General features: G+C 40.6%; 4 protein-coding genes across 5 annotated transcripts in view; all 4 read right to left on the bottom strand.

Annotated features, from left to right (window-relative positions):
• The window catches only part of LOC133536123 (PH and SEC7 domain-containing protein 4), a 23,585-nt gene extending 23,206 nt beyond the window's left edge, over positions 1 to 379 (bottom strand). For both annotated transcript variants that reach the window (XM_061876340.1, XM_061876337.1), the window contains exon 1: positions 172 to 379. The gene's annotated coding sequence lies outside the window, so the exon portion shown is untranslated. The remainder of the gene's footprint in view (positions 1 to 171) is intronic.
• Positions 380 to 8,536: 8,157 nt separating this feature from the next.
• hcar2 (hydroxycarboxylic acid receptor 2-) lies at positions 8,537 to 19,510 on the bottom strand. Its single transcript, XM_061876343.1, has 3 exons — positions 19,024 to 19,510; positions 16,232 to 16,443; positions 8,537 to 9,497 (listed from the first exon to the last, which is right to left on the bottom strand). Exon 3 carries the CDS (start codon positions 9,473 to 9,475, stop codon positions 8,588 to 8,590), a length of 888 nt encoding a protein of 295 aa, XP_061732327.1. The 5' UTR covers positions 9,476 to 9,497; positions 16,232 to 16,443; positions 19,024 to 19,510; the 3' UTR covers positions 8,537 to 8,587.
• Positions 19,511 to 23,718: 4,208 nt separating this feature from the next.
• Positions 23,719 to 52,592, bottom strand: sapcd2 (suppressor APC domain containing 2). The gene is given in 7 exon segments (XM_061876345.1): positions 23,719 to 24,815; positions 24,897 to 25,010; positions 31,818 to 31,919; positions 32,006 to 32,152; positions 35,415 to 35,483; positions 35,486 to 35,547; positions 51,586 to 52,592. Coding segments are annotated over 7 exon segments (1,392 nt in total). The 5' UTR covers positions 52,355 to 52,592; the 3' UTR covers positions 23,719 to 24,686.
• Positions 52,593 to 63,331: 10,739 nt separating this feature from the next.
• tmem141 (transmembrane protein 141) lies at positions 63,332 to 68,623 on the bottom strand. The gene is made up of 5 exons (XM_061876344.1): positions 68,449 to 68,623; positions 68,236 to 68,302; positions 64,069 to 64,152; positions 63,882 to 63,992; positions 63,332 to 63,798 (listed from the first exon to the last, which is right to left on the bottom strand). The coding sequence occupies exons 1-5, from the start codon at positions 68,500 to 68,502 to the stop codon at positions 63,737 to 63,739; spliced, it is 378 nt and encodes a 125-aa protein (XP_061732328.1). The 5' UTR covers positions 68,503 to 68,623; the 3' UTR covers positions 63,332 to 63,736.
• Between the last annotated feature and the right edge of the window lie 3,466 nt (positions 68,624 to 72,089).

Genomic DNA, 72,089 nt, shown 5'->3' on the forward strand with positions numbered 1-72,089 from the left:
ATATATAATTTTTAAAAAATCACATTTTTCAACATTATGCCGCGAATGAACACAGCGTGTGAGCGTTATTCGTCGATAGCGACATAGTTAACAAGCACAGGCTAATTCAAAACAGACATTGCTTAGCATCATTAGCATGATTTAGCATCACGATTAAAATATTAGCATTACCTAGCATTTATGTGGACATCCTTGCAGCTGATATTTATGCCAGCTGGCGTCTGTGGCCGCGTTCACAAAGGACATAGCAACTGAGGGTAGGAAACTGTGGTCGCATAGATTTTATGTTGTAATTGGAACAACATTTATCAGCGTGGTTTTAATAATGTGCGGCACAATAAAGGTTAGCTCTCGACGTGGCTGCATTCTGAGAAGCGGCAGCAGGGGGCGCTGAAGAGCTACTTCACAGTGATGAAAGTCAACCGGCGTCGCTTTTATGACGTCACTTTGACGCGTCATGCATTTGTTTTCAAAGACAAGAAAGACAAAGCATTTACACTGCTTTATTTTTTTCATCGCTCTATTTCACATTTACACCTTAAAAGTGTCAGGATAGAATGTTTGTGGTTTGATATCAGTTTTGTCAACCATACATGTTTATTTTGTCCATGCATGTGGGATTAGGGCAGGATTATTTACAAACCCCTTTTCCATATGAGTTGGGAAATTGTGTTAGATGTTAATATAAACGGAAGACAATGATTTGCAAATCCTTTTCAACCCATATTCAGTTGAATGCACTACAAAGACAACATATTTGATGTTCAAACTGACATTTTTTGGGGGGGGGGAATGATCATTAATTTTAGAATTTGATGCCAGCAACACGTGACAAAGAAGTTGGGAAAGGTGGCAATAAATACTGATAAAGTTGAGAAATGCTCATCAAACACTTATTGGGAACATCCCACAGGTGTGCGGGCTAATTGGGAACAGGTGGATGAATAAGCGGTAGAAAATGGATGGATGGATGGATGTCATGATTGGGTATAAAAGCAGCTTCCATGAAATGCAAAGTCATTCACAAACAAGGATGGGGCGAGGGTCGGCAATTTGTAAGCAAATTGTCGAACAATTTAAGAACAACATTTCTCAACGTGCTATTGCAAATAATTTAGGGATTTTACCATCTACGGTCCGTAAAATCATCAAAAGGTTCAGAAAATCTGGAGAAATCACTGCACGTAAGCGATGACATTACAGACCTTTGATCCCTCAGGCGGTACTGCATCAAAAACCGACATCAGTGTGTAAAGGATATCACCACATGGGCTCAGGAACACTTCAGAAAACCACTGTCAGTAACTACAGTTGGTCGCTACATCTGTAAGTGCAAGTTAAAACTCTACTATGCAAAGCCAAACCCATTCATCAACAATATCCTGAAACGCCGCCGGCTTGGCTGGGCCCGAGCTCATCTAAGATGGACCGATGCAATGTGGAAAAGTGTTCTGTGGTCTGACAAGTCCACATTTCAAATTATATTTGGAAAGTGTGGACGTGGTGTCCTCCGGAACAAAAAGGAAAATAACCATCTGGATTGTTATAGGCGCAAAGTTCAAAAGCCAGCATCTGTGATGGTATGGGGGTCTATTAGTGCCCAAGGCATGGGTAACTTACACATCTACGAGGCCCCATTAATGCAGAATGGTCCATACAGGTTCTGGAGCAACATATGTTGTCATCCAAGCAACGTTATCATGGACGCCCCTGCTTATTTCAGCACGACAATGCCAAGCCACGTGTTACAACAGCGTGGTTTCGTAGTAAAAGAGTGCGGGTACTTTCCTGGCCCGCCTGCAGTCCAGACCTGTCTCCCATCGAAAATGTGTGGCGCATTATGGAGTGTAAAATACGACAGCGGAGACCCCGGACTGTTGAACGACTGAAGCTCTACATAAAACAAGAATGAGAAAGAATTCCACTTTCAAAGCTTCAACAATTAGTTTCCTCAGTTCCAAAACGTTTTTTGAGTGTTGTTAAGAGAAAAGGTGATGTAACACAGTGGTGAACATGCCCTTTCCCAACTACTTTGGCACGTGTTGCAGCCATGAAATTCTAAGTTAATTATTATTTACAAAAAAAAAATAAAGTTGATGAGTTTGAACTTCAAATATCTTGTCTTTGTAGTGCATTCAATTGAATATGGGTGGAAAAAGATTTGGAAATCGTTGTATTCCGTTTGTATTTACATCTAACACAATTTCCCAACTCATATGGAAACGGGGTTTGTAAAACTAAAAGACATTGTAGAATTGCATACTCTATTACAGGCCTGGCCAATTATTTTGACTCAGGGGCCACATTTAGAGAGAAAAAATTTGTCTGGGGCCGGTATATCTATTTGTAGGAACACTAATCCAAAACCTCACAATAATGTCTGACTGAATGCTGAAAACGTTATGACGGCCCGCCTTAAAAAACGTAATGGAATTTTACATTTTTCTATGAACGATAAAACACTGAATATTGACAAAATATGAACGTCACGCCCCCTTTCGATCGACATATTTTACATTCAAGTGAAACGCAACAAAATATGCAACAAACAGTGAAATATGAACGCAAAGGGGTACAAAATAAACCCACCTACAATCTGATAAATAATAACATGGTCACTACAGCCTAGTTTCTCTTGTTATATTCTTATTTTACTGTTATATTTTTATTCCCATTGCCGCGTTCTATTTTTATTCTTATTGTAATATTTTTCTATGTTGTTTTCATTTATACCCCCATTATTTAATTTTTACTTTTTAAATTGATATCAACTCTCTACACTGCTGCTGGAATTTTAATTTTCCTGAAGGAACTCTCCTGAAGGATTAAATAAAGTACTATCTATCTATTTATCCATCAATCTATCCATCTATCTTGAGGTGGTATGGGGGGTGTACATTTTAGCGTCCGGGAAGAGTTAGTGCTGCAAGGGGTTCTGGGTATTTGTTGTGTTGTGTTTATGTTGCGTCACGGTGCGGAATGTGTTTGTCATTCTTGTTTGGTGTGGGTTCACAGTGTGGCGCATATTTGTAACAGTACGGCCACCCTCAGTGTGACCTGTATGGCTGTTGACCAAGTATGCCTTGCATTCACTCATGTGTGTATGTGTAAATGATGTATGTGTGATCTGATTAGATAGATAGATAGATAGATAGATAGATAGATAGATAGATAGATAGATAGATAGATAGATAGATAGATAGATAGATAGATAGATAGATAGATAGATAGATAGATAGATAGATAGATAGATAGATAGTACTTTATTGATTCCTTCAGGAAAGTTCCTTCAGGAAAATTAAACTGGCACGCTGTTTGTAAGGAGGGAAAACGGACTTGACGACGGGTTGTAAAGGACGATAAAGGCAGTACCTCTAAAGCACGCCCCCAATATTGTTGTCCGGGCGGAAATCGGGAGAGATTTGGGAGAATGGTTGCCCCGGGACATTTTCGGGAGGGGCACTGAAATTCGGGAGTCTTCCAAGAAAATCGGGAGGGTTGGCAAGTATGTTTTAGAGTCCTTTACAACCTGTCATCACGTCCGCTTTTCCTCCATTCAAACAATGTGTTGGCCCAGTCACATAATATAAGCGGCTTTAATAGACACACATATGTGAATGCAAAGCATACTTGGTCAACAGCCACACAGGTCACACTGAGAGTGGCTGTATAAACAACTTTAACACTGTTACAAATATGCACCACACTGTGAACCCACACCAAACAAGAATTACAAACATATTTCGGAAGAACATCCGCACCGTAACACAACATAAACACAACATAACAAATAACCAGAACCCCTTGCAGCACTAACGCTTCCAGGACGCTACAATCTACAATATATCTCCCGAATTCGGAGGTCTCAAGGTTGGCAAGTAAGATAATGGCGTGTGGGACAATGGAGTTTTTTAGTCTATTAGTCCTGCAGTTGGGATGAAGCAGTCTAGCACTGAACAGGCTCCTCTGGATACTGATAACGCTATGCAGAGGGTGCCTGGCATCATCCAGGATGCTCACTAGTTTTTCCACAGTCCTCTTCTCTGCCACCGTCACCAGAGAGTCCAGTTCTATTCCTATTAGTGATGTTCAAAGCTAGAAATAAAGTTCTTCCAAAGGACTTACAAGAGTTATTTGTGTTCACGTCTGAAGATGAGAACCACAGGAGGCCGTATGATTTGAAACATGGAATTCTCTAAAGAAAGACTTAAAAAGTTGCAAGAATATCTTTGGAATTTAAAAAGAGTTACAAAAAGAGATAACTGGAATTACGTCAAATTAATTTTTGATTTTGATTAGACGCGTCATTGTGAAAATGCTTAGAAGAACATTTTAAAATATGTTGGAGTTCGGGTGTTGGTGGAGGGAACAGTGATGAAGTCCATCCATCCATCCATTTTCTACCGCTTATTCCCTTTCGGGGTCGCGGGGGGCGCTGGCGCCTATCTCAGCTACAATTGGGCGGAAGGCGGGGTACACCCTGGACAAGTCGCCACCTCATCGCAGGGCCAACACAGATAGACAGACAACATTCACACTCACATTCACACACTAGGGCCAATCTAGTGTTGCCAATCAACCTATCCCCAGGTGCATGTCTTTGGAAGTGGGAGGAAGCCGGAGTACCCGGAGGGAACCCACGCATTCACGGGGAGAACATGCAAACTCCACACAGAAAGATCCCGAGCCTGGATTTGAACCCAGGACTGCAGGACCTTCGTATTGTGAGGCAGACGCACTAACCCCTCTTCCACCGTGAAGCCCCAGTGATGAAGTCATCCAAAATAATTTGTGTTAAAAAGGGGGAAGATAAATATAAGAATATTATTCTTCCATGTGCTCTTTTCTGATCATGGAAATGTATAAGAAACAAAAAACAATGAAAGTGTCAACTGTACGTGGCTTGTAATATATTGATAGATAGATAGATTGTTCTTTATTGATTCCTTCAGGAAAATTAAAAATATATGCATTTTTATGAAAGGAATAAAAAAAAAAAAAATGATGATGATGATGATGCATGGAATCATATTTGGAACTTTAATGTCAGGAAAACGCATGACTGCCGTTTTGCTACCCCGAGATGCAAGAACCAGGAGAGCTGAGAGCAGGTAAGATGACTTTAATTCTCATCGAAACAAAAACACGAAGCAGTCTTGCCAACAGAAGTTCCAAACATATAATTATTATCGAACACTGAGGAGTGCTCGAGACAAGGCATAAATAGCATACATGATTGGCAGCAGGTGTGTACCAGCTGCCAATCAACAGCAGGTGTGTGAAATGAACAGTGCTCAGCAGAACAAGGAGGAAGTGGAAACCAAAATAAGAGCACTGAATAGGAAGTAAATACAAGAACGAGGAAAACAAAAATATATGATGTGACAGATCGTCACATTTAAGGTCATTTGAATTGTTTAAAAAATAAAATAAAATTGGCGTCCAATCACAAGCACACTGATAAATATTCCTTTTTAAAAAAATAAAAAAAACATAGTAAAGTCAATGCACCCACGACACATCTATCGACACAGGTTCCAAATTAAAAAAAATTCTTAAATCAGAACTTTATGATGGAAGATCACACCGAAAAGAAAAAGGCTACAAATAAAATAAAATTTTAAATATATTACAATTATACCAATTACTTTTTCTGGACAGAAATTAATTTGTTTGTCACATGCTTACGAATAAAATGTGAAAAACATCAAAAAGGCCACCGTGTCCTTCCGTTTTGGAAAAAAAATAAGACATAGTGGTCATCTACAAACCCCAAAACCAGTAAAGTGTAAATCGTAAATAAAAACAGAATACAATGATTTGCAAATCCTTTTCAACCTATTTTCAATTGAATAGACTGCAAAGACAAGATAATTAACATTCGAACTGGAAAACTGTATTTTTTGCAAATATTAGCTCATTTGGACTTTGATGCCTGCAATATGCTTCAAAAAAGCTGGCACATGTGGCAAAAAAGACTAAGAAAGCTGAGGAATGCTCATCAAACACTTATTTGGAACATGTCACAGGTGAACTGGCTAATTGGTAACAGGCGGGTGCCATGATTGGGTATAAAATCACCTTCCGTGAAATGCTCAGTCATTCACGAACAAGGATGGGGCGAGGGTCACCACATACTGAACGAATACGTGAGCAAACTGTCGAACAGTTTAAGAACAACATTTCTCAACCAGCTATTGCAAGGAATTTAGGGATTTCAGCATCTACGGTCTGTAATATCATCAAAAGGTTCGGAGAATGTGGAGAAATCACTGCATGTAACATTGAATTCCCATGTTCTTGGATCCTTCAGGCAGTACTGACTGCATCAAAAATGGACATCAGTGTGTAAAGGATATCACAACATGGGCTCAGGAATACTTCGGAAAACCACTGTCAGTAACTACAGTTGGTCTCTACATCTGTAGGTGCAAGTTAAAGCTCTACTATGAGAAGTGAAAGCCATTTGTCAACAACACCCAGAAACGCCATCAGCTTTGCTGGGCCTAAACTCATCTAAGATGAACTGATGCAAAGTGGAAATGTGTTCTGTGGTCTGACGAGTCCACATTTGAAATTGTTTTTGAAAACTGTGGACATCATGTCCTCCGGACCAAAGAGGAAAATAACCATCCGGACTGGCGCAAAGTTCAAAAGCCAGCATCTATGATAGTACGGGGGTGTATTAGTGCCCAAGGCATGGGTAACTTACACATTTGTGAAGGCACCACTAATGCTGAAAGGTACATCCAGGTTTTGGAGCAACATAAGTTGCCTTCCAAGCAACGTTATCATGGACGCCCCTGCTTATTTCAGCAAGACAATGCCAAGCCACATGTTACAACAGCATGACTTCATAGTAAAAAAGTGTGGGTACTAGACTGGCCTGCCTGTAGTCCAGACCTGTCTCCCATTGAAAATGTGTGGTGAATTATGAAGCTTAAAATACCACAACGGAGACCCCGCACCGTTGAACAACTTAAGCTGTACATCAAGCAAGAATGGGAAAGAATTCCACCTGAAAAGCTTTAAAAATTGGTCTACTCAGTTCCCAAACGTTTACTGAGGGTTGTTAAAAGGAAAGGCCATGTAACACAGTGGTAAAAATGCCCCTTTGCCAACTTTTTTGCAATGTGTTGCTGCCATTAAATTCTAAGTTGATGATTATTTGCAAAAAAAATAAGTTTCTCAGTCCAAACATTAAATATCTTGTCTTTGCAGTCTATTCAATTGAATAGAAGTGAAAAAGGCTTTGCAAATCATTGTATTCTTTTTTTATTTATAAATTACACAACGTGCCAACTTCACTGGTTTTAGGTTTTATACATGTCTTGTAATAGATTTCATTAGGTTGTGTCTTCAAACATAAAAAAAACCCCCAAAAAACCCCCCAAAAAACGCTTCGTTACAAGAAAAAAAGTAGACATTGTAGACAGGGGCGGTATAGCTCAGTTGGTAGAGCAGCCGTGCCAGCAACTTGAAGGTTGCAGGTTCGATTCCCGCTTCCGCCATCCTAGTCACTGCCGTTGTGTCCTTGAGCAAGACACTTTACCCACCTGCTCCCGGTGCCACCCACACTGGTTTAAATGTAAAAATTTGATATTGGGTTTCACTATGTAAAGTGCTTTGAGTCACTAGAGAAAAAGCGCTATATACAGTGGGGCAAAAAAGTATTTAGTCAGCCACCGATTGTGCAAGTTCTCCCACTTAAAATGATGACAGAGGTCTGTAATTTTCATCATAGGTACACTTCAACTGTGAGAGACAGAATGTGAAAAAAAATCCACAAATTCACATTGCAGGAATTTAAAAACATTTATTTGTAAATTATAGTGGAAAATAAGTATTTGGTCAACCATTCAATGCTCTCACTGATGGAAGAAGGTCTTCGCTCAAAATCTCACGATACATGGCCCCATTCATTCTTTCCTTAACACGGATCAATTGTCCTGTCCCCTTAGCAGAAAAACAGCCCCAAAGCATGATGTTTCCACCCCCATGCTTCACAGTAGGTCTGGTGTTCTTGGGATGCAATTCAGCATTCTTCTTCCTCCAAACACGACAAGTTGAGTTTATACCAAAATGGATACATGGATGATACAGCAGAGGATTGGGAGAATGTCATGTGGTCAGATGAAACCAAAATAGAACTCGTCGTGTTTGGAGGAAGAAGAATACTGAGTTGCATCCAAAGAACACCAGACCTACTGTGAAGCATGGGGGTGGAAACATCATGCTTTGGGGCTGTTTTTCTGCTAAGGGGACAGGACGATTGATCCGTGTTAAGGAAAGAATGAATGGGGCCATGTATCGTGAGATTTTGAGCCAAAACCTCCTTCCATCAGTGAGAGCTTTGAATGGTTGACCAAATGCTTATTTTCCACCATAATTTACAATAAATTCTTTAAAATTCCTACTATGTGAATTCCTGTATTAATTTTTTTCCACATTCTGTCTCTCACAGTTGAAGTGTACCTATGATGAAAATTACAGACCTCTGTCATCATTTTAAGTGGGAGAACTTGCACAATCGGGGGCTGACTAAATACTTTTTTTGCCCACTTCACTTCACTTCACATCGGACAAGCTACTGAAGGCGTGTGGAGTTGTCCTGGCAACATCCGGGACAGGACACCTTCTCCTTGGACAGGTAGAGCATGGGCTGGATGCTGCTGCTGAAGTCCATCAGCCCGAAAGCCACGTAGTGGATGTAGCAGCGGAAAACGTCGGGCGAGAAGTAGTGCTGGAAGGGGAAGAGCGCCACGGGCGGGAAGTAGTTGAACACGATGATGGCTAAGATGATGAGCACCATCTTGAAGGCCCTCTTCTTCACCGGGTGCATCTCGTCTCGGCCGGGCCCGGACTGCTGCAGCATCCACAGGATGGCGATGTTACAGAACACCATGAGGGCGAAGGCGGCGAGGATCATGGCCGTGAAGACCTTCTCGAAGTTGACAATGTTGCCCACGCACTTGGCGGCGGCGTACGCCAGGGTGACCAGCCACACCAGCATGGCGAGGGCCGCCCGGTGCTGGCGGTCCTTCAGCCGGGTGAAAGTGATGGGGTGCGCCACGGCCACGTAGCGGTCCAGGCAGATGCAGGAGAGGAAGAGCGGCGAGGAGTCCTTCATGCCGTAGAAGAAGCGCAGGACGTACCAGGTGCTGCTGGTGGTGAGGAAGATGATGTTGGCCAGCTCCAAGGGAGGGATGAGGCAGAAGAGGACGTCCAGCACGGCCAGGTGCATGATGAAGATGTCCGACGTGGAGGAGTCGCCCTTGTTCTTGTGGATGAGCCACAGCACCATGATGTTGGCCGGTATGCCCAGGAACATGTTGATGAACTGCAGGCCCAGGTACCAGATGAGGACGGCCGGCATGTCCCTGCAGCCCTCGTACACCGTCTTCTCGGACGGCGTGTCGTTGACAGGGCGCTGCAAGATGAAAAGCGCCGACAGGTTGAGGAAGACGGGTCCCATGACGGCGAGGTCGCTGGAGGAACTGAAATCACACACACACAAAAAAAAACACATTATGTCACATAATGTCCCATAACAAGAAGATAGAGAAAAAGAAGAATTTTATCAACTACGGTGTCGGCACTGACTACAATGGCGGAGGGGCGCAAATTATCAAGACGTATGCAGATCCCAAATACAGGTCAGCAGGTACCAGAAGATAAGAAAAGTTGCTTTTGCATAATACTGCGAAAAAAAATGCTAGATAATGTCTTACCTTATACACACACACACACACACAGACCATAATAATACTCGAATGTTGAAGCACAGTACAACCCGTCAAGCGGTGCGGCTTCATAGCTTACCAAAGTCGTACTAAAACATTTTGATGGATTTTTGAGTGCCGTGTGTAATGCTCTATATCTTCAATGGAACATCTAACATTTTGGTGTTGTTTACTTGAGTCATATGGCAGCCGACACATATCTCTTATGTGTGACTGCCATCATATTGCAGTCTACATGTGTCTCTTATGTGTGACTGCCATCATATTGCAGTCTACACGTGTCTCTTATGTGTGACTGCCATCATTTTGCAGTCTACACGTGTCTCTTATGTGTGACTGCCATCATTTTGCAGTCTACACGTGTCTCTTATGTCTGACTGCCATCATATTGCAGTCTACACGTGTCTCTTATGTGTGACTGCCATCATTTTGCAGTCTACACGTGTCTCTTATGCGTGACTGCCACCATATTGCAGTCTACAACGTGTCTCTTATGTGTGACTGCCATCATATTGCAGTCTACAGGTGTTTCTTATGTGTGACTGCCATCATATTGCAGTCTACACGTGTCTCTTGTGTGACTGCCATCATATTGCAGTCTACACGTGTCTCTTATGTGTGACTGCCATCATATTGCAGTCTACACCTATCTCTTATGTGTGACTGCCATCACATTGCAGTCTACACGTGTCTCTTATGTGTGACTGCCATCATATTGCAGTCTATACGTATCTCCTATGTGTGACTGCCATCATATTGCAGTCTACACATATCTCTTATGTGTGACTGCCATCATATTGCAGTCTACACGTGTCTCTTATGTGTGACTGCCATCATATTGCAGTCTACACGTGTCTCTTATGTGTGACTGCCATCATATTGCAGTCTACACGTATCTCTTATGTGGGACTGCCATCAACTGGTCACACTTATCATTTCACCATGTACCAAATAAAATAGCTACGAGGTCGTTAGGCAAAAAAAAACAACACACATTAGACCAGGCCTGGGCAATTACTTTACCTCAGGGGGCCAAATTTAGAGAAAAAAATGTGTCTGGGGGCCGGTATTTCTATTTTAAGGAGCACTAATACAAAACCTCACAATAATGTCTGATTGAATGCTAAAAACGTTATGACAGACCGCCTTAAAAAACGGAATGGAATTTAAAGGGTTTTTTTTACTGAATGAGACACCCATAATGTACATGAAAATAAAGAATGTGGGATTTACAATATTAACTATGAACGATAAAACACTGGATATTGACAACATATGAACAGAACATCACAACCCCTTTCATTCGACATATTTTACAATCAAGCAAAACACAACAAAAATGCAACAAACACAGCAAAATATGAACGCGAAGGGTAAACAAAACCCACCTACAAGCTAATATTTCTGATGTATGACTAAGCTTTAGAACTTTGTTGTAAAAATCTCCTTCCTGGTCTGTCCCTGACACACACATTTCAGGCTGGCCACTCCGGAAACACTCAGTGGAAACGCTCCTCACGCACACTGCTTGGTGCCTCGTCTGAGCTGCTGTGACTTATACTACCATAGTAACTAATTAGATGAAGTGAGGTGAAGTGAAGTATATTTACATAGCGCTTTTTCTCTAGTGACTCAAAGCACCTTACATTGTGAAACCCAATATCTAAGTTACATTTAAACCAGTGTGGGTGGCACTGGGAGCAGGTGGGTAAAATGTCTTGCCCAAGGACACAACAGCAGTGACTAGGATGGCGGAAGTGGGGATCGAACCTGGAACCCTCAAGTTGCTGGCACGGCCACTTTACCAACCGAGCTATATGACCATAGTAACTAATTAGATGAACATAGTAACTAATTAGATTACCTAAGTAACTAGTATATCATGCAAAAGTGCAGATTCCAACCATTTAAATACTTTGTATGATTCAATATTTACAGTCATTAGAAAACATTACTGCACATCATAATGGCAGCTACAGTTTCCATTTTAAAGATCTAAAAAAAATTATTTGGGAATGTCCGGCGTGCCAGATTGAAAAGGTTAACGGGCCTCATGTGGCCCCCAGGCCTTAATTTGCCAAGGTCTGCATTGGACATTCTAAACTTCATTATCAAACATTAATAATGATTAGGAGTGCATGAGAAAGAGGAAGCGAATGAACAACACAGCATCAGAACCACTGTTGCCATAGCGATAAAGTTAAAACTGCTCAGTCAGCATTAATACCGATGATGAGTTCATTGTAAACAACAGTAGAGTTGTGAGTTTCACACCAACACCTTAAAGCGCAAGCAGTGGTACAAACCCCTGAAGTTGGCACGTTGTGTAAATGGTAAATAAAAGCAGAATACAATTATTTGCAAATATTTTCCAACTTATATTCAATTGAATAGACTGCAAAAAATATATAGTTTACGTTCGCATTGGAAAATATTTTTTTTTTGCAAATATTAGCTCATTTGGAATTTGACGCCTGCAACATGTTTCAAAAAAGCTGGCACAAGTGGCAAAAAAGACTGACAAAGCTGAGGAATGCTCGTCAAACACTTATTTGGAACAGCCCATAGGTGAACAGGCTTATTGGGAACAGGTGGGTGCCATGATTGGGAATAAAAGCAGCTTCCATGAAAGGCTCAGTCATTCACAAACGAGGATGGGGCGAGGGTCACCAGTTTGTGAACAAATGCGTGAGCAAATTGTCCAACAGTTTAAGAACAACATTTCTCAACGAGCTATTGCAAGGAATTTAGGAATTTCACCATGTACGGTCTGTAATATCATCAAAAGTTTCGGAGAATGTGGAGAAATCACTGCACATAAGCGATGATATTACGGACCTTCGATCCCTCAGGCGGTACTGCATCAAAAAGCGACATTAGTGTGTACAGGATATCACCACATGGGCTCAGGAACACTTACGAAAACTGTCAGTAACAACAGTTGGTCGCTACATCTGTAAGTGCAAGTTAAAACTCTACCATGCAAAGCGAAAGCCAGTTATCAACAACACCCAGAAACGCCGCCGTCTTCGCTGGGCCCGAGCTCATCTAAGATGGACTGATGCAAAGTGGAAAAGTGTTCTGTGCCAACTTTTTTGCAATGTGTTGCTGCCATTAAATTCTAAGTTAACTATTTGCAAAAACAAATTAAGTTTTTCAGTTCGAACATTAAATATCTTGTCTTTGCAATTTATTCAATTGAATATAAGTTGAAAAGGATTTGCAAATCATTGATATTACTATTGATATGTGTTATTCATTACTTTTTTGCCTTAACCTAAAACCAAGTCATTCTCCAGCATACTTCTTCCACTTAAATATCCTGTGTAAGTTAAAACACTCATCTGTATATAACATTTAAAAAAATCCAAATATTAATTCTCATATTAGATCATAAAAATGCCATCCATCCATCCATCCATTTTCTACCGCGTATTCCCTTTCGGGGTCGCGGGGGGCGCTGGCGCCTATCTCAGCTACAATCGGGCGGAAGGCAGGGTACACCCTGGACAAGTCGCTACCTCATCGCAGGTCATCATCATAAAAAAATGATACACCACAATTCTTTACAGCATTTTTAATTCAAGTGTGCTATGATTAAGTTGAAACAAAGTGCACTAACTAGTTGTTTTAATTGTAACAGAAACATCACTGAGAAGCTACTTACCTTTAATTCCTCTAATTAAGTTAGCTTCTCCCTTCTCTACAACTGCATTGGTCTGTGTGTGAAGTCCTTATATGAATTGTTTGCAAGTCTTCTTATGCATCCACTATGTCAACACTAAGTAAAGGTTTACCATCTGTGTATCACAGGGCAACATCCAGATGGTAAGCCGCCACACACACACTTTTTGATAAAGTCACTGGGTGTCACTATAGTCTGGAATACAAGGTGGGATGACGGCCACTTAGTGGTTGAAGGAGGAAGAAGTAGTCAGCAAAAGTTTTGGGGAAAAAAAATCAATGACGAACATTTTTTTGGAATTTGAATGTGGAGTTAAAATAACAATTGTTTTCAACCCTTGTGTAATGTTCATATTGTTGTTACTCAGCTCACCTTATCCCAATAAACATATGTTCACTATTTTAACTTAAAAGTGCTTGATTGTGAGGCATTAAAATCCACAAAATGCAGCGGGTCCATCAGACCCACAAACACTGGCTGAGTAATAACAATATAAACGTTGCACGTAACATTTCTCTGCCAGTTTATGCATCCCACATCATGGATTCTTCTTTTGTGTTTCTGCACCTGTGGTTCCCACACAAGGTTGCAACATTGTTTGCCAACACTGTCTGCTCTCATTTTCTCGCACATTTGACCCTCTGATGTTCTGTGTACCTACACTCTGTCCCTCTCCTGTCTAGGCCTGCTGTGTGTGTGTGTGTGTTTGTGTGTGTGTGTGTGGTACACAGTGGTCCAGTGGACCCGGACATCTTATATGTAATAGAAATGTGTTGGTGGGGTGTATGGTGTGTGTGGTCATTAAATATGTATTCTGATATATGTTCTTCACAGAAAATGAGCCAAAGTCAGTGAGTCCCCGTTTGAAAAATAAATTGTATCATTTTTTTCTTTTAATAAAAAAATTAAAACGGGTCCCACAGACCCGAACACCACATATAGATCAAACAAAATTTTGTATAAAACAAATTGCTTTTATAAATGTTATTTTTTTGCATTCATCCCATTTGACAAACTTGTCAAACTGTCAAAATAACCTTTTTCCAAAAATGATGAATTTTAAAAGTGAAAAAAATTCCATAAAAAATGTTCTTTTGATGAAAAAGTCTTTACATTTTTTTAAATGTAAAAAATACAAATATAAAACCATTTTACATACAATCATATAAGTATTATTTATGTTATTTCCAATTTTATTGCGTTTTGAAGCATTCCTTTTATAAACATGACATTATTACTTTAAAACCAAAAGTACATTTAAAAATTGTTTAAAAAGCCATACAATAATTACATAAAAATGTACAAGAAAAGATGATATCACAAATATATATTTAATTTATTCAGACTATAATGTTTTTAGCAAACTTGACTGAGGGTCTAAAATTATTTTTTTCCCCCCAAATTAGCTATAAATGACTACAAATTCAGAAAATAAAAACAAAATTACACTACATTTAAAAAAAAAAAATATATATATATATATATATATATATACATATATATATATATATATATATATATATATATATATACATATATACATATATTATTATATTTTTAGAAATATTACAATTTTTGGTTTAATGTATTTACATAAAATATTTGATTAAATAACTTATATATCCATCCATCCATCCATTTCTACCGCTTATTCCCTTTGGGGTCGCGGGGGGCGGTGGTGCCTATCTCAGCTACAATTGGGCGGAAGGCGGTGTACTCCCTGGACAAGTCGCCACCTCATCACAGGGTAACTTATATAGACATTGGCAAACGTTAATGATCCACAAATTGTTCCACACAGTAGCTCAGTTACAAAGGATGGAAAAGGTAAGGATGGAAAGGATAATGCAGGTATAAAGTAGCATAGTAGCAATATAAAATATATGTAATATTTACATATTAAATATACCAGTGGTCCCCAACCTTTTTGTATCCGCGGACCGTCCATCCATCCATCCATCCATTTTCTACCGCTTATTCCCTTTTGGGGTCGCTGGCGCCTATCTCAGCTACAATCGGGCGGAAGGTGGGGTACACCCTGGACAAGTCGCCACCTCATCGCAGGGCCAACACAGATAGACAGACAACATTCACACTCACATTCACACGCGGACCGGTCAACGCTTAATAATTTGTCCAGCGGCCCGGGTGGGGGCATGGGGGATGTCCTTTTTTTTTTTTTTTTTTTCTTTGTCATGAAAAAGGGAGGTTTTTGTGGTTGGTGCACTAATAGTAAGTGTATATTGTGTTTTTTATGTTGATTTAATAAAAATAAAAATATATTAATATATTTTTATTTTTTTTATAAAAATTTATAAAAAATTCTTCTGCGGCCCGGTGGTTGGGTACCATTGATATATACAGTATATAATATATACAGATATACATTATATATTGTTATATCATATTTTTATATAATATATACAATATATAACAAATTCCAATTACCATGTACAACATTACAGTACATGTAACAGCAAAAAACAAAAAAAAACATATTTATAAATATATACTCTGCAAAATGTATTATTTCTATACCCTGCCAATGAGTAAAGGAATATTCAAAAAATGTATAATAATACTGAAACCATTCACAAAGAAATATGGAATAACAATAATCAATTCGGGACTAGAATTTAAAAAAGGCACACAATGTCAAAATGATAATAATAATAAAGAAAGATTACGGTAAATACAATTTCAAATGAAGAAAAAAAAATCGAAGTTTTTAAAAGTCTTGCAATGTACACACAGAGTTAAATATTGTTTTTATATGTAAATTATTTGAAAAAAAGAGACTTACCTTCTGAATGAATGAACCAAAAATGCAACTAAACTTTGCAATTCCTCCGTATGTTCATCTCAGTGCGCAGACATCCTGATTTACTGCCTCCTTGCGGAAGATGTACCAACACTTCAGCACTTCAGGGATCTGCTGCTCCATCCATCATCCAATCAGATTGTCGGGACGCTGGCAATCACCACCATCTTGTCTTTTTGGGCCCTGTGCGCGCCCTAGCAGATAAACACAAATATACACTTTAAAACAATGACACTTGGATGAAAGTGTGGAAAACGATGCAGGTGGAAAGAATAAAAAGGGAAGGCGGGGGTGGGGTCGGGGCTTGCACGCAGCAGGCGCCGCGTGGTGGGACGTGTCGTGGCAAGCCGTCATCCATTCAACACCGATTGGCAATGATGCAACCAAGCAATGGGGGCCTGACGGAAAATTGGCAGTAAACAACTGATGCAACCGTCCAGAAAAGTCACTCATGATTCAATTTGCCGTAACACTTTGGAGGGTGTTACGCCAGGCTGACATGTTTTTGACACAATCCAGGTGACACAGGTTATGGAATGACATCTCTGGTGACCTTTTACCCCAATTAGACTTTGTGCAGTGTCAGTCCAGTCATTAGTCCCTCATGCGCAACAAAGACCTGCTCATTATTGACATGCTGCAGGTGTTACATTGGCTCATACTATTCCTAGATGTATTTACACATATAAGAAACAATGCATATTAATAAACATTTGACATGTAAATGTGTGCGACTGGAACTAATGGTTAATTTCCATTTGCAGTCCCTCGGCAGGTTGTTGAAATTAAGAACCAGACGTTGAAATATAAAGTCCATGCCAACGATGCTGTTGTCACTTTGAAATAGTTTGTTTACCGTATTTTACGGACTATAAGGCGCACTTAAAATCAATTCATTTTCTCAAAACTCAACAGTGCGCCTTATAACCCAGCGCGCCTAATGTACGGAATAATTTTGGTTGTGCGTACCGACCTCGAAGCTATTTTATTTGGTACATGGTGAAATGATAAGGGTGACCAGTTGATGGCAGTCACACATAAGAGATACGTGTAGACTGCAATGTGATGGCAGTCACACGTAAGAAATACGTGTAGACTGCAATATGATGGCAGTCACACATAAGAGATACGTGTAGACTGCAATATGATGGCAGTCACACATAAGAGATATGTGTAGACTGCAATATGATGGCAGTCACACGTAAGAGATACGTGTAGACTGCAATATGATGGCAGTCACACATAAGAGATACGTGTAGACTGCAATATGATGGCAGTCACACATAAGAACAACGTTCCCTTCTAAGGTACGCGCCTGTGCAATTGCACACTGCTCACGTGTCCTCCGCGCACGGCAAATCTAGGCCGCACACAAAATCGAATAAAAAAAGATAAGCGCATAACAGTGTGCACGTCTGCCGTCGCTCACATGTGCACCACTGAATGCTCGAGGAGTTTTGGCGTTTGCTCACACATATGAAACATTGGAGGGAAATTTGCATAAGAGAAACGTGTCGGCTGCCATATGAATCAAGTAATGTTCTATATGTTCCATTGAAAATATAGAACATTACACACGGCCCTCAATAATCTATCAAATTATTTTAGTATGACTTTAGTAAGCTATGAAGCCGCACCGCTTGATGGATTGTACTGTGCTTCAACATACAAGTATTATTATGGTGTGTGTATAAGGTAAGACATATTTTCAGCAGGTACCATGTGGTACCTGCTGATCTGTATTTGGGATCTGCATAAATTTGCGCGTGTCCGCCATTGTAGTCTGTGTCGACACCGTAGTCGATAAGCTTCCTCTATCTTCTTGTTATGAGACGTTCATCCTTCGCTGTTGCCATTTCTAATATAAAGTAGTGCAAAGTTCTTACTTATATCCGTCAGTAAACTCGCCATGAAAGCGCTAAAACATACCGGTGTAGTGAGTTTACATTATTCACCCACGGAACTTTAGTTATCCGAGAGTTCCAGTAGGACGGTTTTTCACAGGACACATTTTCGGGGTTGTTATTGCACTCGTGAGCCACGGATGAGGAAATTCTGGTCCGTTATTGTTTTAAGTAAAGTCTGAAAGTCATTAAAACAGTTAGCTCCACCTCTTGACACTTCTTCCACTCCCGTCCTTGCACGCTACACCGCAACAACAAAGATGACGGGGAGAAGACGCTGTCGAAGGTGAGCCACGTAAATAAGACCACCCACAAAATGGCGCATCCTGAAGCGACTGTCAGAAAGTGGCTTGAAGATGATCTGTAAAACATCATCCATGCAACATTTTGACCAAAGAACCACCATCACGTTATGTAGACCAGCGGTCCCCAACCTTTTTGTAGCTGCGGACTGGTCAACGCATGATAATTCTTGTTTTTTGTTTTTTTTTCTTTGTCATGAAAATGGGACTTTTTTTGGGTTGGTGCACTAATTGTGAGTGTATCTTGTGTTTTTTATGTTGATTTAATAAAAAAATAAAAAAAATACAATAAAACTTTTTGTTTTGTTTTTTTATAAAAAAAATTAATTAAAATTAATAAAAAATTATTCTGCAGCCCGGTACCAATCGAGCCAGAACCCCTTTGGGGACCACTGATGTAGACCACAAGGAAGTGTTTTACATTTAGAAAAAAATTATAATAACATAACCCCATTCCTGCGCTCTATAATCCGGTGCGCCTTTTGTATGAAAATAGACCTGACTAGACCAGCTCATCTGCAGTACGCCTTATAATCCGGTGCGCCCAATGGACCGGAAAATACGGTACCTTTTTGTGCGCGGCTGTCTTCTGTACTTGTTCGGCTTGTTGTCAGGTCCTCCCTGTGGAAAGGTAGAGCATAAATTCTCATAAATTAGTTTGTTTGTGGCGGCCAGCCATGCATATTTTTGGACCCACACCTTTAGATTCCGCGGTAGCTGTTACGCCCTTGCTCATCAACACATTATAATGGGACTGTCTGAATAGAGCTGATCGTCACAAATCAATATAGCAGATGGGATCGTAACTCACTCACCTCTTAACGCTCACACGCACCTGGACTGCCAGAGAATAAAGACGTGGGATCGCTGTTGCCAACTTAGCAACTTGGTTGCTATATTTAGAGAGAATTCAGACCCCTATAGTTTGTCTATTAACAAAATAAGCAACAAGTCTGGTCTTATTGGACATTGACATGAAAGGACGTACCACTCCAAGCCATCTAAAAACATAAATAAAAACAAAGTTAATACTTTCATGATTTTTGTTATCAAGCAATATGCAAATTAGACAGTGAGGTCACACGTACACTTCACCTTGCCAGATTGCAGTCCTGTGGGTAAAACTGTAATAGGAGCTCCACACAGGTATTACAGGGGGGTCATGACATTTTTTGGTTGATTAGACTCAATTTTTTTAACATATGTTTCCACAAATGTAAATGTCTTTGACTACACAAAAAATTGCAGTGTAGTTTAGAAATGGCAGTGGTGTGTTAATCCTACTCACTGTACCTTGGTTTAAAATAAATAATTATATTTCTATATTTGTGGTAGTATTTAAGATATCCAGCGATTAGCGCTCCAGTTGCCAGCTAGCGATTAGCAGAGGAAGCTCCCAGGTGGTGTTTAGCGCGCCAGTTGTTGTCTTGCTGTTAGCGGCAAATACTGTACTATTTGAATCTTTTAGTATTGCACGACAACAAGGTTTGGTTAGGACCAGTTTAAATAAAAACAATCACTATTTTATACAGGATATATAAGCAGGTGGCTCAATTTTTGTTTCATCTGACCACAGAACTTTCCTCCAGAAGGTCTTATCTTTGTCCATGTGATGGCAGATGAAAGAAATTTAAGCTGTTTGGCCACAATACCCAGCAATATGTTTGGAGGAGAAAAAGTGAGGCATTTAATCCCAGGAACACCAAACCTACAGTCAAGCATGGTGGTGGTAGTATTCAGCTCTAGGTCTGTTTTGCTGCCAATGGAACTGGTGCTTTACGGAGAGTAAATGGGACAATGAAAAAGGAGGATTACCTCCAAATTATCAGCCCGGAGTTTGGATTTTGGACGCAGTTGGGTGTTCCGGACAATGACCCCAAAACACACGTCAAAAGTGGTGAAAGAATGGCTACATCAGGCTAGAATGAAGGTTTTTTAGAATGGCCCTTCCCAAACTCCTGACTTAAGCGTGTGGACAATGCTGAAGAAACAAGTCCATGTCAGAAAACCAACAAATTTAGCCGAACTGCACCACTTTTGTCAAGAGGAGTGAATAAAAATTCAGCCAGAAGCTTGTGGATGGCTACCAAAAGCGCCTTATTGCAGTGAAATTTTCCAAGGGACATGTAACCAAATATTAACATTGCTATTTCTATAGAAAATAGCCCATTTACAGTTTACATGGCTTAGTTTGAGTTGTGGTCCCGATTTATTGAAAGATCCTATTGTTTTTTACAGAAAGAACCTTTCTGACATTGCATGTTTTGATGTTAGTTGTCTCTAGACCTTTTTAACATTAAAAGTAGGGCTGGGCGATACATCGATATCCTCGATATATCGCAGGTTTGTCTCTGTGCGATATAGAAAATGACTATATCGTAATATTTGAGTATAGGTTCTCACGCAGTTGCTTTTAGCTGTGGGCAGTACACTACAGGCTCTTCTCTCTCTTTCCTGTCTCTCCTCACAGACAGCAAGCGCACCTTCTTACATACGTTACATACTGTCGCGCATGCAACGTCATACGCCCTCGCCGAGCAGAGAGGTAGCGGCATGGGTAACGTTAGCTGTGGTGCAAGTGGTAATACAAAAGAAAGAAGGTGCGAATCTGGTAACAAATGAAGGAAGATGTGACTTTAAGGTTTTACTAATTACGTATAAAATACTACACGGTCTAGCTCCAGCCTATCTTGCCGATTGTATTGTACCATATGTCCCGGCAAGAAATCTGCGTTCAAAAGACTCCGGCTTATTAGTGATTCTTAGAGCCCAAAAAAAGTCTGCGGGCTATAGAGCGTTTTCCGTTCGGGCTCCAGGACTCTGGAATGCCCTCCCGGTAACAGTTCGAGATGCCACCTCAGTAGAAGCATTTAAGTCTCACCTTAAAACACATCTGTATACTCTAGCCTTTAAATAGACCTCCTTTTTAGACCAGTTGATCTGCCGCTTCTTTTCTTTCTCCTATGTCGCCCCCTCCGATGACCACGGATGAAGTACTGGCTGTCCAGAGTCGAGACCCAGGATGGACCGCTCGTCGGGACCCAGGATGGACCGCTCGCCTGTATCGGTTGGGGACATCTCTACGCTGCTGATCCGCCTCCGCTTGAGATGGTCTCCTGTGGACGGGACTCTCGCTGCTGTCTTGGATCCGCTTGAACTGAACTCTCGCGGCTGTGTTGGAGCCACTATGGATTGAACTTTCACAGTATCATGTTAGACCCGCTCGACATCCATTGCTTTCGGTCCCCTAGAGGGGGGGGCGGGGGGGGGGGGGGGGGGGCTGTGGTTTGCCCACATCTGAGGTCCTCTCCAAGGTTTCTCATAGTCAGCATTGTCACTGGCGTCCCACTGGATGTGAATTCTCCCTGCCCACTGGGTGTGAGTTTTCCTTGCCCTTTTGTGGGTTCTTCCGAGGATGTTGTAGTCGTAATGATTTGTGCAGTCCTTTGAGACATTTGTGATTTGGGGCTATATAAATAAACATTGATTGATTGATTGATTGATTGAAGTAATTCCCAAGAAAAACAGCAGGTCGTCCATCGTCTGCCTGTCGTTTGGCTTCAAGCGGGAATATGTAGAACAGACAACCGTAATTTGTCAAGTGTGGGGCAAAAGCGTTGCTACAAAAAGTAGCATTATTGCTAATATGTAGCATCATTTGAAAAGTCACCTGCTAGACAATGAAGAGTGTTTGAAACTCCACATGTCAACAACAGTAGCTGAGGTCAAAAGTCTAATAATTACCAGACATATAAGTGTTATAAGTATCTTGACTTAGAACTAGTGTAGTCAATTGATTATTTTTTTTAATCAGATGGATCACAATTGCAACAAAAGCAATGCTTAACTTATCTGTGCTACTTCTGTTGAACAATGTCACGATTATACTCCACAGCTTGTTGTTGATGGACTGGTAGCGTTCTTGTTAGAGACTGTCTGGCTTTTTAGATGCTATTTTAAACATGTTGTGCTGCAATTGGAGATTTAATTTATGCAATACAGTGGGGCAAAAAAGTATTTAGTCAGCCACCGATTGTGCAAATTCTCCCAGTTAAAATGATGACAGAGGTCTGTAATTTTCATCATAGGTACACTTCAACTGTGAGAGACAGAATGTGAAAAAAAATCCAGGAATTCGCATTGTAGGAATTTTAAAGAATTTATTTGTAAATTATGGTGGAAAATAAGTATTTGGTCAACCATTCAAAGCTCTCACTGATGGAAGGAGGTTTTGGCTCAAAATCTCACGATACATGGCCCCATTCATTCTTTACTTAACACGGATCAATCGTCCTGTCCCCTTAGCAGAAAAACAGCCCCAAAGCATGATGTTTCCACCCCCGTGCTTCACAGTAGGTATGGTGTTCTTGGGATGCAACTCAGTATTCTTCTTCCTCCAAACATGACGAGTTGAGTTTATACCAAAATGGATAAATGGATGATACAGCAGAGGATTGGGAGAATGTCATGTGGTCAGATGAAAACAAAATATAACTTTTTGGTATAATCTCAACTTGTCGTGTTTGGAGGAAGAAGAATACGGAGGTGCATCCCAAGAACACCACACCTACTGTAAAGCATGGGGGTGGAAACATCATGCTTTGGGGCTGTTTTTCTGCTAAGGGGACAGGGCGATTGATCCGTGTTAAGGAAAGAATGAATGGGGCCATGTATTGTGAGATTTTGAGCCAAAACCTCCTTCCATTAGTGAGAGCTTTGAATGGTTGACCAAATACTTATTTTCCACCATTATTTACAAATAAACTCTTTAAAATTCATACAATGTGAATTCTTGGATTTGTTTTTCACATTCTGTCTCTCACAGTTGAAGTGTACCTATGATGAAAACTACAGACCTCTGTCATCATTTTAAGTGGGAGAACTTGCACAATCGGTGGCTGACTAAATGCTTTTTTTGTCCCACTGTATATGGAAATTACCTTGGTTTTCCTCCAAAGTCCCATTGGGGTGTATTTTGAAGCAATATTTGCAACTATTTGTCTCCTAATTCATAGCATCCCACGCCGCCTTTCAGGTAACCAACCACAGTTAAGCAAAAGGAGTACTTGCACTCCCCCAAAAATTGCATGATTAATCTGCGTTCATACATGATTGATGCAAGTTAACTTGACAGCTTTACTTAAAAAGTACCTGAAGTTAGCTCAGAAGGGATCATTGTTCATTGTTCTCAAGCTGCTGCAGCTCATCCAGTGCTACAAATCAAGCTGCTGTGGTTCCAATGTGAATAAAGAAGCACGGAAGCTTGTTCACCCTGTTTGCTCATATTTATTGTTTGACATTTCATTCAAAGTACCTGTAATAGAAAGGAGACGGGGGAAGAGTTTCACTCACATGAAATACTTAAAGCAGCAATAAAACACAACATTCAACGCTATATAACTATGTTATATGCAGACCCCCCCCCACCCCACCCCCGAGCAGTACCCTACACTTCCTGTAAACACCTACAATTGATTATTATTTCTTTATACTGCCAGCCACAAACTAGTAGTGTGTAAATGTGTGGATGGCTACATGTTTGACGTGCTAACAAGCTCTTCAGACGATCAATAGTCACATTTAAAACGAAACATCCAAGAAGAGCTTTAGTTTCCGACACCATGTCGACTGTTCCCCACATGCAAACTTTCGAAACCTGTCTTGTCCCCCCTTCAGGTTCGCGTTGGCTTGATAGGCTAACTGACCTCCTCTCCCTTACCATTGTACGATAACATTGCAAAACTCATGTAAGGTCTTTTTAACACAAAATAACATGCTGCTATATTATTTAAAAAACTCTTAGTATTTAAAATACAACACAAAGGGGAGAGGATTCGCATGATAGGAAAGGATATACTGTAAAAAGTTCTCTGTAAATTTTGTGATAGATGCAGGGATCAAACAAAAAGGTGTGGCCCTTTTTTTTTTAGTTAATTTAACTGTAAAAATATGGCGTTTTATTCCATGAGAACCTCTTTCCCAAATTGTCCTTTAGCTTATTTTTTTTGCAAAAGTGGTAGTTTGAGCAGCAGGAAGTCTAGAAAATTGAAGAGTTGGAGTGTCTCTGTGTGGACGTGCTTGTGTGCACTAGAGAGGTTATAAGTTGCAGTCAAAAGGTGTGTTTACGTGTCACAAAGGTGCACCGGCGCCAAAGGCTCAGTCGGGTAAACGAGGGGCGGCGACAAACGGCTTCAGTCTTACGAATGTTTGGCTCTGCATCTCCCGCGGGAGTCAGATGAAGGTGGAGTCCATGGTGCTGGTGTCCTGAATGCTGCGGGCGCGGGCCTCGAAAAGCTGCTTAATCAGGGCCGACTTCTCCTGCTCCAGCTGGGCGATGCGCTCGCTCTTGTCCGTCACCTCCTACGCAGAGCGGGGTCGGGGGTTAAACACGCTACGAAATGCAAACGTCACACAGTGCCGATGGCGTAAATTTTGCGAGACCTGCGTAAGGAGTCGGTTCTGGTCCTTCAGTCGCAGGATGGCTTGTGGGGGAGCTGGAACCGGAGGCTGCGAGCTTGTGGAGTGCGTCTGAGCACCGCTGGAGGGGAACGATGACTGGCCAAACAAAGAAAAGGTATTCAAAGAAAATTAGGTCCTGATGTTCTCTCCATTTTATTTCATCATAATCACATCTAAATGAGCACATTATGTTCCATGACCAATCCAATCCACTTTATTTATATAGCACATTTAAACAACAATAACGTTTCCAAAGTGCTGCACAGCCATGTTAAAAACAATATTATGTTCCACCAATGACTGAATAAAACAAAAAATGAATAAAAATAAAACCAATAAAAACAATATAAAAACAAATATGATTAAAAACTATTTTAAAGGTTAAAATCAATTAAAACAGTAAAATAAAAATAAAAGTGTATAAGAAAACACAGAGGACAACAGAGAACAGAGGACCACACAACTCACGTAGTGTTAAAAGCCAAAGAATAAAAGTGGGTCTTAAGACGAGACTTAAAACACTCCACTGTGGAAGCAGTTTGAACATGGAGCGGCAGAGTGTTCCAGAGCTTAGGGCCGACCACAGAGAAGGCCCTGTCTCCCCTGGTCTTAAGTCTGGTCTTGGGCACCACGAGCTGGAGCTGGCTTTCGGACCTCAGAGCGCACGCAGGGATGTAAATTTGGATAAGGTCCGAGATATATTGAGGTGCCAGTCCATGTAAAGATTTAAAAACAAACAGCAATGTTTTAAAATCAATTCTAAAATGAACAGGGAGCCAGTGCAAACTCTGAAGAATTGGGGTTATATGCTGGCGTTTCCTGGCCCCTGTTAAAAGTCGTGCTGCCGCGTTCTGGACTAACTGCAACCGGGAGAGAGCTTTTTGGCTAATGCCAGCATAAAGTGCATTGCAGTAGTCCGGGCGACTTGAAATAAAAGCATGCACGACTTGTTCAAAAAGGTTAAAAGATAAAAACGGTTTAACCTTTACTAAAAGACGAAGGTGATAAAAACACGATTTTAAAAGCTTGCAACATGGAGTACTTGCGTCTCAAATCGGCCCCGCCCATAAAATAAATTAAAATCAATTTTATTTGTGCTTGGCCCCCCAACGGAGCACAATTTTAGCAGGTCACATGACTTTTGAAAAGAAAAACAAACCTTAGTAGTACAAACAACTGTGGTACAGTAGTTTTATGACATAATGTAATACAGTGATAACTAGAGATGGGCTGATATTTGCCATTGGGGTGTCCCAATGTAAGACTGTACTAACGGGAAAGATTCCTTCAAAATGGATGCACGGTAACATTTCCATATTCCTTGTTACATACATGCCGAAGAGCTGTATGACATGATGTAAGTATATATGCAATGTAGTAACAGGCACATAATAACATATTTACATATTTTGCTCTTTTTAAGCAAATGTAGTCCATTAATTTTAAAAAATGCCTCACAACATTTTCTTTTTTTAACAAAATCACTGTTTATTACTCAATGCAGTCTTCATGAAAGCCAACACACATAATAAAACATCACTTACAGTGCAATATCTGCTGTCTTTAGGGGGCCGATGTTCATATACTCCCATTTGAAGAATGATTTATAATCCTCACAAAGAAATAGGGGTTGAACAGTGAAATCAAGTGTCTTTTCTTGTTGTTCTCGCTATTTCCAGATCTTTTACTAGATTTTATGGGCAAAATAGAGGACGCCCATTGGTTTCGCTGTAAGCAGACTTTTATTTACGACTTGGAATGCCTTAAAAAAAAAATTCAGCCGTTGTCTTGTCTTTCGTAATGATTGTAACAATTAAACAAGGCGACACGGTAAAGAATCTGGGTGTTATCTTCGACCCAGCTCTCTCCTTTGAGGCACACATTAAAAGCGTTACTAAAACGGCCTTCTTTCATCTCCGTAATATCGCTAAAATTCGCTCCATTCTGTCCACTAAAGACGCTGAGATCATTATCCATGCGTTTGTTACGTCTCGTCTCGATTACTGTAACTTATTATTTTCCGGTCTCCCCATGTCTAGCATTAAAAGATTACAGTTGGTACAAAATGCGGCTGCTAGACTTTTGACAAGAACAAGAAAGTTTGATCACATTACGCCTGTACTGGCTCACCTGCACTGGCTTCCTGTGCACTTAAGATGTGACTTTAAGGTTTTACTACTTACGTATAAAATACTACACGGCCTAGCTCCATCCTATCTTGCCGATTGTATTGCACCGTATGTCCCGGCAAGAAATCTGCGTTCAAAGGACTCCGGCTTATTAGTGATTCCCAAAGCCCAAAAAAAGTCTGCGGGCTGTAGAGCGTTTTCATTTCGGGCTCCAGTACTCTTGAATGACCTCCCGGTAAAAGTTCGAGATGCCACCTCAGTAGAAGCATTTAAGTCTCACCTTAAAACTCATTTGTATACTCTAGCCTTTAAATAGACTCCCTTTTTAGACCAGTTGATCTGCCGCTTCTTTTCTTTTTCTCCTATGTCCCACTCTCCCTTGTGCAGGGGGTCCGGTCCGATCCGGTGGCCATGTACTGCTCGCCTGTGTATCGGCTGGGGACATCTCTGCGCTGCTGATCCGCCTCCGCTTGGGATGTTTTCCTGCTGGCTCCGCTGTGAACGGGACTCTCGCTGCTGTGTTGGATCCGCTTTGGACTGGACTCTTGCGACTGTGTTGGATCCATTATGGATTAAACTTTCACAGTATCATGTTAGACCCGCTCGACATCCATTGCTTTCCTCCTCTCCAAGGTTCTCATAGTCATCATTGTCACCGACGTCCCACTGGGTGTGAGTTTTCCTTGCCCTTATGTGGGCCTACCGAGGATGTCGTAGTGGTTTGTGCAGCCCTTTGAGAAACTAGTGATTTAGGGCTATATAAGTAAACATTGATTGATTGATTGATTGATTGTAAACAATCACTAAATTGGCCTCACTGTGTGAATGTGAGTCTGAATGTTGTCTGTCTATCTGTGTTGGCTCTGCAATGAGGTGGCGACTTGTCCAGGGTGTACCCCGCTTTCCGCCCATGTGCAGCTGAGATAGCCTCCAGCAACCTCAGCGACCCCGAAAGGGACACGCGGTAGAAAATGGATGGATGGAAGCAAAATTCCCAAAAAAGTGCAGTTTCCCTTTAAAGACTGCTGAACATCGGGATGCTACAATGCCCGCGAAAACACTATCAGTGAAGCATTAGACACAAAACATGCAAAATAGTGGTCTTTTTAACAGTGGGTCTTTTACCCTAGTTACTTTTGAAAATCAAAAAGATTTAAGTGGGTGTATAAGTACTCACATTCAACAAGACCGTGATAATAATAATAATCGTGATTGTTTTGATCACGGTAACTGAAATTTTCATTATGCTAAATCCTTAGTTACTCTCTATAAAATATTTTCCGTTTTATTTTCTATTGTCAAAGTATAAATTTTGGACCAGAAATCGGATTGGGATTAGAAGCCAAAAATGACGATCGGGACATCCCTCCTCATAATACATTTTCCAGCAGACTGAAAAGGACTTCAAAATCCTATATATCCCTGCCGTCCCATTAGATCAAACATGTTCAATGAGTCAAGTTATTGAAGAGAAGGCTGCTCAGTAAAGCTGAGATAACAGCGAGTAATGGCGTTGAAAAAGAGGATATTCTGATTTATGCTATCCCGCAAAGAGTAGACGTTTTTTAGGCAATGAGTTGGGAGAGTTACGGTCGCTGTGACAGAGCAACAGACTCGCCTGGACAAGAAAACTTCCTAATTCGAGCCTCACGTGGAAGAGGAGGATGTTGGCTGGAAGACTGTGGAAGCTGGACTGCATCTAAAAGTTTGGTTTCCAATGGTTGACGTAACAGCGGATGTTCACTGTGGAATTAACTTAACCATCTCGCGGCTCTGAGGCTTGTAACTTAAATCATGCTCTCAATTCGAAAGCCGAGGGACACCTCGAATCTTAAAATACTTTGTTTAGGTACTCGTAAGTAAGATAGTTGAGGACTAGCGCGGCTGTGATAATGGTATAGTTTCAGTATTATCACTCTTGGCGTTAACACACTTTTTGTGTTTTTTCACGCATTAAAATCAGAAAGGACGCACGCTTCCGGAAGTCCTCGTGTCCCCGGGAAGCAGATTTTTTTTTTTTTTACCGACCCTGCTTTTCTCCGGGTCAAAACTCTGGTTTACTTGTTTTTTTTATCGATTATCGCTTTCCACCGGTGTTTTGTTTTGTTTATATATTCCGAGTCAAATTTCCGTCCCCGTTTATTGCGTTTTTATTGGTCGACTTCAAAGTAACGAACTTTCCAGTACAATTTCTTAGATTTTGATTCAGTAAGTTTTATCAATCACAAATACCGAATTTCCGGTGTTGGAACTACCGCGTGTTATTGTTTTTGTCATGGCGAGCAATAAACTCTAGAAGCGTCAATGAAAAGTGGCTTCAGGAACCACTTTTTAGCAAATGGCTCACTTATGAAGATGGAAAGAAAGGCTAATAAAAAAAACACCCTTATAACCAGGTGCACTGATTTTCAAAGATCCAGCCTCCTAAGGCACCAAAAAACATTATGTTAAACCTTTCCTGCTTGTCGGCTTCCAGACCGTAGTCGAGGAGTGCGGGGGAGACGTTCCCTCCAGGGCCAATATATTGTCGGGGGTAACACCCTCCTCCACTTTACCCGGCAGGGGGTCCGTACAGTTCCGCTCTTTGGTCGGAATGACAAGGCGGTCGATTTGCCCAGTAACGTTTATTCGAGATATAACAGGATAATGCATATCATTTGGTTTCAAAACAGTTATAAAAAAAATGGGACCCCAAAAATTTACTGTGGGACCCCATTTTAATGACTTGATTGGGTCTGTGGGACCCCATTTTGAAAATTCCTAGCGCCAACACAGATTATACAGTATAGTGCATAGATGTCAAACTCAAGGCCTGGGGGCCAGATATAACCCGTGTGAAGGCCTGCAAAAATGTTTTTATTACTTCAAGTTTGAAAGAAAAGAATGCATATCTTTTAAACTTTACTATTATCTGATCATGCCAAATATTATATTACTAAATACTGTAATACAAAAATATGTTTGTAAAGATAAAGATAAATAGTTAAATATATGCTTGTCATCTTTACTTATGAATTTAAAGCAAGGTATCGATCCATTTGTACATTAAAAAAATCTAATAATCAAATGCATTGGCAAATGTGTACCGTATTTTTTTGGACTATAAGTCGCATTTTTTTTTCATAGTTTGGCCGGGGGTGCGACTTATACTCAGGAGCGACTTATGTGTGAAATTATTAACACATTTTCGTAAAATATCAAATAATATTATTTAGCTCATTCACGTAAGAGAGTAGACGTATTAGATTTCATGGGATTTATCGATTAGGAGTGACAGATTGTTTGGTAAACATATAGCATGTTCTATATGTTATAGTTATTTGAATGACTCTTACCATAATATGTTACGTTAACATACCAGGCACCTTCTCAGTTGGTTATTTATGCCTCATATAACGTACACTTATTCAGCCTGTTGTTCACTATTCTTTACTTATTTCAAATTGCCTTTCAAATGTCTATTCTTGGTGTTGGGTTTTATCAAATAAATTTCCCCAAAAATTGAAACTTATACTCCAGTGCGAATTATATATGTTTTTTTTCCTTCTTTATTATGCATTTTCGGCAGGTGCAACTTATACTCTGGAGCGACTTATACTCCGAAAAATACGGTAATATCATGAGGTGGTTATGTATTTATATTAAATTAAATTATATCAGATGACTTGGACTCCGCCAAGGCTGTCCTTTGTCACCGATTCTGTTCATAACTTTTATGGACAGAATTTCTAGGCGCAGTCGAGGCATTGAGGGGTTCCGGTTTGGTGGCCGCAGGATTAGGTCTCTGCTTTTTGCAGATAATGTGGTCCTGATGGCTTCATCTGGACGGGATCTTCAGCTCTCACTGGATCGGTTCGCAGCCGAGTGTGAAGCGACCAAAATGAGAATCAGCACCTCCAAGTCCGAGTCCCATCGTTCTCGCCCGGAAAAGGGTGGAATGCCATCTCCGGGTTGGGGGGGAGACCCTGCCCCAACTGGAGGAGTTCAAGTACCTAGGAGTCTTGTTCACGAGTGAGGGGAGAGTGGATCGTGAGATTGACAGGCGGATCGGTGCGGCGTCTTCAGTAATGCGGACGTTGTATCGATCCGTTGTGGTGAAGAAGGAGCTGAGCCGGAAGGCAAAGCTCTCAATTTACCGGTCGATCTACGTTCCCATCCTCACCTATGGTCATGAGCTTTGGATCATGACCGAAAGGATAAGATCACGGGTACAAGCGGCCAAAATGAGTTTCCTCCGCCGTGTGGCGGGGCTCTCCCTTAGAGATAGGGTGAGAAACTCTGCCATCCGGGAGGAACTCATAGTAAAGCCGCTGCTCCTCCACATAGAGAGGAGCCAGATGAGGTGGTTCGGGCTTCTGGTCAGGATGCCACCTGAACGCCTCCCTAGGGAGGTGTTTAGGGTACGTCCAACCGATAGGAGGCCACGGGGAAGACCCAGGACATGTTGGGAAGACTATGTCTCCCGGCTGGTCTGGGAACGCCCCGGGATCCCCCGGGAAGAGCTAGACGAAGTGGCTGGGGAGAAGGAAGTCTGGGCTTCCCTGCTTAGGCTGCTGCCCCCGCGACCCGACCTCATAAGCAGAAGAAGATGGATGGATGGATATATCAGATGAATCATAACTTAATTTCAATTAATCATGATTAATAACAGATTATTACTTGCATGCTTAATTTAAATATTTTTTTAAAAAGCGTCCCTCTGAAAGCAGTCATTACTGCGATGTGGCCCTCGATAAAAAGGAGTTTGACACACATGTAGTAGGTTCAATCTCACCATTCCAGTGCAGCAAATGAGGTCATTGAGGCAGCGGTTGACTTCTTGTAGTTTGGGAATGAGAATGTTGATCCGACTTTGGTTGGCTTCAGTGAAAAAGTCCTAAAAATAGAAAACGAGGTGGATATAGTGGAAAGTACACTTCTGCACTACTAGTACACTACTACCGAGTTATGCTCTTTTCCCACCGTGCACTGGGAATTCTGTCCAACTTGCCGCTGTCTTTCCGTGACATTGTGGATCTGGCCCTGGTACCAGTCCCGGGCCCTCTCCACCACCTCCAGCCCCGCCAGCAGGGAGTCTTTCTCCTGCTCCAGCTCTTTCATTTGCTTCAGCTGCGCGGCACAAAAGGAAAGAGGACAAAATGTTGTTTAGCAAACAGTCTAAAAGCGGATTTGAAAAACAGACTACAAGGGGCATCTTGCATCTTTTTTAGTGCCGGCACGGACAAAAACGCAGGGAGTCCAATTGTGCTGGGACACACAGACAGGAGCCGGCGTCATGGTAACCGTGCAGCACGCAAAGAATGGGGTAAACAGCCAACTCACTTCAACTGTGTGGCTCTGCAAAGAGTTGTGCTGACCAGGCTGTCCGTGCGTGCTCACAGTCCTGGCCTCATCGCTGGCATTCAACCACTTGATGTGTCATCCTTACACACACACACACACACACACACACACACAGCGGACTACATTCCCCTTTGCTGAGTGATGTTCTTTAGACAAGTGGAAGGTTTAACTGTGCTCGTGCCTAAATAAGGCAGTCATGGTGGGCGGAGTCAGACTGTGTTCAAAAACAGAAGGCTGAAAGGTGATGGAAAAGTCAGCGCATGTCCATTGGTGTTGCAGCACCCCCCCAGCTGGTGCATGAATACACACACACACAATGACACCACAACTGTTTGCAACAATGTACAACATAACTTTTTTGAAACACTAGAAAAGCTACAATTGCAGGCCATAAATAAGCTCCAACACAAAGGCGGCGAAATGATTAGAGAGAACATATTAGTCAGATGCTTTAAAAGTATCCAAATGACAAAACAACTTTTTGTTTTTGCTTTCCAAATGAACGCATCCAAGATCCAGCCTGAAGTGGCTCCTTCAATCCTCAGCTACTCACCCACAGGAAAAACTGCAGAGCCTTGCCGCTGTAGAGGCTGCTGCTGAGGGGGATGAAGACCGTCGTGTACGCGGCCCACACCGCCGTCCAAGCTGGTCGCCCAACCGACTCCTCTACGTCCACCTGGCCCCTGGGCCCGACCCGGCTCGCTATCATCGGGGCAGCCGCGGGCCTAGTCGGCCTCGGTGGGAGGGACGGAGGGGAAGGGGGAGGAGAGGAGGGACCGGGAGGGAGGGAGGAAGAGGAATAGGAGGAGGAGTGGGAGGCGTGTCGGTCAGACTCTTAGAACGCAGAGGCCGAACGTGGCGCGAAAGAGAGGGATGAAGACGATAACAAAAAAGGAGGGGAAGAACATCGGACAGCTTTTAGTGAAGGTGAGTAAAATGGTAGAAGCAAAATGGGGGAGGAGACACGGAGCAGAGGCGGGCATAGCGCCGAAAGGGGATGGTGGGAGGGGAAGAGGGTGGGAGAGGGATGGGCTAGCCAATAGGAAATTATGTCAGGAAACTAAATATACTTATTTTTCTGTTCTATCCTGCTCGTTTCTGTTTGACGAAACACCGTAACGTCAACAACTGCACTCAAACACACAAGGAACAGTAAGCCAACTCTTCTGCCTCTAAACTGCTGCACACAAAAGTGTCCAAATGTGCCACAACATGCACACGCCCCCCCAGCGTGTTGCGTGTGCCTTTACTTCACTGACAAACACACCCACACCACATGATGGCACTGTTGTTAACCCCAAACTTCCTAAACAGCACAAAGCGTGCTACAAAACATTTTGTGTCACTTTGTGGAATTCAAGCGGGTATTAATTGCTGGTCCGGCCGTCATTTGCAGCTTGTAGCTCATTTTTGACACATTCTAAGGACAAATTAAACATCCCGGGTTAGAGCAATAAACAATTAGAGCAAAATAAATAAAAAACACACCTTCTTATTCAATGCGTTTTTTTGATTTTCATGACTATTTACATTGTAGATTGTCACTGAAGGCGTCAAAACTATGAATGTGGAGTTATGTACCTAACAAAATAAGGTGAAATAACTGAAAAAATGTTTTGTTTTCTAATTTCTTCAAAATAGCCACCCTTTGCTCTGATTACTGCTTTGCACACTCTTGGCATTCTCTCGATGAGCTTCAAGACGTAGTCACCTGAAATGGTTTTCACTTCACAGGTGTGCTTGAAACTCATCGAGAGAATGCTAAGAGTGTGCAAAACAGTAATCAGAGCAAAGGTTGGATATTTTGAAGAAACTAAATGTTTTCAGTTATTTCACCTTTTTTTTTGTTAAGTACATAACTCCACATGTGTTCATTCATAGTGTTGATGCCTTCAGTGACAATCTACAATGGTCATGAAAATAAAGAAAACCATTGAATGAGAAGGTGTGTCCAAACTTTTGGCCTGTACTGTATGTACACATTTCTTGTAAGATATGGTAAGTTTTTGGGTGTGTGATAAAGCCCTCAAACATAATTTATTTGGCTGGAATAATGAGAAAATAAATATCTCAATATTTATCAGATATTAAACTAATTTGCTTTGTTAGCAGAGCTAAAATATGGATGTTGTGTTCAACTAGTGTAGCATTTATTTATTGACCTATATTTTATTGGTTTTAGTATCTTTAATGTACACAATGTATCAAAGCAGCACCGCATCCTTCACTTGTTCTTTATGCGGCCATCGCCTTTGTTGTAACAAAATTCGGCACACACATTAATGGGACTGTCAAGGACAGGTCGGCAAAATGCGAACAACATTGATTAAATCCAGAAAAATATCTTTGTAATTAATTGGTCATAAGTAATTTAGCATTTAATAATGATAAAACTATAACAATATCTGTATTACATCCATCCATCCATCCATTTTCTACCGCTTATTCCCTTTTGGGGTCGCGGGGGGCGCTGGCGCCTATCTCAGCTACAATCGGGCGGAAGGCAGGGTACACCCTGGACAAGTCGCCACCTCATCACAGGGCCAACACAGATAGACGGACAACATTCACACTCACATTCACACACTAGGGCCAATTATGCTAGAATGTATTACAAAGCATTTTGGCCACAATCCATAGGGAGCCTTACAAGTACACAACAGAAAAGTGCCTCTATTGTTTGTTAAAACAAAAATACTGTTAAGCAAGTGATATTTTGATTATATAATAATTTTAATGCATATTTTTTCCAACTCCAAACTGTATAAACGTGAATACCACCTTGGATTTAAGCATATCTAGCATGATATGCTAGATATGCTTTGAGCGAGGATGAAAGATTCATGGATGGAGGATGTGGCCCAAGAAGGACCTATATCAAAATGTTCAGGGATATTCTTTTTCTTAGGGAAAATGAGCTCCATAAAGAGATTTGATGCACTCTGTGGAGTCAGAAGTGTCTAATTAGACTCTGTTTGTGACATTTAAATGAAGAAAGAAATGGATATTGCAGGAATTGCACACCAACCATTTCGTAATCCACTCCGTTGGATATGGTGTGCCGCCTTTGCTCGTCCCGGGTGCGCCCGTGTCGCCTGGGGCCTCCGTGAATCCAGTCGCTGACTCGCTCTGGGATCTGGGCAAATTCGGTTTGGTGACGCCTGGGACAAAGAAGAGAAGTAAAGTTGCTGTTAACTCTTCCTGGTACTATTGCAGAGGCAATGAAACACGGTTGGTTTCAGTATTCACCACATGAGGGAGCTATTTACTTTGAACCCACAGATGCAGCTGAAAACATTCCTGCATTTTTGAAATACATAGCTGACTAAAGAGGCTTAAATTAAAATTCAGCACTTTTAAAATCGGTTTGACCTGACACACCCTGTACAAGTCCAGCAGAACAAACAACTCAAATATATTTATATGGTTAGGTTTGATCATATTTGACACAGTTACAAGTCAACATGAAAAGGAGTCGTAGGAAGAATAGCTTCATATAGGCTACCCTACTATTTTCTAAAAGGAAATACAATTGTGTACTAAGAGACTACTTATTTAATCATGACAAAACATTGTATGACTAAAATCTAAATACTGAATTTATAATATATATAGGCTAGATAATAAATACATTTTAGATATTGCGGTTTTCAGCTTTCTTCTTCTTCCATTTACTTAAAAGGCCTACCGAAATTAGATTTTCTTATTTAAACGGGTATAGCAGGTCCATTCCATGTGTCATACTTGATCATTTTGCGATATTGTCATATTTTTTGCTGAAAGGATTTAGTAGAGAACATCGACGATAAAGTTTGCAACTTTTGGTCGCTAATAAAAAAGCCTTGCCTGTACCGGAAGTAGCAGATGATGTGCGCGTGACGTCACGGGTTGTGGAGCTCCTCACATCTGAACATTGTTTACAATCATAGCCTGCAGCAGCTAGAGCGATTCGGACCGAGAAAGCGACAATTTCCCCATTAATTTGAGCAAGGATGAAAGATTCATAGATGAGGATAGTGAGAGTGAAGGACTAGTAAAAAAAAAATAAAAGTTAAATAAAAAAAAAAAGGTGAGGGCAGTGAGAGCGTTTCAGATGTTATTAGACACATTTACTAGGATAATTCTGGAAACTGCCTTAACTGCTTATTGTGTTACCAGTGTGTTGGTGAGATTATATGGTACCTGAAAGTCGGAGGGGTGTGGTGCCCGCCAGTGTCTCCGGTGGGAGGAGGTAAGAGAGACCGTAGCTGCAGGAGGACGCAAGCTCCGCTCATGTCTACGGTAAGAGACGACTTATTACCACAATTTTCTCACCGAAACCTGCCGGTTGACATGTGGTCGGAATCCATGTTCCCTTGACCGCTCTGTTCTATAGTAAAGCTTCACCTTCGGGAATTTTAAACAAGGAAACACCGGCTGTGTGTTTGTTGCTAAAGGCAGTCGCAATACACCTCCATCTTTCTACTTTGACTTCTCCATTATTAATTGAACAAATTGCAAAAGATTCAGCAACACAGATGTCCAGAGTACTGTGTAATTATGCGATTAAAGCAGACTACTTATAGCTTGGATCGGGGTGGAAAAAAATGTCCGCTACAACCGGTGACGTCAAACACACGCGTCATCATACGTGTCATCATACCGCGACGTTTTCAACAGGACACTTCACGGGAAATTCAAAATTACAATTTAGTAAACTAAAAAGGCCGTATTGGCATGTGTTGCAATGTTAATATTTCGTCATTGATATATAAATTATCAGACTGCGTGGTTGGTAGTAGTGGGTTTCAGTAGGCCTTTAAAAACACAATGTGCATGCACTGTTTTGTAAACTCCCTCACATTAGTTCATTGCTCGAGTCCGTTACTCAATTTAAACGTTTTATTCTTGTGATGGGACATCAATGTTTTGAATTTAATCTTGGAGACTAGAGATGTGCCGATCGATTGCCCACTAATCAGTATTGGGCGAGTTTTGTGAAAAAGTATGTGATCTCCATTGCTAATTAATGCCTTTTAAAGCAGATCCCCTGTTGCTGACAGTGTATTCATTTTTGGTCCCAGGCTGACAAGCAGCCAGCAGCTAATTATGCACCTCCATACACACCTAAGGCAAACAATAATCAACTCTGTTACAGCAAATAAACTGCATTCCTTAGTATCTTAAGTACCATTATCAGTGGAGGACGAGCCAGGAGCGGGCATGCTTATAGCTAAGCCAACATCTAAACTAGCTTGAAACAACACCAAGAATTAAGTTTAAGAAGTGTAGAAGGAATGACGTTGCAGCAGAAAGCAAGCAGCTATCAACAGGAAATTAGGGCTGGACGATATATCGAGTTTGTAAGATGTATCGATTTATTTTTAAACAAGATATGAATTTAAAAAATATCGTAATACCGATATAATTTATTTCATGTTAAAATTACCAACCGCCGCTTATTTGTTGTGTTCCTTGTTCTCTCCACACCCACTCAATGGGCTACCTTCCTCCTTCCAATCTAAGATTGGTTGGTTGTTTACTATGATTATTCACGATTGGTTAGGGACAGGCCAATCAGAAACAAGATAGGGCGGGTCATCGAACCAGGAAATTAAATCACAAAGTGCCTGCCTTCAAATGTTTTTTTTTTTTTTTTTAATCTGAGTCAGATATACTGTATTTCCTTGAATTGCCGCCAGGGCGCTAATTTATTTAAAACCTCTTCTCACTCCTGTGCTTACCAAAGGCATGCGGTAAAAGTAAGCATGCGCTAATTATTTTAAAACCTCTTCTCACTTACCAAAGGTATGCAGTACAAATTTGAGTTTGATGTAAGCTTGGACCTTAAATCCTTCTGAATAGCTCTTAATCTTCTTCCCTTTATGCGATTTCAAATTACGGGTATTGAAATCAGCCTCCTCCATTTTGAAAATGATGACAGGGGAAGTGTCACTCGTGACAACACGAGTTTGACCCCGGCGGTAATACTAAGCATGCGCTAATTGTTTTGGGAAGAGAGTTTGACCCAGCAGCAATTCAAGGCAGGCGCATACTATATGCCCTGCGGCAATTCAAGGAATTACGGTATGTTGTATTATTTGCACAGCTACAGTGGGGCAAAAAAGTATTTAGTCAGCCACCGATTGTGCAAGTTCTCCCACTTAACATGATGACAGAGGTCTGTAGTTTTCATCATAGGTACACTTCAACTGTGAGAGACAGAATGTGAAAAAAAATATCCAGGAATTCACATTGTATGAATTTTAAATTTATTTGTAAATTATGGTGGAAAATAAGTATTTGGTCAACCATTCAAAGCTCTCACTGATGGAAGGAGGTTTTGGCTCAAAATCTCACGATACATGGCCCCATTCATTCTTTCCTTAACACGGATCAATCGTCCTGTCCCCTTAGAAGAAAAACTGCCCCAAAGCATGATGTTTCCACCCCCATGCTTCACAGTAGGTGTGGTGTTCTTGGGATGCAAATCAGTATTCTTCTTCCTCCAAACACGACGAGATGAGTTTATACCAAAAAGTTCTATTTTAGTTTCATCTGACCACATGACATTCTCCCAATCCTCTGCTGTATCATCCATGTATTTTGTTTTTTGATCTGTTAAGGAAAGAATGAATGGGGCCATGTATTCATTCATTCATTCATTCATTCATTCATTTTTTATTTATCTCATTCATTGATGTGCATTTAGAACGATAAATAATTATATCACAATTATACAATTTAAATTCACACAATTCCTGAGAAGGAGCAGGATGAAGAAAATCTTATTTCCTGCCCCCTTTGACATAATACATTATCTTACTTCATGAATATCATTTAAGCCGACACATATATCCAAATGTAATGAAACAATCAAAAACAAAAAACACAAGAAAAACACAACAAGTGCAAAACTTCATAACGTATAAACCAAACCAAGAAAATAATAGTAATAATATAATATACACCTCGGGGAATGATACAGAGCAAATACAAAACCAGACAAAAAATAAGTAAAATAATAAATAAAAAAACAAGATTTGGAGACAAAACCTCCTTCCATCAATGAGAGCTTTGAATGATTGACCAAATACTTATTCTCCACCATAATTTACAAATAAATTATTTTAAATTCCTACAATGTGAATTCCTGTATTTTTTTCTCACATTCTGTCTCTCACAGTTGAAGTGTACCTATGATGAAAATTACAGACCTCTTTCATCATTTTAAGTGGGAGAACTTGCACAATCGGTGGCTGACTAAATACTTTTTGCCCCACTGTATGTTAATAATTGTATATAGAAATAATATTTTTCTATTTTATTTATGATATGTAATTCTGTACTACAGTTAATTTTCTGTGCGGTTAATACCCATCTTGACTAACTGGGTAAATAAAAGTGCCACTGTCATTCACTTCAATTTCACTGAAAATCACTCAAAAATTAATATCTTTATATGCATACTGTCACCCAAAAATATATGGAGGTATATATTGAATATCAAGTTTAAGTAAAAATATATTGAGAAAAACTTTTCCGTCCATATCGCCCAGTCCTACAAGAAATTAACAGATACATCAAAGTCTAGAGGGAGAATATCCATCCATCCACTTCCGCTTATCCGAGGTCGGGTCGCGGGGGCAACAGCCTAAGCAGGGAAACCCAGACTTCCCTTTCCCGTCTAGCTCTTCCCGGGGGATCCCGAGGCGTTCCCAGGCCAGCCGGCAGACATAGTCTTCCCAACGTGTCCTGGGTCTTCCCCGTGGCCTCCTACCGGTTGGACGTGCCCTAAACACCTCCCTAGGGAGGCGTTCGGGTGGCATCCTGACCAGATGCCCGAACCACCTCATCTGGCTCCTCTCGATGTGGAGGAACAGCGGCTTTACTTTGAGTTCCTCCTGGATGGCAGAGCTTCTCACCCTATCTCTAAGGGAGAGCCCCGCCACATGGCGGAGGAAACTCATTTCGGCCGCTTGTACCCGTGATCTTATCCTTTCGGTCATGACCCAAAGCTCATGACCATAGGTGAGGATGGGAACGTAGATCGACCGGTAAATTGAGAGCTTTGCCTTCCGGCTCAGCTCCTTCTTCACCACAACGGATCGGTAAAACGTCCTCATTACTGAAGACGCCGAACCGATCCGCCTGTCGATCTCACGATCCACTCTTCCCTCACTCGTGAACAAGACTCCTAGGTACTTGAACTCCTCCACTTGGGGCAGGGTCTCCTCCCCAACCCGGAGATGGCATTCCACCCTTTTCCGGGCGAGAACCATGGACTCGGACTTGGAGGTGCTGATTCTCATTCCGGTCGCTTCACACTCGGCTGCGAACCGATCCAGCGAGAGCTGAAGATCCCGGTCAGATGAAGCCATCAGGACCACATCATCTGCAAAAAGCAGAGACCTAATTCTGCGGTTACCAAACCGGAACCCCTCAATGCCTTGACTGCGCCTAGAAATTCTGTCCATAAAAGTTATGAACAGAATCGGTGACAAAGGACAGCCTTGGCGGAGTCCAACCCTCACTGGAAATGTGTTCGACTTACTGCCGGCAATGCAGACCAAGCTCTGGCACTGATCGTACAGGGAACGGACCGCCACAATAAGACAGTCCGATACCCCATACTCTCTGAGCACTCCCCACAGGACTTCCCGAGGGACACGGTCGAATGCCTTCTCCAAGTCCACAAAGCACATGTAGACTGGTTGGGCAAACTCCCATGCACCCTCAAGAACCCTGCCGAGAGTATAGAGCTGGTCCACAGTTCCACGACCAGGACGAAAACCACACTGTTCCTCCTGAATCCGAGGTTCGAGGGAGAATAATATAACAATTAACAACTGTTGTCGCGTCAGCATTTTTACAGTCAGTACACAACATGTAAGAGGAGGGTAGACCAATTCGGAAATTGGTGGTGTCAATACCATTGGTAGTATTAGTAAATGATTGATACTACAGTGATTAAGTTGACATTTTTATTTTTTAAAGTAATTTTTTGTTTTTGGTAATGTTTACAAATTTAGAGAATAACTTCCTGAACACAGGAGGGCTTTTAGGGAAAAAAAATAATGATTTAAAAGAGTACAAGAAAATTGTTGCGTTTGTTTAGTTATAGTTTACTGTTGGTTTTGTTTTGATCAAACAATTGTAGGTAATAAAAGAGAATGATGAACTAGTTTAAAGTGTCATTGATATTGTTAAACTGAAGCATTCACCATGAATAGAAAAAGGTAAAGTAAACACATGTGATCGATATTGCAATCGACCAGTCTCACTCATGCATGATCGGAACATCCTTAGTTTGTACGCATTTGTCCTCTCCTGTGTAAAATACTTGTTGTGTACAGCACCAGACGGAAAACCCTTTTTTTCACTTTTTGTTATTATTTCCTAACATCCCACCGCATTCAGTTTTTTCACCTACGTTCATTCAAATCCCCTCCGTCTCCCGTTTCCTTTTGTGTGCCCCAGGGCTCTGTTCTTGGTCCTCTGCTTTTTATCAGCTACATTCTTCCCCTTGGCAATATTTTCCGTAAATTTTTAAAATATTTTCACGGTTATGCGGATGACAACCAGCTCTACATCTCAACCAAACCTACTACTTCTCTTCCTTCCCTTACAAACTGCCTCAGTGAACTCAAACTGTGGTTCTCATCCAATTTCCTTTAACTCAATAGTAATAAAACCAAAATCTTACTTGCACGTACAAAAAACATTGTAGCCAAAACTAACAGTTTGTCCGTTACTCTAAGCAATTCCTCCCAAGTTAAGAGTCTGGGTGTCATCCACAACAGTACATTCTCTTTTCAAGCTCACATAAACAAAATTACCCGGTCTGCTTACTTTCATCAACGCAACATAAATCGACTTCGCCCATCCCTAACCCCACATACTGCTGCCATATCGGTCCATAGCCTTGTCACCTCTCGCCTGGACTACTGCAACTCACTCCTGTTTGGTCTCCAAGTCACTTCACAAACTTCAGCTTCTCCAGAAGTCAACAGCCCGGATAATGACCAAAACCCCTTGAATCTGGCCCATCACCCCTGTTCTGCAAGAACTCCATTGGCTACCCATCACACACGGTATCCAATTTAAAATAATTCTCCTCACTTTCAAAGCTATCTATAACCGTTCTCCGTCATATCTCACCGACCTAGTCAGTGGTCTAGTGGTTAGTGTCCGCCCTGAGATCGGTAGGTTATGAGTTAAAACCCCGGCCGAGTCATACCAAAGCCTATAAAAATGGGACCCATTACCTCCCTTCTTGGCACTCAGCATCAAGGGTTGCAATTGGGGGTTAAATCACCAAAATAATACCGGGCGCGGCCACCGATGCGGCTCACTACTCCCCTCATCTCCCAGGGGGTGAGAAAGGAGATGGGTCAAATGCAGAGGACACATTTCACCACACCTAGTGTGCGTGTGACAATCATTGGTACTTAACTTTAACCTGCTCCATGTCGCCACGTTCCCTAAAATCCTCTTCAACCATCCATCTCATAAAACTGTCCACCATGGGGTCCTAAGCTTAAAGCCGCTCAGCCCCTCATCTTTGGAACTCAATACCACCAGACCTTCGTAATATAGACTCAATATCCCTCTTTCAATCAAGACTCGAAACACACCGATTCCTGACTGATTATGCACTGTAAATCTTATCGATCTTTATTGTTGTTGTTTTTATCCAATTGATTTGGTTTTGTATGGTGTTTTTGACTGCCCAGAATGGCGCCTTCTATGTAAAATTTATTATTATTAGAATTCTAATATTTTATGAATTAGCAGATTATTGATTTTACCAAGGGTGTCACACGTACAGCCCGAGTGCCGGATTAGGCCCACGAACAGGTTTTATCAGGCCCGCGGGATGACTTTGCTACGTCTAAAAATATATCTGAAATGTTTGAATGAAAGAAACAGCTGTTCTAAATATGTCCACTGGATGTCGCAATAGTAATTATTTGTATCTTTTTAGATGATGCTACATATGTACAAAAAAAACACGTGATGTTTGTCGGTCGAGGAAAGTTATCCAAATTCATAAATAACAGACTGTAATTTATCTTGATAGATTGAAAATGAACACCAATGAGTTGACTGATGAACATTATCACATAATTTATTCAGGAAATATAAATAACGACAAATAAAGATAGAATACTATTAACCGCAACATGCAAGTCTAAAAAAAACCCCACAACATTATGATTTGTACGTTTTCAGAATGCACTTGTTTTATTTTTAAACAAAGATTCAAAGTTGTCTTTATTTGTAAGTTATCGTGCCATGATTTTACCAGTCCGGCCCACTTGGTAGTAGATTTTTCTTCATGTGGCCCCCGATCTAAAATTAATTTATTATTATTATTCTAATATTTTATGAATTAGCAGATTATTGATTTTACCAGGGGTGTCACACGTACAGCCCGAGTGCCGGATTAGGCCCACGAACAGATTTTATCCGGCCCGCGGGATGAGTTTGCTACGTCTAAAAATGTATCTGAAATTTTTGAATGAAAGAAAAAGCTGTTATAAATATGTCCACTGGATGTCGCGATAGCAATTATTTGTATCTTTTTCGATGATGCTATATATGTACAAAAAAAAACCACGTGATGTTAGTACATCAGTCGAGGAAACTTATCCAACTGCATAAATAACAGACTATAATTTATCTTGATAGGTTGAAAGTTGAAAATGAACACCAATGAGTTGACTGATGAACATTATCACATAATTTGTTCAGAAAATATAAATAACGACAAATAAAGATAGAATACTATTAACCGCAACATGCAAGTCTAAAAAAACCCCACAACATTATGATTTGTACGTTTTCAGAATGTGCTTGTTCTATTTTTGAACAAAGATCTGAAGTTGTCTTTATTTTTATGTTATCGTGCCATGATTTTACCAGTCCAGCCCACTTGGTAGTAGATTTTTCTACATGTGGCCCCCGATCTAAAGTTAATTTATTATTATTATTCTAATATTTTATGAATTAGCAGATTATTGATTTTACCAGGGGTGTCACACGTACAGCCCGAGTGCCGGATTAGGCCCACGAACAGGTTTTAACCGGCCCGCGGGACGACTTTGCTACGTCTAAAAATGTATCTGAAATTTTTGAATGAAAGAAACAGCTGTTCTAAATATGTCCACTTGATGTCGCAATAGCAATTGTTTGTATCTTTTAAGATGATGCTACATATGTACAAAGAAAAAACACGTGATGTTAGTATATCAGTCAAAGAAAGTTATCGAACTTCATAAATAACAGACTGTAATTTATCTTGATAGGTTGAAAATGAACACCAATGAGTTGACTGATGAACATTATCACATAATTTATTCAGAAAATATAAATAACGACAAATAAAGATAGAATACTATTAACCGCAACATGCAAGTCTAAAAAAAAAAACCACAACATTATGATTTGTATGTTTTCAGAATGTGTTTGTTCTATTTTCAAACAAAGATCTGAAGTTGTCTTTATTTTTATGTTATCGTGCCATGATTTTACCAGTCCGGCCCACTTGGTGGTAGATTTTTCTCCATGTGGCCCCAGAACTAAAATTAATTTATTATTATTATTCTAATATTTTATGAATTAGCAGATAATTGATTTTACCAGGGGTGTCACACGTACAGCCCGAGTGCCGGATCAGGTCCAAGAACAGGTTTTATCCGGCCCGCGGGATGACTTTGCTACGTCTAAAAATGTATCTGAAATTTTTGAATGAAAGAAACAGCTGTTGCCAATCAAAATAAAATGGCCCTAGTGTGTGAATGTGAGTGTGAATGTTGTCTATCTGTGTTGGCCCTGCGATGAGGTGGCGACTTTTCCAGGGTGTACACGCCTTCCGCCCGATTGTAGCTGAGATAGGCGCCAGCGCCCCCCGCGACCCCAAAAGGGAATAAGCGGTATAAAAATGGATGGAAAATGGAAGAAACAGCTGTTCTAAATATGTCCACTGGATGTCGCAATAGCAATTATTTGTATCTTTTTAGATGATGCTACATATGTACAAAAAAAACACGTGATGTTAGTCAGTCGAGGAAAGTTATCCAAATTCATAAATAACAGACTATAATTTATCTTGATAGGTTGAAAATGAACACCAATGAGTTGACTGATGAACATTATCACATAATGTATTCAGAAAATATAAATAACGACAAATAAAGATAGAATACTATTAACTGCAATATGCAAGTCTAAAAAAAACCCCACAACATTATGATTTGTAAGTTTTCAGAATGTGTTTGTTCTATTTTTAAACAAAGATCTGAAGTTGTCTTTATTTTTATGTTATCGTGCCATGAATTTACCAGTCCGGCCGGCCCACTTGGTAGTAGATTTTTCTCCATGTGGCCCCCGATCTAAAATGTATTTTATTTATACAGTAATTGTCATTATAAAACTGTAATCTTGTTCTTGCAAGCTCAGATCTTTAAATTTTCTCCATTTACTTAATCATGGATGATGATTGGTTGCCACTTTGTCCAAGAGAAAGTGAATTCCCTGCCATGACTAAGCGAGGTCTGCCCTGCGTGCTGTAATCTGCACTAATCCAACCGGAGTTTGGCTGCATGTGAGAGATTACAGCCGTGGACAACTGGCGCTCTTGTCTGCCCGCACTAAATAGCCAAAAGGATGACGACGGCCAACATATGTGATTTATGTCCACTGGAAGCCTAAACTCAGTAACAAAATGACCTCCCGGGGTATAGCTGCGATGTAAAGCAAAAACATGACACAAACAAACCAAACTAAACTTAATGCTGCGTGGGAAAAACTTGAACAACTTTTCAAACAAGTGCAGTAAGCGTGAGCAAGTGAGCGTCACCCGCATAGCTTCAGGCAGCGCAAGGCTGGCTGTGCAGAGATCAGACCTTAACTCAGAGAGACTCATCAGGACTTGAGTGTGCGTGACAGCGAGCAAGCGAGACACACAGCGCTGGAGCTCGCGCACAAGTGAGATAATGAGCTATATAGCAAATATTGTCACACCGGGGAAGAGTTGCCCCTCACAAGTCACGCAGTTGGAGGGTTACGGCAAGGATTTCCTCAAAGGAGGGAAGATACATCTCAGACGTGACCTATGACCAGACCTGGGTTTAACAGCGGCCATTACTCAGCTGGACACATAAAGCTGAAGAGTAGCCTCATTTGAGTGTTGTAAAACAGTAAGTCGTAAATGGAGACTAATTTTGAAAAACGTCAATAATAAAAAGTGGAACCTCACAATTTTTAAATACACAATACAAATTAGGGGGAATTAGGGCTGGTAGATATGGCCTTTTATTAATATATTGATATTTTTGGGCCATTTCATGATTCACGATATATATCGCCATATTTTGCCTTTGCCTTGAATAAACACTTGATGCATATAATCACAGCAGTATGATGATTCTATGTGTCCACATTAAAACATTCTTGTTCATACTGCATTAATAAAAGCTAATTTTAAACTTCCATGCAGAGAGGGAAACCACAACTAAGTAAATTTACCAGAACTGTATTTATTAAACAGCTATTAGCACAAACATTCGTATCATTTCCAAAACAGAAAGTGCAAGATTGTCAGAGGCCTTTTCAAAACAAGCTATGAGTGCACTTTTGTGCATGATGTCACTAAAATGACATATGAAAACAACACTAAAATAAAGTGCACTTTTTGGACAGAACGCCACGACAACAGTTTAAAACAAATAAAGTGCAATTTTGTGCATGATGTCACACAAGATATTTCAATAAGTGTCAAATAAAAATGAGCTGCATAATAGGAAATCCAATAGCAGTGCTGCTACTTTTTGTAGCAACGCTTTTGCCGCATAATTGTTCAACATATTCCTGCTTGAAGCCAAACCACCGCCAGACGATGCACCCTGTGCTGTTTTTCTTGGGAATTAATTCTTCCTTCATTTGTTACCAGATTCGCACCTTCTCTCTCTCGTATTACCACTTGCAACACAGCGTTGGCATCGCAGCTAATATTACCCATGTTGCTAACTCTCTGCTCGGGGAGGGCTTATGACGTTGCACACATGAAATGTGTAAGAGGGTGCGCTTGTTTACGTCTCTGTGAGAAGGAGAGACAAGAAAGAGTGGGAAACGCATGTCGTGTAATGCCCGCAGCTCAAAGCAACTGTGTGAGAATATATACTCGAATATCACGATATAGTCATTTTCTATATCGCACAGAGACAAACCAGCGATATATCGAGTAGATCAATATATCGCCCAGCCCTATGGGGAATATGCTTCCATATGCAGCCCTTAAGTGTCCTTTCCCTTTTTAAAGCCTTTTTAGAAGACACCATTGAAGTGTACCAACGGTAACAAGTCGAAAGAGTGATAACAAGCATAAAATCAGAAATGGAACTTAACAATAGCAACATGTGTCTAAATCCTGGCTGATCAGTACAATATGTCAGAAGTTAAATCACTTGACAATAATAAACATTAGGGTTTCGCAGTAGACAACATAATTTATAGAAATTTAGCCGACAATAAAGCTTTTATTACTACCATTGTGTCCCGTTAATGCATGATGACGACACATTCTCGATGTGTCCTACAAATCTGACAGCAACAGACAAACGAACCCACCCTCAACGCAACGTAGCGTCCTCGCTAGCGGCTGAAGTCCCGCCACAGTGCAGCTTCTAAAATCACTAATCCTTGCCTCCAAGGCGGCAGTTCCACTATGTTTCTTCCAGGTATAATTCCAAGAGGACGAGGAATAGCTAAAGGTAGGAAGGTACACTAACCGCAAATCACAAGCTAGAGCACTTGAATGTAAACAAAGGTGGGCGGTTTGGTACAAATACTGTATCAACAATAACAATACCAAGTGGTACAGTACCTGTCATGATCCGCGGCTCGGATCAGGTCATATTCTGGTTTTGTTCTCTTTGTATATCACATCCTGTTTGGTTTTTGTCTTCCTTAGTTCCTGGTGGCACTTCCTGTTTGTTTCCGTTGCCATAGCCACGCATTAGTGTCACCTGCATCTTTTTTTTCACACGCACCTGCTTTGTGATTATCTCCTTTATTTAAGCCTGCCCTTTTTGTTCATTCAGTCTTGCAGTCTAGTTTGCTGTGCGATGCAACAGGTGACGATTGTAGTAAAAGGCTTTTTGTATTCATTAGCTTCCACGCTATTCCTCGGTTTGTTTCCCTAGCTTACACGCTAGCACCTTTAGTTCCTTCTAGCTCCCATGCTAGTTCTGTTGGTGTTGTCCCTAGTGCCTTTGTGCAAGTTTTTCTGTTCCTAGTCTGTTTTGTTAGTATTAATAAATCATCCTTTCTTACCTTCACGCTGTGTCCAATCCGACTGCATCCTCGAGAGAACAAACCCACACCACAATGCTGGCTAAACGTCACAGTACCACAATGACTAGATCGATAGTTTTACGATTTAAAGAAATCCTTTGTCTTTATCGTTTACAAACTAAGGAAATAAGTGCCTGGACAGAGGAAGACTTTAAGGGCAAAACCTAAATGATTGATATCAAAGCCAATAGTGAGAAATCACTTTTTATCGCCCTGGTCCACAATTACTTCAGAATTGATATGGTTATGGGCAAAAAATAAATATAATACAATCGCTACTTTGGGACTTCCCTGCTCGTCTATGCACACTTCTGTAGACACCTTGACTGTGTTTCCTCTTGCTGCTTCTGCATTTCCTCAATGTGCATGAGGAAAACTTCAAAAGGAGAGGACACAAAATCGCATTACATTCTTTTTCTCCCGTTTTTGATCAACGTGCTGCTCTTCTTTCTCCCGTGATTTTCGAGATCGCATTTGAATTTAATCTTCATTTTTTTTCCATCCCAACTCCGACAAAAACCCTTCCTCGAAGTCGGTATCATTATAATGATGGCTGAAAATTACAATTCTCTCTCGCTTGGTCCGCCAAATTTAGGGCGAGTCATTTTGGCTGGAAAGGTCCATACTTTCCTCGCATTGCCAGAATATGGAAATGTATGTAGGCTAATCCTTCTTTAGTTGTATTGCTACAACTTGCAATAATGCATCTGGCAAACATATTTTCTGCGCGAAAATAAGGTGATTCGGGATGAATCTGCTACCAAAACACAAATGATGTAAATTGCCTCCGGTCTTCTGTAGGTGACCTCTGCCTCCCTACATTTTGGAGCTAAAAGCCGGCTCTCCCGAATGTGCTGAAACTCGTTAGAAAACAATCCTCACATCCCTACTGTTTCTTTGAGGGGAATCTTACTTGTAGACATATTTTTTGGTCAAGAACAATGAAATAAGTGCCAATGTCATCAGCATAAGAGGGACACTTTAATATGCTGATTAGTCAGTTTACGCCTTAGCACATCAGAACTTTTACAAAATTGGTTTGATTGTGTTTTCATTTATGTTTTCTTCAAGCCAAATCTTTAGTTAAGATTAAAAAAAGAGTGACTTGTCCTATTTCAGAGACAGCAACTATCACCTGCTTCCAATTCTACCCCGTCCTGTTTGCCATTTAGGTAAATAAACGTCCCAGCTCGGAATGTTCTAAAATGGTGACCGTGTGAGCCTGGAACAGATTGTTTGAATTTACATTGGAGGCTATTGAGTGCGTACTTTGATTTTGTTTTGAGCTTGGATCAGTGAATCCGAAGAAACCGGTACCAAAGAATTTGAGTAGGCAAAGTTTGAAGTTAACATTAAGTCAATTTTGCATGATGATGATGATGAAATGAATCGCTCACAAGGAAAAACATTTCAGCAGACAACTATTTTTTACACATACTATTATCATACACAGTTTTGCTTGTCCAGATTTGAACTTTTTTGTGCAACATATTTTTTTCAGCATTTTAAAAAATGTAATACATGAAAGTGAATCAAAAATATTCATAGTTGTATTCACCGAAAATAACAATGACAAAAACGTATGGAAGGTAATAATATATTAGGGCTGAGAATCTTTGGGTGTCCCACGATTCGATTCAATATCGATTCTTGGGGTCGCGATTCGATTATAAATCGATTTTTTCGATTTTCGAGTAAAAAACGATATTTTTCCGATTCAAAACGATTCTGCATTCATTGAATACATAGGATTTCAGCAGGATCTACCCCAGTCTGCTGACATGCTAGCAAAGTAGTAATTTTTTTTAAAAAGCTTTTATAATTGTAAAGGACAATGTTTTATCAACTGATTGCAATAATGTAAATTTGTTTTAACTATTAAACGAACCAAAAATATGACTTATTTTATCTTTGTGAAAATGTTGGACACAGTGTGTTATCAAGCTTATGAGATGCGATGCAAGTGTAAGCCACTCCGACACTATTGTTCTTTTTGTTTATTTTTATAAATGTCTCATGATAATGTCAATGGGGGATTTTCAATCACTGCTATGCTGAAATTATAACTAATATTGATACTGTTGTTGATAATATTCATTTTTGTTTCACTACTTTTGGTTTGTTCTGTGTCGTGTTTGTGTCTCCTCTCAATTGTTCTGTTTATTGCAGTTCTGAGTGTTGCAGGGTCAAGTTTGGTTTTGGAATTGGATTGCATTGTTATGGTATTGCTGTGTATTGTTTTGTTGGATTGATTTAAAAAAAAAATTAATTAAAAGAAAAATCGATAAAAAAAAAAAAAGAGAATCGATTCTGAATCGATTATGTGAGAATTGCGATTCGTTTTCGAATATATTTTTCCCCACACCCCTGTAAGATATGCGTGGCGCAGTGGAGGAGTGGCCGTGCGCAACCCGAGGGTCCCGGGTTCAAATCCCACCTAGTACCAACCTCTTCATGTCCGTTGTGTCCTGAGCAAGACACTTCACCCTTGCTCCTGATGGGTGCTGGTTGGCCCCTTGCATGGCAGCTCCCTCCATCAGTGTGTGAATGTGTGTGTGAATGGGTAAATGTGGAAGTAGTGTCAAAGCGCTTTGAGTACCTTGAAGGTAGAAAAGCGCTATACAAGTATAACCCATTTATTTATTTAATTTCTTAAAAGTGTTAGATTGCTTGATTGGCAACACTAAATTGGCCCTAGTGTGTGAATGTTGTCTGTCTATATGTGTTGGCCCTGCAATGAGGTGGCGACTTGTCCAGGGTCTACTACGCCTTCCGCCCGACTATAGCTGAGATAGGCACCAGCGCCCCCCGCTACCCCAAAGGGAATAAGCGGTAGAAAATGGATGTTAGATTGCACATACTTGGTCCCTGGAGTTGAGGTGATTCCAGGGCCAGAGACTCAATGGACCTGACCCGGCTCTGCTGGGGCTGTGATGCCTTGGAGACATGACCTGGCTCCACCCGGTAACATCCTCCGCCGCCGCCCTCCAGAGCGGCAGGAATGCGCTCCAAGCTCCGCCCGGGCCTCTCGTACCCGGCACCGTACCTCGCCGGTCCACACGCCGGATAGCCACCTCCTTCCTCCGGCCTGGCCCGGCTCATCAACGAACGGTGAGGCTGGATGTTGGTCACATTGCTCGGCCCCAGCGGACGGACCTTGTTCTCCACCCTGGCCGCCACGCTGCATGCGGACAGCGGTGCAGGCTTCTGGGTCTGCTGAGGGTGCACGGCCGCCTGGGCTTTCAGGTGGTTCTCCGGGTTGAGCATGGAGTAGCGAAGCCCCGCGACAAAGCGTTCGAATGTTAGGCAGCCGTGCGGAGGGGTGACCCGGCGAAGGCAGCTCAACACACCGCCGGGCAGCTCCCGGGTGTCCGCGCCCTGCCAGCGGCTCTCTATCTCGGATATGTGGACGTACCCTCTGCCGGCGTCATCCAGGATGTCAAACAGGGTCCTCAGGCTGTGCAGGAACGCTTTGGGGAGCCCATCTGTTGAATACTCCCCGTCTTTCGGTTGTCCATTCTTGAAGGCGTCCGCCTTCCCGTGGAAGCCGTCTTTCCTTGGCCCTACTCGGCCATAAATCACCGATGTTCCGTTCATTTTGCAGCCATGCTCCGCGGCTATCAAAGCCATACTATTGATTACTTCCGCGCTAGCCAAAACTACCGACCAGCTAACTTTTATGTTGCCAGTCACGGAATACAAAAAAACAAACCCTTACTTAATTTAAACAAAACACATATTATTACATATAATACGTAATATTTTGGGTTCAAATCATATTTTTACGGCGTCGTGGCTCAGTCACAGCTCGCTAGTGAAACTCCCTCCGAACATTCCTGATTCCTCCTCTGGATCCACTGTGGCAGCAGCACCGCCCTTCAAACCGCGCTCCGAGCTCGCTGATTGGACGAGACGCGCACGAGCCGAGTGCTGATTGGAGGAGAGCAGAGGTAGGGTCCAGTTTGAGTTGTGCGCAGTGTGCTTTTGTTTATGACTCATACTGGGACGTTATTCATATCGAGGGCTTTCTCTATGGCAGGGGTCGGGAACCTTTTTGGTTGAGAGAGCCATACAAGCCAAGCATTTTAAAAAGTATTTCCGTGAGAGCAATATGATATTTCTTTTAAGACTGAATACAACTAAATGATCCGATCCGTTGTGGTGAAGAAGGAGCTGAGCCGGAAGGCAAAGCTCTCAATTTATCAGTCGATCTACGTTCCCATCCTCACCTATGGTCATGAGCTTTGGGTCATGACCGAAGGAGAAGATCACGGGTACAAGCGGCCGAAATGAGTTTCTTCTCACCCTATCTCCCTTAGAGATAGGGTGAGAAGCTCTGTCATCCGGGAGGAACTCAAAGTAAAGCCGCTGCTCCTCCACATCGAGAGGAGCCAGATGAGGTGGTTCGGGCATCTGGTCAGGATGCCACTCGAACGCCTCCCGAGGGAGGTGTTTAGCGAACGTCCAACCGGTAGGAGGCCACGGGGAAGACCCAGGACACTTCGGGAAGACTATGTCCCCCGGGAAGAGCTAGACGAAGTGGCTGGGGAGAGGGAAGTCCGGGCTTCCCTGCTTAGGCTGCTACCCCCGCGACCCGACCTCGGATAAGCAGAAGAAAATGGATGGATGGATGGATGGACAACTAAATGCATGCATTTTTAAGTAAGACCAATATTTTTAGAGTAAAAATAAGTCTCTTATTCCTTTTAATAACATTGTTATTCTGAAGCTAACCAACAATAAATAAAATACTTCTTACCATTAATGCGACTTCTTGAACAGGTGCGGTAGAAACCGGATGGATGGATTAAAATGCATGAGAATGTTTTATATTTTGAACGTTATTTTTAACACTGATAATACCAGCGGAATTACTCATTTCTTGCCGTCTTAAACAATGTCAGCTAAGATTTATCTGAGAGCCAGGTGCGGTCATCAAAAGAGCCACATCTGGCTAAAGAGCCATAGGTTTCCTACCCCCGCTCTATGGCATGGGTGTCAAACTCTGGCCCGCGGGCCAAATTTGGCCCCCCTGTAATTTCGTTTGGCCCTTGAGGCAATGTCAAATTGCTGTAACACCGCATTCACCCCTAATACTCATACTTGTCAACCCTCCCAATTTTCCCAGGAGACTCCCGAAGTTCAGTGCCCCTCCCGAAAATCTCCCGGGGCAACCATTCTCCCGAAATTCTCCCAATTTCCACCCAGACAACAATATTGGGGGCGTGCCTTAAAGGCACTGCCTTTAGCGTTCTCTGCAACCTGTGGTCACGTCTGCTTTTCCTCCGGCCCAGTCACATAATATATGCGGCTTTAGCACACACACAAGTGAATGGAATGCATACTTGATCAACAGCCATACAGGGCACACTGAGGGTGGCCGTATTAACAATGCCAACACTGTTACAAATATGCGCCGCACTGTGAACCCACACCAAATAATAATGACAAACACATTTCGGGAGAACACCCGCACCGTAACGCAACAGAAGGGTTGAGTTTATACCAAAATGGATACATGGATGATACAGCAGAGCATTGGGAGAATGTCATGTGGTCAGATGAAACCAAAATAGAACTTTTTGGTATAAACTCAACTCGTCGTATTTGGAAGAAGAAGAATACTGAGTTGCATCCTAAGAACACCATACCTACTGTGAAGCATGGGGGTGGAAACATCATGCTTTGGGGCTGTTTTTCTGCTAAGGGGACAAGACGATTGATCTGTGTTAAAGAAAGAATGAATGGGGCCATGTATCGTGAGATTTTGAGCCAAAACCTCCTTCCATCAGTGAGAGCTTTGAATGGTTGACCATGCTTATTTTCCACCATAATTTACAAATAAATTCTTTAAAATTCCTACAATGTGAATTCCTGGATTTTTTTTCACATTCTGTCTCTCACAGTTGAAGTGTACCTATGATGAAAATTACAGACCTCTGTCATCATTTTAAGTGGGAGAACTTGCACAATCGGTGGCTGACTAAATACTTTTTTGCCCCACTGTGTGTGTATATATATATATATATATATATATATATATATATATATATATATATATATATAAAGAAATACTTGAAAATATATATCCCCCACTACCACCACCACCCCCAGCCCCACTTCAACATTACCATCCAGACTGTTATCGGCGCAAAGTTCAAAAGCCAAAATCTGTGATGTTACAGGATTGTATTAGTGTGTTAGTAACGGTGAAGACACCATTGATGCTGAAAGGAAAATACAGGTTTTGGAGCAACATTTGTGCCATCCAAGCAACTTCTTTTACATGGACGCCCCTGCTTATTTCAGCAAGACAATATCAAGTTACATGTTACAACAGCGTGGCTTCATAGTAAAAGGGTGTAGGTACTAGATTGGCCTCCCTCTAGTCCAGACCTGTCTCCTATTGAAAATGTGTGGTGCAATATGAAGCCTAAAATACCACAACGAAGACCCCGGACTGTTGAACAACTTAAGCTGTACATCAAGCAAGAATGGGAAAGAATTCCACCTGAAAAGCTTCAAAAATTGGTTTCCTTAGTCCCCCAAAGTTTACAGGGTGTTGTTAAAAGGAAAGGCCATGTAACACAGTGGTAAAAATGCCCCTGTGAAAACTTTTTTGAAATGTGTGGCTGCCATCAAATTTTTAGTTAATGATTATTTGAAAAAAAAAAAAAACGAGTTTCTCAGTTGGAACATTAAATATTTTGTCTTTGCTGTCTATTTAATTGAATAAGTGTTGAAAAGGATTTGCAAATCATTGTATTCTGTTTTTATTTACGATTTACACAACGTGCCAACTTCACTGGTTTTGGGTTTTATATGTTTTTCTGCATTTTTCTCAAGCTGCTGTGTCTCCTTGGTTCCGCCTCACCATTTTAAACACCTGAGTGATGAGCAGGATATTCCGGACAGGAGGTAAAAAAAAACAAAAAAACAAGTTTAAACCTGAAGTCTGAGTTAATTTACCATAACATAGGAAACTGGGAATGTCAAGATACAGCTGCTCTGAATTAGTTCAATCAATCTTGAGTATGTTGAAAAGACATGATCCATCTAGCAATGATTACCAAAAGATAAGTAATACAGTAATCAGTAACAGACAATTACTGCCGCAGTCAATACATGAGTTTGAATACAGTAGTTTATTGATTTAAGGTTCATCCCACTTTCTTATTAGCATATTGTGGAGAGGCGGAGCCGACGGTCCGACAGAGCGACAGGGCACGCCAAGATGGCGGAGAGGAGGCGGAGATGATGACCGAGCGGAGAGGCGGGGCATGCCAGGAGCGACGCTACGAGCGAGATCAGGTGCATGGCTTACACACCGGGACACAATTGACTTATCTCCTCACACTGTATAAAAGGGGAGAAGGAGGAAAGATCGAGGCAGAAGGAGGAGAGCAACAGAGAGCGAGCCATAGACGAGGACGACGACGACGGCGGCTGAAAGAGCGGACGGTGAGCGAGCAGTGGAAAGGATATTAACAGTGTATGAAGCCACACTGTTAAAACACGTGGCTTGGCATTGTCTTGCTGAAATAAGCAGGGGCGTCCATGATAACGTTGCTTGGATGGCAACATATGTTGCTCCAAAACGTGTATGTACCTTTCACCATTAATGGTGCCTTCACAAATGTGTAAGTTACCCATGCCTTGGGCACAATTACACCCCCATTACATCACAGATGCTGGCTTATGAACTTTGCGCCGATAACAATCTGGATGGTTCTGTTCCTCTTTGTTTTGGAGGACACAACATCCACAGTTTCCAAAAACAATTTGAAATGTGGACTCGTCAGACCACAGAACACTTTTCCACTTTGCATCACTCCATCTTAGATGAGCTTGGGCCCAGCGTAGCCGTTGGCATGTCTGGGTGTGGTTGATAAATGGCTTTCGCTTTGCATAGTGGAGTTTTAACTATCACTTACAGATGTAGCGGCCAACTGTAGTTACTGAAAGTGGTTTTTGGAAGTGTTCCTGAGTCCGTGTGGTGATATCCTTTACACACTAATGTCGCTTTTTGATGCAGTACCGCCTGAGGGATCGAAGGTCCGCAATATTATCACTTACGTGCAGTGATTTCTCCAGATTCTCTGAAACTTTTGATGACATTACGGACGGTATGTTGGTGAAAAACCTAAGTTACTTGCAAAAGGTGGTTGAGAAATGTTGTTCTTAAACTGTTCGACAATTTTCTCACGCATTTGCTCACAAAGTGGCGACCCTCGCCCCATCCTTGTTTGTGGAAGCTGCTCTTATACCCAATCATGGCACCCACCTGTTCCCAATTAGCCTGTTCCCCCCTGGGATATTCCAAATAAGTGTTTGACGAGGATTCCTCAACTTTCTCAGTCTTTTTCGCCACTGGTGCCAGCTTTTTTGAAACACGTTGCAGGCATTTAATTCCAAATTAGCTAATATTTGCAAAAAAATAATGTTTTCCAGTTCGAACGTTAAGTATCTTGTCTTTGCAGCCTATTCAACTGAATATAGACAGAAAATAATTTGCAAATCATTGTATTCCGTTTTTATTTACTCAACGTGCGAACTTCACTGGTTTTTGGTTTTGTACAAACATATTTTTCCTCAAAGTCGGTTTTGTTTCTTCTGCACCCTCCTGATTCACTTCTCACCTGCCCAGGCTTGAACACCTTGCCTTCCTCACCTGTAAGCTAAGTGACTCATTTTGCAAAAACAAAATTGTATTTTGTCTCATGTCAGGCTTTTCCCGTCTCTCCGCGTGATGAATTGTTGCTATGTGTCTTCAGCCCCAAAATGATAGAACACACAACTGACACTTCCCCTGCATAATCAATCACACGCTGGTTAATCACACCCAAAATACATTTGTGAGTATTGATTACGGCTGCAGGCCAGTGGAGATCAAGTAGAGCAAACGATACACTGGCCAATATTTGCGTTTCGGAGTATGGATTTAACCCCGGAGTAGCTTTAATAGTGTTTGCATTGGGCCTTTTTGGGGAGTGCGGAGGGTGAACGCGTGAGCTTTTGTTATATAAGCAAAGAAAGAGAGTGACAGAACGAGGAGGTCAGAGCTCAGTGGGATGACTCCGAGTCGGACAAATGAGCACTCGGCCTCGTTCTCTTCATCTTTCCGTGTCATGTCCATGGACTGCTGCTGTACTAAACACACACACACACACATATGCGCACACAGCTACACACTCAAAGGGCTGCCAGAGGATGCCAACTATGCTGCAGCTGCCGGTGTTATTCAGCGCCAGCTCTAATTCCCTCCTGTCTGATCTGTTCCTGCACCTCTTTCTCTTTCAGTGGCATCCGTGTGCATGTGACAAAGGATTTTAGAGCTCATTCACTTGGCAAAAAAAAAAAGTTGAGGCACTGTTGGAGAGCAGAAAAAAGAATACTCAAAGTGAAAGCCAGAACAATCGCCCTGCTTTGATTAGCATTAAAGGAAATATTGTATTCCAAGTTGGAACTTTGGTCATTTTACTTGTGGCATGAAGACAATTCTGTGGATTTAATTATATTTGCACTAACAAGTGTGTTTAAAGTATAGCGTCTCCTGCAGTGGACATTTGTGTTTTGCATAACAGGTTCTAAAAACCCAAAACCAGTGAAGTTGGCACGTTGTGTAATTCGCAAATAAAAACAGAATACAATGATTTGCAAATCCTTTTTAACTTATATTCCATTGAATAAACTGCTAAGACAAGATATTTAATGTTTGAACTGAGAAACTTATTTTTTTTGCAAATAATTATTAACTTAGAATTTACTTGCAGCAACACATTGCAAAAAAGTTGGCACAAGGGCATTTTTACCACTGCGTTACATGACCTTTCCTTTTAATAACACTCAGGAAACGTTTGGGAACTTAGGAGACCAATTTATGAAGCTTTTCAGGTGGAATTCTTTCCCATTCTTCCTTGATGTACAGCTTAAGTTGTTTAACAGTCTGGGGTCTCCATTGTCGTAATTTAGGCTTCATAATGCGCCACACATTTCCAATAGAAGACAGGTCTGGATACAGGCAGGCCAGTCTAGTACCCGCACCCTTTTACTATAAAGCCACACTGGCATTGTCTTGCTAAAATAAGCAGGGGCGTCCATGATAACGTTGCTTGGATGGCACCATATGTTGCTCCAAAACCTGTATGTACATTTCAGCATTAATGATGCCTTCACAGATGTGTAAGTTACCCATGCCTTGGGCACTAATACACCCCCATACCATCACAGATGCGGCCTTTTGAACTTTGCGCCTAAAACAATCCGGATAGTTCTTTTCCTCTTTGGTCCGAAGGACACGACGTCCAGAGTTTCGAAAAACCATTTAAAATGTGGACTCGTCAGACCACAGAACACTTTTCCACTTTGCATCAGTTCATCTTAGATGACCTCGGAACCACCGAAGCCGGCGGCGTTTCTGGGTGTTGTTGATAAATGGCTTTCACTTTGCATAATAGAGTTATAACTTGCACTTACAGATGTAGCGACAAACTGTAGTTACTGACAGTGGTTTTCTGAAGTGTTCCTGAGCCCATGTTGTGATATTCTTTACACACTGATGTCGTTTTTTGATGCAGTACCACTTGAGGGATCAAACGTCATGGGCATTTAATGTTGGTTTTTAGCCTTGCTGCTTACGTGCAGTGATTTCTCCAGTCTCTCCGAACCTTTTTAATGATATTACGGACCGTAGATGGTGAAATCCCTAAATTCCTAGCAATAGCTCGTTGAGAAATGTTATTCTTAAACTGTGCGACAATTTGCTCACGCATTTGTTCACAAAGTGGGGACCCACGCCCCATCCTTATTTGTGAATGACTGAGCATTTCATGGAAGGTGATTTTATACCCAATCATGGCACCCACCTGTTCCCAATTAGCCTGTTCACCTGTGGGATGTTCCACATAAGTGTTTGATGAGCATTCCTCAACTTTCTCAGTCTTTTTTGCCACTTGTTGCAGGCATCAAATTCCAAATGAGCTAATACTTGTAAAAAAGTTTCTCAGGTCAAACGTTAAGTATCTTGTCTTTGCAGTTTATTCAATTGAATATAAGTTGAAAAGGATTTGCAAATCATTGTATTCTGTTTTTATTTACACAACGTGCCAACTTCACTGGTTTGGGTTTTGTATATTGCGCATCCCTAATTCTATTATTTGCCAACCCATGAATTGTGTTGGCATAAATATAATTACATTGTCCCCCGCCCTCAATTTGATCGTTAAGCCCGCTCCATAGTGTAGTTGATGATCATTGATGCATGTTTAAATTATGCTGCATGGCCAACAAACACATCCAAAAAATAAACTAATACCAGATTATAAGAATAACATGTGCTTCCGACAAAAAAGAGCCCCACTAAATCCTGACCTTCAAATTCACGTTTATCCCCATGTTAATGCCGGTTGGACACGTGGAAGCAAAGTGGATTTATAACGTAACATACCACAGCTTGAAACTAAATAGGATAGCCTAATGAGGGTAAAGTTTGGAATTATAACAGCGTTTCCAGAAAATATGCCTTTGAAGTAGCACAAAAGTTTTTTTTACAGTGGTTAACTTCTTTTTACACTTATATTAGAGTAAGAAAATTAAAGGCCCGGTAGCGTCCAGATGACTGAAATTTAACTCTGTGTATTTTTTTGCTCCCGAAAATATATCTGCCTGTCATTTCCCATAATATCAATTAATTTTTGAGTAATCTGTAGATAACTAACTGTACTTTAACTGTACTTCCGATTGGTGGGACATCATCTACCAAACCGGAGCCCATTTCCCCGTAGTGTGGATCAGAGCATGCAAAACTATTATTTTGATCACTTAACTCAGGTGTGTCAAACTTGTTTTCATTGAGGGCCACATCGCACTCATGGCTGCCCTCAGAGGGCCACTTGTAATTGTGAATGTAAGAATATGAAAGTATAATCACCTCATTAAATCATTCCCTTTGCATTTGGTTATTTGATTTTTGTAAGTACAAATTGATGGACAACTTGCTTTGAAATCATAAGCAGATTTTTAAGTATTTATTGTTATTTTTACAAATTATCATACGGTATATTATAATTAGGGGTGCTAAAAAAATTTTTGTTTTTAATCACATTCAAATCCTGATTTTTTTATGAAGTATCAAAAATCTAATTTGTTAGATTTTTTTTTGACAAATTAATTAAAACTGTGATGCGGTGGCGACTTGTCCAGGTTGTACACCGCCTTCCGCTCGAATGCAGCTGAGATAGGCACCAGCACCCCCCGCGACCCCAAACGGAATAAGCGGTAGGAAATGCCATCCATTTTCTACCGCTTATTCCCTTTCGGGGTCGCGGGGGGCGCTGGCGCCTATCTCAGCTACAATCGGGCGGAAGGCGGGGTACACCCTGGACAAGTCGCCACCTCATCGCAGGGCCAACACAGATAGACAGACAACATTCACACTCACATTCACAACCGAGGGCCAATTTTTTTTAGTGTTGCCAATCAACCTATCCCCAGGTGCATGTCTTTGGAAGTGGGAGGAAGCCGGAGTACCCGGAGGGAAACCACGCATTCACGGGGAGAACATGCAAACTCCACACAGGATTTGAACCCAGGACTGCAGGACCTTCGTATTGTGAGGCAGACGCACTAACCCCTCTGCCACCGTGAAGCCCAGCGGTAGGAAATGGATGGATGAAATCCCTTTTTGAAAAAACTAATTTAGGCCATCTCTATGCATACTTGTGTCATACATCAGCAACCAAAAGGAGGTTTTCTTACCTGTAAGCCAGATCTTGGCAAATTAAGCAAGGGGGCCACAATCCCCCCAAATTTTTTTTAGATCTTTAAGATGGGAAGTGTAGTTGCGATTATGGTGTGCCGTGATGTTTTCAAATTACCGTAAGTCTTGAAGTATATAAACTATTTCAATGGTTGGAATCTGCGCTTTTGCGTGATATTTTAGTGACTAGTGTTGGTCTGATACCAATATTATTTCGATACTTTTCGGTACTTTTCTAAATAAAGGTGACCAGAAAAAATTGCATTATTGGCTTTATTTTAACAAAAAATCTTAGGGTGTGGTGGACCGGTACTTTTCATTGGTAGTATGATAAATAAATGATAAATGGGTATGTAGTATGGTACCAAATATGATTCATTAGTATCACGGTACTATAATAATACCGGTACACCGTACAACCCTACTAGCTACTATGGTAATCTACGTCACAGCAGGTCAGACAAGGCACCAAGCAGTATGGGTGGGGAGCGTTTCCACAGAGTGTTTCCAGAGTGGCCATTCTGAAATGTGGGTGTAAGGGACAGACGTGGAAGGATATTTTTACAACAAAGTTCTAAAGCTTTGTGATATATTGGATATATCAAATTGTAGATGTTTTGTTTTACCCTTCGCGTTCATATTTCCCTCTTTGTTGTATTTTTTTGCATTTGGATTGATTGTAAAATCTGTCGATCGAGAGTAGGTGGGACGTTTATATATTCTCAATATTCAGTGTTTTATCGGTCATAGAATTTTTTAAAATTCCATTCTGTTTTTAAGGCGGTCTGTTATAACGTTTTTAGCATTCAATCAGACTTTATTTTGAGGTTTTGTATTATCCATCCATTTTCTACCGCTTATTCCCTTTCGGGGTCGCGGTTGGCGCTGGCGCCTTTCTCAGCTACAATCGGGCGGAAGGCGGGGTACACCCTGGACAAGTCGCCACCTCATCGCAGGGCCAACACAGATAGACAGACAACATTCACACTCACATTCACACACTAGGGCCAATTTTAGTGTTGCCAATCAACCTATCCCCAGGTGCATGTCTTTGGAAGTGGGAGGAAGCCATAGTACCCGGAGGGAACCCACGCATTCACGGGGAGGACATGCAAACTCCACACAGAAAGATCCCGAGCCTGGATTTGAACCCAGGACTGCAGGACCTTCGTATTGTGAGGCAGACGCACTAACCCCTCTTCCACCGTTTTGTATTAGTGTTCCTAAAAATAGATATACCGGCCCCCAGACACAATTTTTTCTCTAATTTCGCCGTTTTGTCCTACTAATTTTGGCGGTCCTTGAACGCACCGTGGTTTGTTTACATGTACAACTTTCTCCGACTTTCTAGGACGTGTTTTATGCCACTTCTTTTTCTGTCTCGTGTCCACCAAACTTTTAACGTTGTGCGTGAATGCACAAAGGTGAGTTTTGTTGCAGTATTGACTTGTGTGGAGTGCTAATCAAACATATTTGGTACCTGCATGACTGCAAGCTAATCGATGCTAACATGCTATTGAGGCTAGCTATATGTACACATTGAATCATTATGCCTCAATTGTAGCTATATTTGAGCTAATTTAGCTTCCTTTAAGTCCTCTTAATTCAATGTATATCTCATGACCCACTATCTGTATGTACGGCTTTTAAATTTGTTTTGCGGCTCCAGACAGATTTGTTTTTTGTATTTTTGGTCCAATATGGCTCTTTCAACATTTTGGGTTGCCGACCCCTGCTCTAGGTCAACTCGTCACACATCATCAAAAAATTATTATTATTTTTTTTTTTTTTTTCAAAATCCAGTTCAAATTAAGATCTAATTACCGGTACACAGAAATGAACTTCAATAGTTTGAATTTGTAACTGAACATTTAAATATTTATTGTTTCCGAAGGGTAACAATTCTGAGGTAGGTCAGCATCAAGCAACAAATCAGTGCAATAAAAAAACGGGGAATTACCACTTGGCTCTTTAATTCTAGCGACTGGTTAAATACATTGTTATACCAGCTGTGGCTGTAGGCAGCCTCCTAACATAGTTTTTAAAGAGATAGCAGTAGCTAAATGATAAGTGGCCAGCATTTACATATTTATGTGGTTTAAAATGTTTGTTCTGCTCATCAGCTGTTGGTATTGTTGTTTACAATGAACTCCTCAGCTGTATTCCGATTGGCTGAGTGAGCAATTACCGCTATTACAACATTGGTTCTGTGGCTGCCGTGTTGTGTGACACACTTAACAAGAGTCCATTCACTTTCATTCGATCACGTCGCCATATTTGGTCTTCCCCGCCTTTGTTTGTTCCTCTACTTTAGACACTGGAAGACAAAACAGTGGCAAAAAGTAGTAAACACCAAGCGTCCAAGTTTGAACATGTAACATTCAGGCAACTGACTCCCACCCTGTGGCGGTGATCTGTCCGGGACTTTTCCAGTTTCTAGTAGCAACCAGAGGTCCGAGCACTTCTGCGTTTCCCACCGTGTCACGGCGTAACTGCCTCCTGATGACGCCACTGAGAGAGAGGAGGCGCGGAGTTATGGAGAGAAAGACAAACCATGATTGAAAGAACTTATTGTATTATTCCTCACCGATGGAAATAAGTAGATTCCATTGCAGAGGATAAGGAAGTCTCTTCTGCAGAACTTTCTGGACAAGAAAAAACCCAACAGCACCTGTAATAAAAGTTGAAAGACAAAATGACTCCATATTGTTGTTTTGTAACAGTAATATGTCTCTACAGCCTAGGGCTGGACAAAATGGCCTTTTTTTAATATCTCAATATTTTTAGGCCATGTCACGATACACGATATATATCTCAATATTTTGCCTTGGCCTTGAATGAACACTTGATGCATATAATCACAGCAGTATGATGGTTCTATGTGTCTACATTAAAACATTCTAGTTCATACTGCATTAATATATGCTAATTTTAAACTTTCATGCAGAGAGGGAAATCATAACTAAGTCAACTTGCCATAACTGTATTCATTAAACAGTTATTAAGCAGTGGCACAAACATTCATGTCATTTTAAAACAGAAAGTGCAAGATTGTCAGAGACATTTTAAAACAAGCTATGAGTGCACTTTTGTGCATGATGTCACTAAGATGCCATATCAAAACAACACTAAGTTAAAGTGTACTTTTTGTACAGAACGCCACTACAATAGTTTAAAACAAATAAAGTGCACTTTTGTGCATGATGTCACACAAGGTATTTCAATAACTTTCAAATAAAAATGAGATGCATAATAGGAAATCAAATCGCTATGTGGTAGGTTCCTGCAGACATTATCTCCAGCTCCCCTTTAATCTTACAGAGAAATTTGAGCAAATAAAATGTGTCCTAAATGTTTCACGTCATTAAAAAAGTTAAAAACCTAAGGACTTTTGTGTCCTGTTTGGTTTAAAAAAATAATAATAATCAAATGTCCCCAGAGGGTTAAATGTGTTTTAAAAAAACAGAAGACAATTAGACACATGTGCAATCTACAGAACCCAAAACCAGTGAAGTTGGCACGTTGTGTAAATCGTAAACAAAAACAGAATACAATCATTTGCTAATCCTTTTCTGCTGATATTCAATTGAATAGACTGCAAAGACAAGATACTTAACGTTCGAATTGAAAAACTTTGTTATTTTTTGCAAATATTAGCTCATTTGGAATTTGATGCCTGCAACATGTTTCAAAAAAGATGGCACAAGTGGCAAAAAAGACTGAGAAAGTTGAGGAATGCTCATCAAAGACCTATTTGGAACATCCCACAGGTGAGCAGGCTAATTGAGAACAGGTGGGTGCCATGATTTGGTATAAAAGCAGCTTTCATGAAATGCTCAGTCATTCACAAACAAGATGGGGCGAGGGTCACCACTTTGTGAACAAATGCGTGAGCAAACTGTCCAACAGTTTAAGAACAACATTTCTCAACCACCTATTGCAAGGAATTTAGGGATTTCACCATCTACGGTCCGTAATGTCATCAAAAGGTTCAGAGAATCTGGTGAAATCACTACACGTAAGCGATGATATTACGGACCTTGGATCCCTAAGGTGGAACTGCATCAAAAAGCGACATCAGTGTGTAAAGGATATCACCATGTGGGCTCAGGAACACTTCAGAGAACCACTGTAACTACAGTCGGTCGCTACATCTGTAGGGGCAATTTAAAACTCTAATATGCAAAGCCAAAGCAATTTATTAAAAAGACACTGAAATGTTGCTAGCTTCATTGGGCCCGCTCATGTAAGATGGACTGATACAAAGTGGAAACATGTTCTGTGGTCTGACGAGTCCACATTTGAAATTCTTTTTGGAAACTATGGCTGTTGTGTCCACCGGAACAAAGAGGAAAAGAACCATCCGGATTGTTATAGGTGCAAAGTTCAAAAACCTACATCTGTGATGGTATGGGGGTGTATTAGTGCCCAAGGTATGGGTAACTTACACATCTGGGAAGGCACCATTAATGGTGAAAGGTACATACAGGTTTTGGAGCAACATATGTTGCCATCCAAGCAATGTTATCATGGACGCCCCTGCTTATTTTAGAAAGACAATGCCAAGCCACGTATTACAACAGCGTGGCTTCATAGCAAAAGCGTGCGGGTACTAGACTGGCCTGCCAGTAGTCCAGATCTGTCTCCCATTGAATAAAATACCACAACGGAGACCCCGGACTGTTGGATCACTTTTAACTGTATATCAAGAAAAGAATGGGAAATAATTCCACCTGAAAAGCTTCAAAAATTGGTCTCCTCAGTTCCCAAATATTTACTGAGTGTTGTTAAAAGGAAAGGCCATGTAACACAGTGGTAAAAATGCCACTGTGCCAACTTTTTTGCAATGTGTTGCTGACATTAAATTCTAAGTTAAGGATTATTTGCCCAAAAAAATAGTTTCTTAGTTTGAAAGTTAATAATCTTGTCTTTGCAGTCCATTCAATTGAATACAAGTTGAAAAGGATTTGCAAATCATTGTAGTCTGTTTTTATATCGGCTGGGGACATCTCTGCGCTGCTGATCCACCTCCACTTTGGACGGGACTCTCGCTACTATATTGGATCCACTTTGGATTGTACTCTCACGGTTATGTTAGATCCACTGTGGATTGGAATGTCACAATATCATGTTAGACCCGCTCGACATCCATTGCTTTCGGTCCCCTAGAGCAGTGGTTCTCAAATGGGGCTACACGTACCCCTGGGGGTACTTGAAGGTATGCCAAGGGGTACGTGAGATTTTTTTAAAACATATTCTAAAAATACCAACAATTCAAAAATAATTTATAAATATATTTAAAAATTAGCTGTCAACAAAATATGAATTTAAGTTCATAAACTGTGAAAAGAAATGCAACAATGCAATATTCAGTGTTGACAGCTAGATTTTTTGTGGACATGTTCCATAAATCCATCCATTTTCTACCGCTTATTCCCTTTCGGGGTCGCGGGGGGCGCTGGCGCCTATCTCAGCTACAATCGGGCGGAAGGCAGGGTACACCCTGGATAAGTCGCCACCTCATCGCAGGGCCAACACAGATAGACAGACAACATTCACACTCACATTCACACACTAGGGCCAATTTAGTGTTGCCAATCAACCTATCCCCAGGTGCATGTCTTTGGAAGTGGGAGGAAGCCGGAGTACCCGGAGGGAACCCACGCATTCACGGGGAGAACAAGCAAACTCCACACAGAAAGATTCCGAGCCTGGATTTGAACCCAGGACTGCAGGAACTTCGTATTGTGAGGCAGACGCACTAACCCCTCTTCCACTGTGAAGCCCTGTTCCATAAATATTGATGCTAAATATTTCTTTTTTTTGTGAAGAAATGTTTAGAATTAAGTTCATGAATCCAGATGGATCTCTATTACAATCCCCAAAGAGGGCACTTTAAGTTGATGATTACTTCTATGTGTAGAAATCTTTATTTATAATTGAATCACTTTTTTATTTTTCAACAAGTTTTTAGTTATTTTTACATCTTTATTTTTCCAAGTAGTTCAAGAAAGACTACTAAAAATGAGCAATATTTTGCACTGTTATACAATTTAATAAATCAGAAACTGATGACATAGTGCTGTATTTTACTTATTTATCTCTTTTTTTTTTAACCAAAAATGCTTTGTTCTGATTAGGAGGTACTTGAATTAAAAAAAATGTTCACAGGGGGTACATCACTGAAAAAAGGTTGAGAACCACTGCCCTAGGGGGGCGGGGGTTGCCCACATTTGCGGTCCTCTCCAAGGTTTCTCCTAGTCATCATTGTCAATGTCACCGACGTCTCACTGGGGTGAGTTTTTCCTTGCCCTTATGTAGGCTCTACCGAGGATGTCGTTGTGGTTTGTGCAGCCCTTTGAGACACTTGTGATTTAGGGCTATACAAATAAACATTGATTGATTTACCATTTACACAACGGGCCAACTTCACTGATATAGGCTTTAGGGTTATGCCATCATGTGGTAGACAATTTAAGGTTTATGCTGCGATGAGGTGGCGACTTGTCCAGGGTGTACCTGCGATGAGGTGGCGACTTGTCCAGGGTGTACCCTGCCTTCCGCCCGATTGTAGCTGAGATAGGCGCCAGCGCCCCCCGCGACCCCGAAAGGGAATAAGCGGTAGGAAATGGATGGATGGATGTAGTACAATATGTCTTTTGTAAACGTTCAGTTCAAGATACAATTTTTTAAATACCAATTTGTGCGGAAATAGTGAAATGCAGCCAAATAATAGTGAAACAAATGGACCTACCGAGCAAAAATGTCCCAGTCCCCTTCATGAAAGCTTGAGACTGGCAGGCTGCATATCTTTGTAAGCCCTGAAACAAACAATTACACAAAAAAGAAACATTTATTCGTGTTGGTTATATTTAAAAAATGTAAATATTTATTACGACATTAGCATGCAGTAATGTGTCCTCTAAATAAACACGACAGCTCGACCAGCTACGTTTTAAAAACTCACCGGGTGTTTTGCCGCCAACGCATCGTCCACTTTAGTAATACCAAGATTGACCATTTTATTATTCGAAATAAAAAAGTAGAAGTATTAAACAGACAAAAATAATCCTCATGAGCAGAGGCCGGGCAGTTACCCAACTTCCGGGATGCGACATATACAACAACCGAGTAAGAAGAAGGTTAAAATTACAACAAGGGTGACACTCACAGGACTGGAGGAAGTACTGCAACTCATACATTTGAAATCCAAGGCAATTTCATCCATCCATTTCCTACCGCTTGTCCCTTTTGGGGTCGCGGTGGGTGCTGGAGCCTATCTCAGCGGCACTCGGGCAGAAGGCGGAGTACACCCTGGACAAGTTGCCACCTCATTGCATGGCCAACACATAGACTGCACAGTACTTTTTTTTTTTTTTACATTTTAATAGTGAATTACGTTAATTTTGCACGAACAAATGACACGGTGAAAGAAAAACATTTTATGGTATTATTTTATGATATAAGACCAAAAAAAATTTGAGGAGAGAAAAAAAGAGGCAACAAATTACACTGTAAAAATATATTTTATGGTATCAAAACAGTTTTACGACACAAAAAAACATGTAAAAAATGTATTTTATGGTATCAAAACAGTTTGACGACACAAAAAACGATTTTCCATTACAAAAAAAAATATTTTATGGTAACCTGACAGCTCATTTAGCAAAACTTTACGATAAAATCTATGGTGGGTTTTTTTACATGTTTATTGCTTGCAACTTTTGCATAACAAATGAATAAATTACGCTGTAAAAAAAAAAAAAGGATTTCACGGTGTAATAAATGATTTTACTATATAAAAAAATGATTTTACAGTATACAAAATTACTTTACGGTATTAAAAAAAACTAAAAATTTTGCACGGATAAACAAATTTTACTGTAAAAAATGATTTTACGGAATAGAAAACTATCTTATGGGAAAAAACTAAAAACCAAGCAATTACGGTATAGAAACAAATTGACAGCACAGAAAAATTTTCTGACATAAAAAAAGCGATTTTAATATGAAAATTATTTTTACGGTGCAAAAGTATAGCTAAGAAGTACTGTAAAATTTAAGGTGTTTTTTACTTTAGCATTCGTGGCAAATTTTGCACAAAAAATGAACAAATCAAACTGTTAAAAAAGTATTCTACAAAAATAAATTTACAGTATAAAAATATTTTTATAGTATAAAAAATATTTTACGGTGCACGATACAATTTCATAAAATGTTTGCCAAACACATGAACAAATTACATTGTAAAAAATATTTTTCGGTATGGAAAATTATTTAATGGTACAAAAAAGAAACAATATATAGTACAATAAACGTTTTTGCAGCACAAAAAAATGTTTTTATGATGAAAAAACTGACAGCTTAGTCACCAAAACTTGACAGTAAAATTTACAGTATTTTTTAACATTTTAATGTTGAATTTAGCAAATTTTATCTCATTCTAAAAAAATACTGTAAAATCTATGGTGGTCAGTTGTGTTCAATGTAATGAAACAAAAAAAAAAGATATGAAATTACATGTATTATTATAAATATACTATTCATTGATCGTATGAAAAATAAAAGGGGTATTTGGATACACACAAGCTGACAAGCACTTTCTTTTTATGTTAGTACACAAAAAGAAAAGCAAACGGTCATTCAAATGTATCAAATATAGTCTTGTATGAGTAGAGTCTGGATTTGTATTTATATTTTTTGGTTTCCCACAGACAGCACGCCCTCCGATGACCACTGGTGACCTCTTTTGTGACGCCACAATGCCCTCCAAAGAGTGAAAAGAGACAGCAGATGGAGAGAATGTAGGTTCTGTTACCGGACCACCAGGCCTGGGGGGCTTTACATCTGCTACTGCTTACCAGGAAATAAGAGAAAGTGGACGCTTTAGATGAAATTAGTCGATATATAGCATCTTGTAAATCATGTGCGCTTGAGTTAACTTGGGTTCTTAAAACATATGGAGTAGTCTATTGAAACCCATCTATGCAATAAAATGTCTTCATGTTTTCATTTTTTTCTACAAAGGTTAGAAGTAGCTGACCTGTGCTCATTTGCATGGCTTCATAAAAGCAATTTAGTTTACTGATTAAAAACCTATTCACACAACTTGTGTATTTATTGTTTGGGGGGGGGGCACACACGTATATATATATATATATATATATATATATATATATATATACACATACACATATACATATGTATATACACATAAATGTATATATACGTACATATATATACATACATACATATATATATAGACACACATATATATATGCATATATACGTACATATATATATATATATACACATACATATATCAATCAATGTTTATTTATATAGCCCTAAATCACAAGTGTCTCAAAAGGCTGCACAAACCTCAACAACATCCTTGGTAGAGCCCACATAAGGGCAAGGAAAAACTCACACCCAATAGGACGTCGGTGACAGTGACAATGATGACTATGAGAAACCTTGGGGAGGACCGCATATGTGGGCAACCCACCCAGCCCACATATGCATGTATATATATGTATATATACATATACATGTACATATACATGTACACATATTAGATTAGATTAGATAGATAGTACTTTATTTATTCCGTCAGGAAAATTAAAATTTTCAGTTTTCAGCACAATCCCATTCAAGATCAGACAAACATTAAAGGGAGACAGAACAGGATCGCTGACGGGTCTGCCGGCTTCCAGCGCCCCTTACAAAAAAAAGATGAGATACAGGTAAACATACATACATATGTACATATGTATGTATGTATGTATGTATGTATATATATATATATATATATGCATATATGTATACATATTTTACCTACACTGGAAGAGAAAAAAATCTGTGAATTTTGCGTTAAAAAAGGCATAATTTTACCATAAAATGGTCACACTATTTTATTGTAAAATACTGGTGATTGAGCTGCCAGTTTTTGGCATAAAAAATATGGTTGCTGTTTTCACAGTGTAAAAATGGTACCACAGTTTTTTTTTCTTAGGGTAGGACTCTGAAGACTGAGCTGTTTCTAAAAATATATATGTATTTTTACAGTGTACACTTTGATAATTTACTTTGGAATCATAAAGCTAAGTCGATATGTATCTCTGTTTTACCCCAAAAATGTTCTGAAGGTGTAATATATATATATATTTTTTTTTTTTTTCTTATTAAAGTTTAAAAGATATATAACTGCATGCAGTACATAATTTGTTCTGTTAAAAGAGAAAAAGAAAGAAAGATAAAGTACTTCAGTGATGCAGATTATTTCCAAGTTTTAACGGGCCATTCAAGACGATGTGGCGGGCCAAGTTGAGTTTGACACTTGTGGTATAGAGGAACTTGGGACTACTGTAAATACACGGGCAGATGCTTGCATTGCCATTTTAACCTTGCCAGCAAACACTTGGATCCAAACTTGGGATTTATAAAAGGGGGATGGTCCTCAAGGCACCTGTTAAAGTCCTCTCCTTTTAGGCCTTTTTTTCAAGATGTGATTTATGCCAGTGTTTATCAACCACTGATTATCTAATTTCACCTATTTGGGTTAAAAGTAGTTTTTGCAAACCAGTAATTATAACCATCAAATAATGA

The sequence above is a fragment of the Nerophis ophidion genome, linkage group LG17 (genome assembly GCF_033978795.1).
Source record: "Nerophis ophidion isolate RoL-2023_Sa linkage group LG17, RoL_Noph_v1.0, whole genome shotgun sequence".
Classification (NCBI taxonomy): Eukaryota; Metazoa; Chordata; class Actinopteri; order Syngnathiformes; family Syngnathidae; genus Nerophis; species Nerophis ophidion.

What these genes read in the sequence shown, in the direction of transcription:
- hcar2 (XM_061876343.1), bottom strand. Translation starts at nt 9,475, where the DNA reads ATGGGACCCGTCTTCCTCAACCTGTCGGCGCTTTTCATCTTGCAGCGC.
- tmem141 (XM_061876344.1), bottom strand. Translation starts at nt 68,502, where the DNA reads ATGGTCAATCTTGGTATTACTAAAGTGGACGATGCGTTGGCGGCAAAA. An exon ending in GACTGGGACATTTTTGCTCG is followed by an intron (nt 64,153 to 68,235) that starts GTAGGTCCATTT and finishes CTTTTATTACAG; the next exon opens with GTGCTGTTGGGTTTTTTCTT. An exon ending in GAATCTACTTATTTCCATCG is followed by an intron (nt 63,993 to 64,068) that starts GTGAGGAATAAT and finishes CCTCTCTCTCAG; the next exon opens with TGGCGTCATCAGGAGGCAGT.